This window comes from Sabethes cyaneus, chromosome 2 (genome assembly GCF_943734655.1).
Source record: "Sabethes cyaneus chromosome 2, idSabCyanKW18_F2, whole genome shotgun sequence".
NCBI classification, from domain to species: domain Eukaryota; kingdom Metazoa; phylum Arthropoda; class Insecta; order Diptera; family Culicidae; genus Sabethes; species Sabethes cyaneus.
Window position 1 is genome coordinate 123984557 of NC_071354.1, and position 72089 is coordinate 124056645.

General features: G+C 37.5%; 1 protein-coding gene across 1 annotated transcript; it reads right to left on the reverse strand.

Annotated features, from left to right (window-relative positions):
* Positions 1–8161: 8161 nt before the first annotated feature.
* LOC128735958 (uncharacterized) lies at positions 8162–35373 on the reverse strand. Its single transcript, XM_053830441.1, has 3 exons — positions 34095–35373; positions 33033–33731; positions 8162–8466 (listed from the first exon to the last, which is right to left on the reverse strand). The coding sequence occupies exons 1-3, from the start codon at positions 35371–35373 to the stop codon at positions 8162–8164; spliced, it is 2283 nt and encodes a 760-aa protein (XP_053686416.1).
* Positions 35374–72089: the final 36716 nt, after the last annotated feature.

Genomic DNA, 72089 nt, shown 5'->3' on the forward strand with positions numbered 1-72089 from the left:
TGTTGGCAGGTTATTCTGGGGAGCGCCGAACCCAACATCTTCTTGACCTGAATCTGAGTTCAACAACCAGCATAAAATATTGTCACTAACAATCATTACTGTAATTTTAATGATTTTGTCAAAACTTATAACGTAGATGGTAGTAGAAAGCAAACATTATACAGCAGACTCTCAGAAAAGTTAACTCTCTGAAAAGTTAATTGTTCAGAAAAGTTAAGCGTATATCAGCTCTCATGCAACGCTCTAAAAAGTTAATTTATGCTTTAACTTTTCAGAGAGTTTGAATTTATTGGTTGTCCAAGCGTTTCTTCACACACGTTTACCTTCTATCTTTATTTCTCATTTTTCGGCTTATTGTCACCTTTCCACAGTTTCATACAGAATCGCATCATAACTGGGATTAAATTAAACTCTTGCAACAATAGTTCAATACGGGCATATAGTTACTTCAGGATTTTTGGAAATATACTGGAAAAACGCAAACTCAGATTGAATTTTAAATGCAAAAGAAGGAACAACAAGGAACTAAAAATTAGCGCGAACGCTTATTTTTAATCAAAACGTAGACTACGAAAAAACAAAAGTAAACTAGTGTAACCGACTGTTTTAAACTTAGTGAAAGGTATTATTTTATAAAAAACTATGAAACTATAATTTCATAAAGATATTGCTACATATTTCTTTCCATTACAACTTCCAGGTACATAAAAATATGTATCCTATATCCCGGAATGCATTTTTAGCTTTTGTATTCATCATTTTCAATGACTTTTAGGCACAGAGAACAGACATCCAAGCGAAAGGTCCCCACTTGGATAAAACTTATGTCAAATTAGTTGGGAAACTATAGTGATGGTGTCGCTAAAGGCGCATGAAATTCTACACTAAACTCACAACAGCTAGCTTCTGGCGCTAGCATAACGCATATAGTCCATATATACTAGCGTCAGAGGAGCCAAAGGTTGTCAGTGTGCAAATCAAATGAATCATTTAGTTGGGAAACTATAGTGGTGGTGTCGCTAGCATATTAGGTGATTTTATTTGAAATTTTATCCAAAAATTCCAGAAAAATTTGTTCCTGAATGGATGTCTGTTCTCTGTGTTTTAGGACTACTCAGAAAAGTTAATAGTTCGGAAAAGTTAATCGACCGATTCCCCAATCGATTAACTTTTCCGAGAGAATACTGTATTGCATAAATAGCTTATGAGATAACGAAACGACTCGCACTTATCCTACGCGTCGTGAGCATTTTTCTATTTTGCTTTTTTGAATCCTAAAAAATGTTTGGCATCTGCTTTGAACAATCCCTGACTCAAAAATCAATTTGTGTTAAAATTTACCAAAAAATAAGCAGCTAACGTTTAGCGTGTATGTGCTTTACAAATATCATCAAACAGTGGTTCACCCAGCCGCCACAGATGTCTCTTTACCACCACGCAAAATCGCGCAGAGTGGCGTATCTATGTACTATTAATAATCTAAGTTTTGATGCATAAAAGAATAATTTCTACCGTAGCGCCAACTACATGTCAAATGGAACCACGTTTCGTCAATAAATATCGAAAATAATTTTCGATAATTGGCATCTGGAAAAATTTTATCGGGGTTTATCAGGTTTGTTTTGTTTCCATGACATGTGTTTGGAACAGGGGGGTGGTGTCAAGCGAAAATTTCGTACCTAGCCAAAGTAAATTGATATATACCAGGTATATGACAATGCGAGCTGTCATATACACTTTGCACTAACACATCTACACCTGAGAGAGAGTCGCGGAGACGGTCTTCTTTTTCTTATGCTTTGGCTGTTCTTCTTCTTCCTATTACGTTTGCTTTCATTTTCGGGCAAATAAATGAAACTTGTGCGTGAACATCTCATTGGACGTGTGAAGTGTGCATTTTATAATAACATATTTTGGTGTTAATTGTCACACGGGCATTTCAGTTTTTGCAAAAATGTTAATTTACAATTGAGACAAACAAGACTAATTCAATTCCGAATGTGTTTTTCACAAAAACACCGGCAGAAAACTTATGAGAATTAACAATACTTTTCCATTTTGGGACAACGATAACGACTGGCTGCATTTGACAGATCGTACTGGCTGCATTTGACGTTAGAATTTTTCCTCTTCGCGAATCTCTCTCAGATCTACACTAGTTCTGAGATTTCGAGCATTTTGTATGGAAAATTAGTTAATTTTTTAAAAAAATCGTTGGATACGCAAGATTTGTCTTTTTTTCTTACAGCTTTTATGTTTATGCTTAGAACATTATTTCTAGTATGTATTTTCATGAATACAATGAAGTGCAACATTCCAAATTGCAAGCGGAAATTTTTTCGTCAGAGCGGTATCAAGATGTCTCAAAGAAATGTCGTTATATCGCTTTCCTACAAGTAGTAAAACAAAAAAGATTTTTTTTAAAATGCTCGGACATGATTGTTCAATAAGCAGCATGAGCAACATTGTTATCCGCCCGCGATATTTTTCGTCTGATTTCTGGTAAGCTTTTGAAGTGTTAATTATCTTCTAAGACCGTTTTGTAGCAATCTAAGATTACTTTTTATGGTTTTCTACGTAGTGTTGAGACGGGTAAATTTATGATAAAAAGGTATCATCTTGGAACAGTGACTTTTCAAGCAATAGCACAAGCATCTATTCGAATAAAACTATTTTTTAAAAGAAGACATCAAAGGCAGATATTCAAGAGCATCATGCAAGCAAAATGTTGGATGGAACGTGTTTTAATTTAAGCAACCGTATACCGTATTGATCGTGAAGTATTACATTAACATTAATTCATTTTTCAATTGCACATCGAAATAGTTAGTCACCCATGTTCTCAATTTTTTTACGCATAATAAAGAAGGCTACAAGTGCAAATGACTTTAAAATATATTCCTTACATTTCATTGTAAATGTTCAAATATTTGTCTGGAATAATATAGCTGCATTCATTAATTACAATTAATTTAGTTTTAATTTTCATGCAAGTTCCATCATATTTCAGAACTATTTCTTCTTCTTTCTACACACACTAATGCAACCCTCGATGGTCACATACCTGGTATATATCAATTTACTTTGGTACCTAGCATCGAAATCATCATCCCTAGAGTGACTGTATACAGAGAGGCGACAATGTCAAAATTGGAATGATAATTATCTGTCAGTGTCATTCCAATCGAGCAGACGACCTATCCAACGCGTATGCAGGAAAGAGAAAGAAAAACCTTGGAAAAACCGCATTGCATACATTTGGGATGACTTGTCGCCACTCTGTATATAGTCACTCTAATCATCCCCATAAAAAATTCCTCCTATTTAGTATTTGCAGTATTGTGCTTCCCGAGAAAATATTTCGTTTTTCAACTTTATATAGTTGTGCGCAGAGGTAAATCATGTATTATTGACAGTGTAAGCACGTGTAAGTTTTCTATGTTTATGCTCTTATTCTTTGCTTAGATAACATTTGTTTTGTTCTATTACGTACAGACTTACAAACAACACAGTTACAATGTCTTACGTTAACGGACAAACACGAAGCAAGCTACCCTAGCATTCAGCTGATGAGCGAGAGAGAAATATTGTTGCTTTTCTCATCACCCTTGCGTTGACAGTTTCTTACGAGATTTCGTGTGAGTGTAAATGAGATACTTTGACTGCGAGCAACCAGAACAGAGCTGCGCGCAACTGTTAGGCGCACAACTTAACCTACGAAAGAAAAATTTTAGATAATAATCGCAATAGTATTTCAAAAACAACAATCCCAGTTCTTCCAATGTTCGTTCTTCATAATAACACAAATACTCAATAGTAAAAAGCATTCAGTCTATTCGTAATAAGCTAAGCAAACTTGTTTTGTTTGAAGGTCATTGATAATGGGCGTAATGAGTTTTGTTACAATTAATTAAAACGAGCTTAAAGTATCACAATCCATTTAGTTTTATATGTAAGTCAAATTTTTTCTTCGCTGTTATTTCAATTTCTAAGCAATTAAAAAAATGCCTGATTGAAAGTAAAAAATATTGCAAAAATTTCTTGGTCACTCTAATTTGGAAAAAATGGTAATCCTAAGTAAGAGCCAAATTTTTGGTGCATATCAGTAACGCATCGAATATATGGAGTTTGACAAGCACACCATAGCCCTGGTTTGGAAACTACTTTAATTTTGAAAATGTATTGCGATTATTATCTAAAATTTTTCTTTCGTAGGTTAAGTTGTGCGCCTAACAGTTGCGCGCAGCTCTGTTCTGGTTGCTCGCAGTCAAAGTATCTCTTTTACACTCACACGAAATCTCGTCAACGCAAGAGTGATGAGAAAAGCAACAATATTTCTCTCTCGCTCATCAGCTGAATGCTAGGGTAGCTTGCTTCGTGTTTGTCCGTTCAAACATGGACCAATTTTTTACAAACGCAATCAGCATTTAAATTTTATCATTTTCGGTTAACGTAAGACATTGTAACTGTGTTGTTTGTAAGTCTGTACGTAATAGAACAAAACAAATGTTGTCTAAGCAAAGAATAAGAGCATAAACATGAAAACTTACACGTGCTTACACTGTCAATAATAGAGCTTGCTGAGGGTTACAAAAACTTATCATTTTTCACTCAAACGTATGTTTTTTTACCGGGGTATAACTGGGGGAAAACAAAAACAAACGTGTAAAATCAATGTAAAATCTAACAACAGCAACAACAAATCGCACGTCGATGTGTGCGTGCGGCAAACGTCAGCAAGCTCAATACATGATTTACCTCTGCGCACAACTATATAAAGTTGAAAAACGAAATATTTTCTCGGGAAGCACAATACATGATTTACCTTTGCGCACAACTATATAAAGCTGAAAAACGAAATATTTTCTCGGGAAGCACAATATACACGGTAAAAAATTGTCACGTTGAAGCGAAGTGATTTACAGTTGAATTCGCACTACTTGCCAAACATTACGATTCGAAATGAAAATTTATTGAAAATGAATCAACACAAAGTATGATGAAATCAACAGAAAATCACTTTAATTTCGAATGTGCTTTCTTTTGAACTTTTGAACTGTCAAATGGATAGAAAGGATTGTATTTTGATTTTTCGTAAAGTAGTTTTATTTATTACTCATAATTGAACAATTACATAATTACATACAAAACGTAATGCAAATAAAACCTCAATCGCTGATAGTAACCGGATTCCTGTGTTTAATACTCTGATGTCTAAATAAAATTGATCTCGGGTTGATTGCTGGTTGATACTAACCTGAAAACAGTTAGTAATTTATTAATTATGATCACAGGTATACTTTAGTCATACTTACACTCTAGAAGAGCAATAATTTGGAACGAAGACGTATTTTCTCTATTTGGGTTTCTAATTTTGCTTCCGATTGCTGCTTTCATGTTTCGCGATTTTTTGACCTTTGTAAATTACGAAAAAAAATAATTGCAAATTCTATAGATATGCATTACAATTCGATGGTGATATCCATTGAATAGTTTTCAATAGCTAGTTTCTTGTTTAAAAATTTGAAAACTCTCCAAAATCAATACTAAATCACTTCGATTTGTAGTGCTGCACAACAAATTGATTTAAATGCAAGAACACTTAAAATGAACTATATCAATAAATACTTTGATTTAACACTGAAAATTTCTAGAAAAACGGAGCGTTCGAATGAAAACAAACAACCGGAACTGTGCTCCCGGACTGTTTTCAACTAAGAAAACTTTAAATTTGTTTATAAAAAATTGTAAATAATAATATGTAGCTATAAAGAAAATAAACCGTATTAACCTTTAAATTATCGTATTGTGTATCCAGCACTAAATTGGACTTCCAAAAAAAACGGCAAACGATTTTTCTTCTGTACCGTGCATTAAACCTAGTGTCGGAAATAGTGCGTTGTATAGCACGTCTCATTTGCTATACAGCGCACTGCTTTCGACACTAGGTTTAATGTACGGTACAGAAGAAAAATCGTTTGCCGTTTTTTCGGAAATCCATTTGGTTTTTGAGAACAATGCATTGAACATTGAACAACAAGCATTTGAAATCTAATCTAGCCTATATAATATTCAAATGGATACCATGTGAAATATTAGTGTTTTGCCTTTAGATTTTCAAATGGACGACACGTGAAATTTTAATGTTTTGCCTTTTGATTATCAAATGGACGACACGTGAAACCTTAGTGTATTCCTTTTGAAATGCTGGTGTGGCATATTGATTGAATCTCAAGTGTATTCCACTTTAATATGAAGTGGTTCATCCTATCGACCTTTTCGCGTGCCTAATGGCGGCTAGTTAAATCCCTATAAAGATATACATTTATAGGGCTTCACGGCTAGTGGGCACAACTTTCGGAAAAAATAACATGCTTTTGGCAACTCTGCTCACGTCAAGTTGACCTTTTCCCCCTTGTAAAACTGTCAAGCGTACGTTAGCAAAGTTGCCAAAAGCATTTAAATATTTTCCAAAAGTTGTGCCCACCGACCGCCATTAAGCACGCGAAAAGGTGGATAGCACAGATCTAAGTGGAATCCACTTCATGACAACGTGTAGATTTTTTAGAGTGTACCATGAAATTTCTTTCTGTGTAGCTTACTCTTGCGAGAAAACCCTGAGAGAGAGTTGCGAAGACGGCCCTCTTTTTCTCATGCTTTGGCTGTTCTTCTTCTTCCTATTGCGTTTGGTTTCATTTTCGGGTTGGCAAATCAAACTTGTGCCTGAAATCCTCATTGTGCATGTAAACTGTGCGTTTTAGAATGATATATTTTGGTGCTAGTTGGTCTGTAGCTTAAACGGTACGTAGATGGCAAAAGGGCAAAAGATGGGTATGTAGCTTAAAAGGTATGCAGCTTAATTTTATTAATGGAACGAACATTAATACCAATTACAATTTACAATTACAAGTTTATTACTAAACCTGTCCGTAACGAACGAACGACCAACTCTTTCTACAATTTTACCTGAATCTCTATCTTTCTACATTTTGAATCACCATCTCTATCTTTCTACATTTTGAATCTGAATCTCTGTCTTTCTACCTTTTTAATCCCCTCCTCGTGGCGTTGCCGCCTGTATTTATAACAGCTTTTAATTGTTCGTAGTAAGAAGTACTAGAACAGCTGCTGAGAAAAACAAAGAGAGAGTAGAGCGGAACTTAAGTTCGATGGGAGTTTCAGTTGGCGCGCGAAACCTCTCACACATGTACTAAGCTAACTCCCATCGCACGTTCGACATACAATGTTTGTTATGTTCCATGTGCAAACGTTTGCGCTTGCCCCTGAAACTGTCAGAGAAATAAACTTTACAAAACCGCACCGAAAGGTAAAACTTACGCTGTCGCGGAAGCTCCAGTCAATGTTAACCGTCAATGCTACCGTTTGTCAATGTTACCCGTACTGGGCACTGACGCTGCAGATCCCCCTTCCGAATGAGGTCGCAGAATTTGGAAACAGATTTTGCGAGGGTACGTTAGCTGGAAAATTTTAATTCTCTATCTCTCTCTTTCTTCTTCGGTGTTAAAAACTTCCCTATTGTGGACTACTGGCAGATAAATAAATATTATTGCTCTATCCCCCAGCATTGCGTTATCCTATTTTCTTTCCCCTGTAAATTCTTAACTTTGATTTGTTATGTGTTATGTGTTTCAACTATGTAATATAATTTGCCTTAAACACTATTCTGGAGCTCGTCTCCGCGGTGGTGCTAGTGTCTTCAATTTATTCTTAATTGGTTCGGTAAAATGTGCTTTATGGCGTGAGTGGGGAAGAACGGGGAAACATTGAGTGCAGAGTCAGTCGATGGAGATCGTAAGTGATTGTTGTGGTTCCATTTCTTCTGTTGCTCACCTTCGCTTCTCACGTTGCCTAATTCTATTCGGTTATTTATCCAAGATGTTGGCGGAGTAATGGCTTTCACTCTGCGGACCTCGTATATCGAGCTGCTTATTGATACTAAACTGTGTTAGCTTTTCGTCTATTTGCTGGACGAAATAGTGTTTCGTGGTGTATTAATAATGCCAAGTTCTATGCTTGACCACTTTTACGTTTTCTAATGCACACTGTATAGTTATAGTGTATATGTATAGGGTGTGAATATTGCCTTGTTCACACGACTTGGGAAGTAGATCCCTCCTGAATTGCGTTTTACTTTTGTGTACTATTTGCCGGGTTGGTGCCTTTGCGATATCTTCATCGCCCCTAGTAATTGTTTATTGTAGTGCGTTGCCTTCACACTGAATTTGGAAACCTCTTGTACTGGAATTCGCCTGGGAGGTCTATTTTCTGGTGTATTGTTACGTACTCCTTGCCCGTCTACACTGGTTGTCCCCCACAGTCCTTTCTCCTCTCGTTCCTGTGAGAGCTCTCCAAGCTTGAGCTCACCGATATTCGTACGGTAGGATGTCTTCACTCGTCTCGGGTACTGTAGGATGTCTTCACTCGTCTCGGGTCGTCTTCCGGCTGCTGGTCTCAATGATCTTCATAATTTAATAATACTTCACTTCTTATATCTACACTCGCGAAAAAAAATTTATGCCAATCAAAAAAAAATTAAAGTCTTTGAATTTGCTGGGATGCTCTGATCGCACCGAATTTTATTGTCCTTTTCTCTGAGATTGGTTTACACTTAAAACGTTAATAATGGAATTACGCAATTAATTTAATTTCTTTTTCATTAATATTTTATGGCGACTTTTTTTTTTAATCTTCACGCCTTTGATTTAATTTACTTATGTTCTTTATTACCTTCAATTTGTTCATCGAATGAACTCTTACATTTTATCTACTGTTCCTATTGAACTTCTTTCTTATGTCACTAACCGTAATATCGCTCATTTTCCGTGAGTTTCGATTTTCTATCGGGAGTTCCTTTCCCTCTTTTAATTCTTCTACGGAGTCATACTTGTTACTCTCCTTTCTTTAATTCTTCTATGGAGCCATACTTGTTACTCTCCTTTCTTTAATCTTCAATTTTCAAAGTATGTTTTAACTTTAACTTTTAAAATATTATTGTAACTTTCTATTTTTTTTCCAAATCTACTAAACAACAAAAATAAAAGAGTAATAAAAAAGGGTGCAAACTATAAGGATTCGGAGAAAAACAAACTATCTTAATTTAAAACTTTAAAACTTTATAACCTTAAAACAAATTAGCTTCAGTTCTATTTAACTCTAACTAATTTATTTTTCTCCTTATGCCAAAATATACTCTACCTTCCTTTCCCAGCCTTAGCCGGAAAGACTTACTTATTCTTCTCCGTTTGCATAGTTGCATCTCTCTCTCCCCCTTCCGATCCGAGGTTCGCGCGTCCGCTTCCCTACTCTGAGGATTTCCTGGAAAATATAAACTGTTAGTAAAAGAATAGAAAGGTTTGAAATCCCCCTTCTCGTGAAGGATAAGCCATTATTATATGTTCGTTCTTGTCTATCCGGTTTCGACTTCTCTTCGCTCTTGTCCACCCTGCTCATTGATTTCCATCCCGTAATTGTCTACTTTATAGATATTTATATTCCTATTTTATCTTATCAATTGCATTTTCCGCAACTGTCACAAGAATTTTATCGTCGTATGAAATTCTTTCTGCATAACGATGATTTCCGTACTGTTAAGTTTGACCACTGCCGTATTACCACCTTAAAAACGAGGTACTTAATTTGGACTACTACCAGAACACCCTACGTATATACGGTTCGTTCAACAACATGGATAAAGCTTTGAATTTGCTTGTGCTGTTTCTTTAACAGATTTCGTACTGCTATTTCCATTAATGTGTTCAATATATATATATGTTTCGTTTACGACTTTAAAAATTTGAATTTACTACTTTTACTCCGAATTTCAGCTACCATATGTCATTTTATTAGCGCTCAAAATTATGTAAAGTTTATTTATTCTCAAATTTATAAAAATATCTTTTTTTTCATCATTAATTTAAAAATAAGCGAGACTATTATTTTGATCCTTCTGTCGGAATACACTTTCTCCGATAAGTTAACAATGGAGAGTGAGTCTTCCTTCCCTTCTACTATTAAATTCCCCAAGTTTGCTTCGTATTTCGAATATAGTTTTGGGTTTTTAAATTCATTAAAATAGTTTAATTGTACGCTTTCCGTCTGGATACTCATATTTGGTTTTAACTGAAATTCCCCGTTTCCGGTTACTTTAATATTTGTTGAACTATTTCCTTGTGAGATATTTACAACGATTGTCTGTGGGCTTATATATTTCCAAATATTTCGATCCCCTGTCCAGAACCATAGATGTCTCGGTTTTTGTCGACTCTTACTCTATCATTGTCGTTCCTGTCGTTCCAGAATGTCCATGACCTTTTGCACCTGCTTCCTCCGAAAAATAATTTTATGTAGTTCGGGGTTTCTGTAAATTTTCTTAGCATTTCTTCTTGCTTCTCGTAAATTGGTATACAGTGTAACTGTCTTAAATCTAGTTCCAATTTACTACACATCCCGTACCAATTTTCCATTACTATACGCAACTCGCTCAAGTCGTTATTGATTTGCGTCGTGTTTAATATTACATTAAATTCATAGTTACCCTTGTAAGAAACAGTTCTTGCCATTAGGTCACAGGAAATAGAAGAATAGGAAAAAGTATGCTTCGAGGGAACCGTAAAGCATCGAAGTTTAGAAGGGGCAAATAACATCCCTTAAGAAATATATTGATAATTAGTAACATGTTAACTAATTGCTGATTTTTTTTTTAATATATCGTAAAATGTATTCATTCTTAATAGTAAGCTATCAAATTAACTTTAAGGTGCAACATATTGCACCTGTTTCAGAACTGTTCAACGATTGGGCATTCAAGCGTTGTCAAAAAATCGCATATTTTTCCACGAAAAGTTTATTTATTTCGTGCAAATGGCCATGTAATGTGAACATATTTTGTATCTGATTCAGAATTTTATGTTTCTGTCTATTTGTAATTATTTGTTTAGCAAATATCGTTAAAACTCAAAACGCAGAGGCTTAGCTGTGCGATCATTGGCAAATTACCCTACTCTACAAACTATTGTGTCCAAATATTTAGCAAAAATAAAAATGTACAAAATATCGTTGTTCCGCATTACATGAACTAGTCATACACTATTCCGGATATTGTACACGCTTTGGAGCAACGATCTGTGTGTATGTCGAGTTGATTCTCCGATGTTGAGTATGTTTTTGGAATATGCAACATAGCTATGGTTTACCAATAAACACTAATATTACGCACACGCATTTGATCTGCACAGACACGATTTATATTTATATTCCTTTGCAAATTAAACGCGTACTTTGTATCGTTATTTCAATTATGGTAGATGATTTTTACTCACTTGGCTCTAGTTCCTCAGTTCAGCTCTCCACCCAGTAGATTTTCCGGTAGAAATGAGTACAAGTTGAACGGTGTTCATCCGAACCGTCGCAGTATCGATGCCTGAGCACTTCACTAAACTTCACTTTCTTTCTTCACTCACTATTCTCCTACTCTATGCTATGTCCCTATAAACTTTAACTTTGCCTGCTGCTGGCCACCACCAGTCAGAAATGGCGTCCCTGAAGTGTTTTCACTTCTTTTCTGCTGTCACCATATGTAGCTTAAACGGTACGTAGATGGCAAAAGGGCAAAAGATGGGTATGTAGCTTAAAAGGTATGCAGCTTAATTTTATTAATGGAACGAACATTAATACCAATTACAATTTACAATTACAAGTTTATTACTAAAACTGTCCGTAACGAACGAACGACCAACTCTTTCTACAATTTTACCTGAGTCTCTATCTTTCTACATTTTGAATCACCATCTCTATCTTTCTACATTTTGAATCTGAATCTCTGTCTTTCTACCTTTTTAATCCCCTCCTCGTGGCGTTGCCGCCTGTATTTATAACAGCTTTTAATTGTTCGTAGTAAGAAGTACTAGAACAGCTGCTGAGAAAAACAAAGAGAGAGTAGAGCGGAACTTAAGTTCTATGAGAGTTTCAGTTGGCTAACTCCCATCGCACGTTCGACGTACAATGTTTGTTATGTTCCATGTGCAAACGTTTGCGCTTGCCCCTGAAACGGTCAGAGAAATAAACTTTACAAAACCGCACCGAAAGGTAAAACTTTCGCTGTCGCAGAAGCTCCGGTCAAAGTTAACCGTCAATGCTACCGTTTGTCAATGTTACCCGTACTGGGCACTGACGCTGCAGGTCCACGGGTATTTCACATTTAACAAAAAAGTCAATTTCCAGTGAAAAAAAAAACAAGTTGGTCCACGGGTATTTCACATTTTACAAAAAAGTCAATTTCTAGTGGAAAAAAAAACAAGACTAAATCAATTCTAAATTCTGTGAGTTATTAATACTTTTCCGTTTTTGAATAACGATAACGGCTGGCTGAATTTGACAGATCGTACTGGCTGCGTGAATCTCTCTCAGGGAGAAACTAGAAATACTCAGAGGTGAGAGATACGCGGAAGCAGCCATCTTGGGAGCCAACCGAGCAGCGAGAATTGTCAAAAGGGAGCAGCGATGCCAGATCAGCGGTTTTCCCGCTAGATTTAGCGGGATTTCAAGCCGGATAGCGGGACTTAATAATCAAACAGCGGCTAGCGGAAATCTAGCGGTTTTCTTAAATAACTCAGCGGGATTTTAGCGGGATCTCGATTTAGCGATATTTGGTAGGCAAGAAGAGTGCTGACAGAGAGGTTGACAGCAAAAAACTTCGTTTATTGACAGCCTAATGTCTGCTCATGCATTGGCAGATGGTTCAGTATATCCTGCTGATTAGAAAACTCCGTAATTTTTGCCTAGAATGGGATCAGTTCTGACAAATACTCATTAGCAAATACTCATTAGAACTTACTGAACAAGAAGACCACCAAACCAATCCGTTTTGCGTATTCCTAATTTTTCCACAAACTAATTCGTTGCCAATGGCAAAATCTAACTGATTCATGAATTGCAAACAAAACAACACAAACAACTTATGTACATATATACATCATAATTTGCTATATACCGCAGCATTTGTATGATAACAAAACCAAAAAAAATCGGCTGATGAGCCGATAAACCCTAAGTCTAAAAGACAAATCGGTACATTTTTGCTAAAACAAAATATCAGCGAGAACAAAGAGCCGATGCGCTTCACAGATATTTTTGAATTTGGGCTGCTTATAAAGATTGAAACATATCTTCTTTTGTCACCAAAAACCATAACCATTTGCCAGCTTTGCTGAAATTTTGCATTATTTTTATCATAGCTAGACACAGAAAGAGAATTTGTGCTAAAGCTTTTTTCGAAATTTTCGCATGTGTTCTTAGACTCCTTAATTATAAGATTAAGGAAAGATAAGATTAAAGATAAGATTATTCTTGCGAAATGTCGTAGTAAATTGTCATTATATGAGGGATAACAAGATACTTCTTTTTCTGTTTCCTGAAGCTTCGTCAACATGAATGCAGCAAATTTGCATAATGTTCATTTAATTGCAACCTCTCAATTTCAGCAGATCATCTTGATTTCAAATGCAAGCCTTACTGAAATGAATATTCTGCACCAGAAACGAAGGAATAATATGACTTTTGGGTCAGCGGGATTTCTAGCGGGAAATAGACTCTAGACAGCGGGATTTCAGCGGGAAATCAACCTCTGGGCAGCGGGAAAATGGGCAATCGACCTGGTAACACTGAAAGGGAGCCACATTCTCAGCCTGATTGTTAAGGAGTACAGACGCTATCGAATCGTTGGTCGTATAAAAAAGTTACAAATTGGGAAGGTGTCGAAAATTGGAATAAGTGTCCTTTATTAAAAGAAGGAAGGTAAATTAAGTTCTCTCGAAGTGCATTACGGATTCTCATCTCGGATCCAAAGAGTATGAGCGTCGAAAACGGCACTCCTATAGGAGTGCCGATGGATCAACAAAATGGCGGATACCACGAAAAGAAAGGAGATGCCAGACACGTGCGAGAAATTTATTATTACAAGCCAACAAATGTTGGGCCTTTTAAGGTTACAGTCGAAAAAATTTACGAACCCGCTACAAGCGACAAACGAATCGGAATCAACAAAATTGCCATAGGCAGAGTATTACAGCAGAATGGTTTCACTAAAACAGTGTTGGATATAAAAAAGGCGGCTTTTGCCAAGGTTACCGTCTACGTGGATGAGTGGAAGGAAGCAAACAGACTGGTCAATTTCCAAAACTTATCTTTGAAACAGCTAAAAGCATATATACCCAAGGGCTATCTATCCGTGAAAGGTGTCATTAACGGAATTCCTGAAGACATGAAAATGGATGAACTGCACCAAAATATCGATTCCGATGTCGAAATATTGGAACTTTTTCGAATGACTCGCAGAGATTCAGATGGTGACAAAATACCCACAAGAAAAGTCGGCATTGTTTTCAGAAATAATGTCCTCCCTAACATTATAAGAGTTTTCAGGGTACTGACTCGAGTTGACCCGTTCATCACTAGAGTTGTCCCACAGACTAACAGACGTAACACTGGAGTCTCATTCCATCGTCAATAAAAACGATCATTTCAAATTTTCGCTTAAGCCAAGACTCAAACAACAGTCGCTGCGCGAGAACGCCGCTCGCCTGCGTTGGCGCTGTTGTCAGGTAATATACAAGTAAATTTATAGCATTGCTAAATTTATAGCAACTTACTCTGCGTAGCGCGAAGACTGCACCAGGTGATGCTAGTGTTTTTTCCAAGTTTTAGGGGTGTCATTGAAACTATGTTTTGTTAGAAAATTTGTTCGAGGTGTTACGTCTGTTAGTCTGTGGTATTAATATCAAAATATTAAAAAATCTGCTATGAACAAATACTTCATATTGTCAATTCAAAACAAGTTTCGTATGTGGCTCTGAAACCCGAAAGTTAAGGCCGTCTGTAGACCCGTTAGAGGGTTAATTTCTAATTTTCTATACATATTCATTCAAGTCTGTAAAAATTATCTTTTGTGTTTACATTATTTTTCTATAAATATTATAAAACTAAATAAGGTGTTCATCAAGTAACATAAATGACGCTTACATGTATTTACGCACCCAAGGAAAGAAAATATAATTATTCTACACAATACGTTGTGAATTTTACTGGCAAATAAGGATTTTGAGGAATACGGAACGGATATTTAAACATATAGTCTAATATAACATCTATACATCTACAATTAAGTTCCTGAGAAATTAAATAATGATTATTGTGGCAGTAGAAAGGCTAGGTCACGCCGCTAGGTGGATTAATTCGGGTTTTTACAATGTTAGAGGGTTAGGAAAACAAAATGAGGTCGAAAAATAGTGCCAAAGCTGCGCCATAAACATGCTTGAGAATGGGAAATATGATCGATATGATTCCCAGTGCTTGTCTTTTTTTTATTTATTTATTAAAACATGACATAAGACATCTGTCCTTTAAAATGTCACTAACGAAAATAAATCTTACAAAATTACTACCATGCAACGTATACTTCCAATTTTTCATATAACATTTCTAAGCTCTAGTATCTATTGATTGAAAAGAGCATCTATTGATGCGCAGAATTTGTTTGAAATTTGTATAAATTTATTTGGAAAAATCGACTTACTAGTATTTTTAATCCTATACACTACTATACCTACATGCTTAAATTAACTGCTTTTCTTCGCTTTTTGCTTTTCTTGTACAATTGTGAGTAACAGCAAGTGAACAAAATGACAATTGAAATCTGAAAGCAAAGAAAAGAAAAAGCTTTTCGATTGAATCCCACTATTTAATATTTATTTGCAACAGATACGTAGTTCGCCTACGACGTGCAGGCTTCATCAGTGTCTTATTTCAAAGCGTATACGTATCTGTCGCGAATAAATATTAAATAGTGAAATTTAGTTGGTAAAAGTTTTTTCTTTTCTTTAATTTCAAATTTCGTATTCCACTAAGAGGCTTCAAAAACTTTAGACAATTGACATGTTTCTCACTTTTCTTGAATTTCAATGCAAATTTAAAAATTGCAACTTGTCATCACATACACACACATACATACATACATACATACATACATACATACATACATACATACATACATACATACATACATACATACATACATACATACATACATACATACATACATACATACATACATACATACATACATACATACATACATACATACATACATACATACATACATACATCACACACATTGCATACAATCAACATTTGTTTTGATTTCACACGTTTTAACGGTTTAATATACGGTGCTTAAGTGTTAAAGTTTAAATAACTTTTGAATGAACCGTCCGATTTTAAATAACTCGGTTTCGTTTGATAGATCTCAGTAGTAATTTTCAAATAATAATAAAATGTGTGATGTTTTTCATTGAATTAATGCTTATATGTTACAAAAATATGTTTTAAATACTATTTTTTCATATTTCTTTATGTAACTTTCAAACTACAAGTCCAATCGTCATAAAATTTGGAAGTTAAGGGTTTGCAAAGCTCCTCTTTCATATGCAATCAATTTTGTTCAAATCGGTTAAGGGACCTATGAGATAATGAAGTCCCATATTTTTCGTATTTTTATACATAACTTTTGAACTAAAATTCCGATCAGTATGAAATTCAATACTGGGACCAATGGGACACCTAGACCTTTCATTTGACACTAAAAACATTAAAATCGGTCCAGCCATCTCCGAGAAAAGTGAGTGAGGTTAAAAGCGTCACATACACACACATACACACACACACACACACACACACACACACACACACACACACACACACACACACACACACACACACACACACACACACACACACACACACACACACACACACACACACACACACACACACACACACACACACACACACACACACACACACACACACACACACACACACACACACACACACACACACACACACACACACACACACACACACACACACACACACACACACACACACACACACACACACACACACACACACACACACACACACACACACACACACACACACACACACACACACACACACACACACACACACACACACACACACACACACACACACACACACACACACACACACACACACACACACACACACACACACACACACACACACACACACACACACACACACACACACACACACACACACTGGAACTGCAAGGGGCCAGATAGGAGCCAGTTGTGCAGGAGATGTGGCAGTGCTGGCCATAAAGCAAAGGACTGCGCGGAGCCTCCTAAGTGCCTGATCTGTACCGGTAAACGGGACGCAAAGCACGTAACGGGAGGTCCAAGGTGCCCGGCCGGTGTGCCGGCGACTAAGCCACGTTCATAATGCAAGTGACACAACTCAACCTGAACCACTGCAGCACAGCTCAGCAGCTGTTACACCAAGCAGTTTCTGAGTCAGCAATGGACATTGCCATAGTCTCGGATCCATATCGCGTCCCTGCCGGAAACGGCAACTGGGTCTCGGATAGGTCTGCGACGGCGGCTATATGGACAACAAGCAGGTTCCCGGTTCAGGAGGTTGTGTCAACTGCAGACGAGGGATTTGCGGTTGCCAAAGTGGGTGGAGTGTTCTACTGCAGCTGTTATGCTCCGCCGAGTTGGTCTATCGAGCAGTTTACGCGGATGGTAGACCGAGTATCAGTTGTGCTGACTGGTTTAAGGCCGGTGGTTGTGGCGGGCGACTTTAACGCTTGGACGGTAGAGTGGGGAAGTCGTCGCACGAACCATAGGGGTCGGATTCTGCTTGAAGCTCTGGCAAAGCTCAACGTAGATCTGGCCAACGTCGGCAACACAAGTACCTTCAGTAGGAACGGTGCGGAGTCTATCATCGACGTGACTTTCGGCAGTCCTGGTCTGATAGGAGACTGGCGGGTAGATAATGGCTACACTCACAGTGACCACCAAGCGGTCCGCTATGGTGTCGGTCAGATAACGAGGCGGCAGGCGGCGAGTAGGGCCAACACTCCAACCACCCGTGGATGGAAGACATCATACTTCGATCCCGAAGTATTTGTAGAAGCGATCCGGAGAGAGTGCGGTGATCGCGGTATGCCCGATCCGAACGCTGATCATTTGGTTGAGGTACTGTCGCGAGCATGTGACGCTACCATGCCTAGGAAAGGTCGTCCTAGGTATGGCAGGTCACCGGCTTACTGGTGGACAGATGAAATTGCGGAACTCCGCGGAGCGTGCTTTCGTGCGAGGAGAATTATGCAAAGAGCTCGTTCGGATGAAAGCAGGGCTGAATGTCGAGTAGCACTTGTTGCTGCACGCGCAGCGCTTAAGAGCGGGATAAAAGCTAATAAACGAGCCTGCTTTGAAAGGTTATGTGCTAGTGCCAATGCGAACCCGTGGGGTGATGCCTACAGAGTCGTAATGGCAAAGACCAAGGGTGTGATGGCGCCCGCTGAGCAATCGCCAGAGATACTGGAGCGGATATAATCGAGGGCCTCTTTCCGCACCACGAGCCAAGGCCCTGGCCCCAGGCCGCTGAGTCGTCCCACGGCCGACGTTCCAGTATCTCAGACCATAGCGTAGGATGGTCGGCCTCCCAGCCGAACATCCAAAGTAACGTGGGCGACGGCGGTTTGGAGGTCGGGGAGGAAGTGACGGTTACGAACGAGGAACTCATTGATATCGCTAAATCCCTAAAGGTGAGCAAGGCACCGGGGCCAGACGGTATCCCGAATATGGCCATTAAAGCGGCTATTTTAGAGGCTCCCGAATTATTCGGGGCAGTAATGAATAGATGCCTGGAAGCTGGCCACTTCCCGGACAGATGGAAGCGACAGAACCTGGTCCTATTGCCGAAGCCGGGAAAACCTCCGGGTGTCCCCTCGTCATATAGGCCGATCTGTCTACTCGATACTGCCGGCAAGGTGCTGGAGAGGGTTATCCTTAACAGACTCGTACAGTACACGGAGGGTACAAACGGTCTGTCAAGGAACCAATTCGGCTTCCGAAAAGGCAAATCTACGGTGGATGCCATCTTGTCTGTCACTAAGACAGCCGAGGTGGCAATCCAGCCTAAGAGGACAGGTATTCGTTATTGCGCAGTTGTCACGCTCGACGTGAGAAATGCGTTTAATAGCGCTAGCTGGGACTCCATAACCAGCTCGCTTCGGAACGTCCAAGTGCCGGTGTCGCTGTACAGAATTCTGGAAAATTATTTCCAGAATCGTGTGCTATGCTACAACACGGAGCAGGGTCAGAAATGCGTTCCAATCACCTCAGGGGTTCCGCAAGGTTCCATACTGGGCCCGGTGTTGTGGAAAGTCATGTATGACGAGGTGTTGAAGCTAAAGTTTCCGGTAGGGGTTGGCTTTGCGGACGATATCACCTTGGAAGTCTACGGTGAATCTATCAGAGAGGCTGAGTTGACGGCTGCCCACTCTATAAGCATTGTTGAAGATTGGATGCGATCCAGGAAACTGGACCTAGCGCATCATAAAACGGAGGTTATCGTGGTTAACAACCGCAAGTCGGTGCAGCAAGCAAATATCAGTGTCGGGGACTGCACTATTTCGTCAATGCGGTTCTTAAAACTCCTTGGAGTCATGGTCGATGACAAGCTCAAGTTCGGGAGCCACGTCGACTATGCCTGCAAGAAGGCTTCCACAGCTATTTCGGCATTGTCTCGTATGATGTCTAATAGCTCTGCGGTATATGGCAGCAAGCGAAGGCTTTTAGCCAACGTGGTCCAGTCCATACTCAGGTATGGCGGGCCGGTGTGGTCATCGGCGTTAGGTACCAAAAGCTATCTAGCCAAGCTGGAAAGCACCTATCGTCTCATGTGCTTAAGAGTGGCGAGTGCGTACCGCACAGTTTCACATGACGCAATCTGCGTCTTAGCGGGTATGATGCCTATTGGTATCATCATCAGCGAGGACGTAGAGTGCTTCAACCAACGTGGAACTAGAGGCATACGGAGTACCACAAGATCGGCCTCGATGATCACATGGCAGCGGGCATGGTCTGATTCCACAAAAGGCCGGTGGACACATAGACTTATCCCGGAACTATCCGGATGGGTCAACAGGCGTCATGGCGAAGTCAACTTCCACCTGACACAGATTCTGTCAGAGCATGGTTGTTTTAGACAGTATCTGCACAAATTTGGGCATGCGGAGTCCCCCGAGTGTCCCGAATGCGCGGACGTTGAGGAAACTGCAGAACATGCTTTCTTCATATGCCCTCGTTTCGAGGGCGTGAGAAGCAACATGATGGCAGTTAGCGGACAGGACACTACTCCGGATAACTTAGTCCAAAGGATGTGTTCTAGCTCGGACGTCTGGGGTGCGGTCAATGCGGCTGCTACCCAGATCGTACTTGAGCTACAAAACCGCTGGAAAGCCGATCAACGGCGAATAAACAGCCTAACTACCATAGTCCAGTAGCTATCTAAGAGCGTGCGTTAAGCACAATAGCCCCTCCCTGAAGTAATACCGATAAGGTGGTTCCAGGGGGGATTGAGGCTGGAGACTCGAGTAGGGTTTTAGTGGGTCTGGATCTTCACGATCTTCACGGGATACCAAACCCCACTCCCTGAGCTGTCTTCTCAGGTGTCTGATAGCAGATTTCCCTACACGTTAAAAAAAAAAAATAAAAAAAAAAAATAAAAAAAAAACACACACACACACACACACACACGCACACACACACGCACACACACACACACACACGCACACACACACGCACACACACACACACACACGCACACACACACGCACACACACACGCACACACACACGCACACACACACACACACACACACACACACACACACACACACACACACACACACACACACACACACACACACACACACACACACACACACACACACACACACACACACACACACACACACACACACACACACACATACATACATACACACACACACAGAAAATGCTCAGTTTTCGAAACTGAGTCGAATGGTATATGACATTCGGCCCGCAGGACCTTCTTTCCACTTCCGGTTTTCCAAGTGATTTCTATACCTTTATACTATATATTTATATAGTAGAAAGGCAAAAATATTTTGATTTGTATATCCGTCCAGCGAAAATTTGTAACTGATCATCATTTTCCTAGTTCGGACAGCCAAATGTAGGAGTCGCATGGGCTTCATTAGCTTTGCGTTGATCTGCCTATTCAGTATGGATCCCTGCAGTGTAATTCCTGCAGAGCACACTGAAATGCATATTTGCCTATTCCCTTCAGAGCGATTCACCTTGTTTTTGTTGCTCTAAAGTTGTTTTAAGCCCAAAGTGTGTTGAATAGCCGTAGCGTCTCTCCCTATCGCTTTGCTCCAATCGTAAGAACGTGATGGACATATGGTTACGCACCCACCAGTTGCTATAAGGCAAAGATTGTGGTGACTTTTGCGCGCGCCCCTTGCATACACTGAAGGGAATGCCAAGGCTGATCGAGGGTATGTAATTTGATGCAGAAAATTCAAATAGGGTTGATTTCTAATTCCCGTCGTAATAAGTAAAGCCATTCTAATTTTCATCATTTGTTGGATGGATTTAATGAATACTCCAAAAGTACCTCTGCTGATTTGATTAAAACATACTTACCTTCCGATCCGTGAACTTTGAAATCACTGAAAAGCGACTATTAAAGCATATTATTGAAATTACGCAACTGACTTTATTGCTAAAATTCGTCGTACGGTTTTAAAATCCATCCATCAAAATTTTTCATCGTCCGAATTAAAAATCACAACAATGTTTACGAAGCTAACGCGCATGCATTTGTGTACGACGGCATGACAAATGTTATTCTACAAACTTTCTGCAGGTCAGGCAAATTTTCCTGGCTGTAGAATAACGACAACGCCTTGCGTGAGTTATTTTCATTTATGAATGACGGAAATTAAAACGATTAGTCGATACTGTCTTCTTCGTCGTACGAACAAACGTAGGAAATTTGGCTGGTAAGATTTCTTTAATGATAAAAAGCATTTAAATAGATCTCAGCTCACTTTGATTGACCGCGTATGATAGACAACAAAGTAAATTATTAGGGAATAACTAGTTTTGCATTGTGTGTCATAAAAATGCTGATATTTTTTATAATTTGGGTTGGATAGGACAGGAATAGGCAATCACGACGATGTAGCAACATACCCTAGCACCATTTAAATCGAGTCAGCATGTTCGGGTTTGCGAGGGATTTGAAATTTCATCGCAAATAACTACTTCCCCTATTTTATTTTATCAAGTTAGCCCGGTTCACAGTGACAGTTCTGCCCCGGTTTTATCCGACAGTTCGATCACAAAAACAATCCCAGCTGGTTCCTCTCTCTCAGGTAGAATGCGCTCACACTATTGACATACAGTTGCCATATTCTCGTCACAAATGTTGAAAAATATGGTACCACGTCGCTCTGCCAGAGAGAAATATGGCACTCATACTAGCTGCCATAAAATATTGTCATATTTGTGGCTGTTTGCCATATAGTCTGACCCCGGCTTTAGAAATACATAATAGGCAATAGGTGGATTCATGGTTACTCTAATAGTGTAAACAATGCGCTATATTTTAATAAAAAGTTCTCCAAAGACACCACACTTAAAATATTACGAATTTGTTACGCAACGGAAAATGATTGTGTTTTTGACGTTTGGTCCCACTGTGCGTCTGCAACATATGCTATTTCGTTGGTTCAATCTAGATATGTACTTTGATTAAACATAATATTTATCATTATTTGCAGGACGCTCTTATCATGGAGGAATCAACGAAGAAATAATATGGATCAGCATTGGAATGGCTATAACAATAGGTAACTAAATTCGCAGCCATTAAAATGGCATTCCTCACTGTACCCAGGCATTAAATCATGTTCCTTAAGCTAGAAGTACAAAGCTGGACCATACAGTTGATTGATGCTCAATTGATGCTAATTAATGCTGCTAACGACGAATTTAATGCTTCATTATTTCACAGGAAAAAACAATGTACTGCTAGCTTAAAATTAAACTAGGAATACAATGTTCGGAAATGGTACTTCCGGTGCAGATAGAGCTACCCAAGTATGATAATAATTTAATGCTCATTTAATGCTCTAGGAAAAACATAGTTTCGATAACTTAGATGGGTATTTTCCATGAAAAATCGAAAGAAAAAGAAAATGTTCTGCAAGCTTAAGGTTAAGCTACCTTCATTCTGTCTTTCACGTCAAAACGATAAAGTTGTAGCCTCAATGCCCATGCTTCTGCTCTGGAAACTGCCCTCTTTCCAATTCTGTGTAATCCTCCAAAAATGAATTCATTCGATTCCGCATCCGTTCGAATGGTGGAGTTCAAGCTCACCAAATACATTGAAAATCGTTCCACTCCCCATACCATTGCAAGAGCTTCACGTTGTGTTTGTGAGTATCTTTGTTCTGTAGAGGAAAGTGTTTTCGATGCGCAAGCGATTATTCTCGGATTTGAATCCTCATCGAATTGTACCAACATGGCGCTCAATCCGTAAGAGGAAACATCTACATAAAGCTCCGTTTTGTCTTTTCGATTGAAATATCCCAGAGTGGTGATAATTTTCCAAGCATCATTTTTGGGATACTCAAACTCAGTTTCTAAATCTGAATCCCAGTAGATGTATTCCGATTTTACCAATTCTCGGAGCCTACGTGTTTTTTCCGCTCGGTTCTAGATAAATTTTTCTACAAAGTTTATTAGACCCAGGAAGCTTTTGACTTCCGAGATGGATTCTGGAAATCGGAAACCTTTGATGGCAGCAATTTTATCTTCCTCGATCTTCCACCCTTTTGATGAAATCTCGAAACCTAAAAATTTGACTGCGTGCTTTCCAAAAACACATTTATCCTTATTAATCCTGACGTTATGATTCCCCAAGCATGCCATGACCTTACCCAAGTTTTGATCGTGTTCTTCTTTAGTTTTTCCTGAGCCAACAGACAAGAATGTCATCCAAATAATTAATGGTCCCGTTGCAACCGGCCAGCAAAATAGTTTGTAAAATTTTCTGGAACACATCTAGTGCGTTACACAGTCCAAACGGAAGACGTCGATAACGGTAAATCTCATCTCCAGCAAACAAGTTTGTAAGGTGGGGTGAATCTTCGTTCAATTGCACATGGAAAAATGCATTGGATAGGTCGATTGTAGAGAACAACCGTGCACCATGGAGATCCATCAAAATGGACTCGAATGTGTGCATCTTGAAAGGTGTGCGATTGATGCATCGATTGGGACCTCGAAGGTCGATTACCAAACGAATGTCATCTCTTCCTTTCGGAACAACGAGCAAAGAAGAACAATACGACCTATCCATATCAGTGGTTACCTTTTCTATTATGCCGGCAGATAAAAGTTCATCCAATTTTTGCTTTGTCAGGTATGCTGCAGGAATATGAGTATAAACTCTGGGATATAAAATGTACATTATAGCACCGTGATTAAAAATGCTGCTATTCAACGGTCTCGCATTTCGAATTGATTCTCAAAGTTACCCAAAAATCTCTAAATTAAAATGACAGTGTTTAATGTATCCTAACGTAAGAGCAGCTCCTAGTAGGGGAATGTCCCCGGTTATGAAACAGGCTTTGTTTTTTGGTTATAGCTTTTGAACGGATTATTTAATTCCAAATCTTTTTAAAGCATTTGAAAGATTGAAGACTTACGTATGTTTTTGCTAAAGACAGCATATATTTTTTGCTTGTAACAAAAAAGTTATAGCGAAATTGGGAGATATAGAATTTTTTGACCAAAAACAAAGTGTCCCCGGTTGTGAAACACTTCGAAAATTCCTTAAAAGAAAATAAAAATAAAGAAATATGAAATAAAAATAAAATATTACATTCATTTATTAAGGAACAACACCTTATATGCAAAGTAATTTATCAGTTTCTTAATTTAATCATCTAAATCTAAATTGTAATCAATGTATGTAAAAACAGGAAGTTCGAGATTTCAAATATGCGGATTTGGCTCTCATGTGCCTGGAAAGTGTGTTGAAAATGATGGTGATCATTAAAGTATTGAATTAACGTTTTTCTGAATTTTTCATAACCGGAGAACTTCACTGTTTCACAACCGGGGCGAACGACGAGTTTGTAAAAATTTATGTAATATTTTTTGAGTAAATTAGGCTTATACAAATTTGGAAAAAGTTTATGTTCTGGTCTCGAAATATTGTTCAAGGGGGGGCAAGAAAAAAATAATAACATCAAACCTTCAATAACTAAACAAAGGAAAAGAAACCAGTGTATATTTTTCCAGATTAATACAAGTCCAATACAAAAAAGTTGTATAGGGTAAGCGCACCCTTAGTGGAGGTAGTACCAATAGTGGTGGTTCTTGAATAAAATACACCCTTTATGAGATAAAATGCAATTATTCTTCTAAATAACGTATATATATTGTGCACCTGGGTTATACAGGCTCGCTTGAAATAAAAGTCTCTTCTCTTAGCGGTAAAATTAGTATTCCGTTGGTTTTGCTAAGATTTCCCGGTTAAAATTTAATTCTGCATAGCTACTGAAAAAGGTTTTGAATTTTATATCTTTCTGATATTATTTATTTATGAATTTAAGAAATTTAAATTTGTGGAGCATATAAAGTAAGTACTTAATCTCATGCAAACAAGGCGTGCCAGTTAATATAAATTTTTATTGTAGTAATTGAATGTTTAATGTGTTGCCTCCATTATAGGTTCACGATGCCTCCACTCTAGGGACCTCGATATAAACCATACCACCACTATAGGCAAACCAATGATGGTTGAAAAAATCTTTCTCTTTAGCGAAATTCGAATGTTTAATGAATCCAACCGTCATTTTTAGTAAGATTAAGAATGTTTCAATCATATCGTGTGCGCGGGTCTGTATGTTTATCCTGATATCACTGTATTTTGACCAAAAAATTGAAATTTTACTACTAAATACATCACTACTGGTACGCTTACCCTAGTACTTAAATTTTAGTTCAAACCAAAACAACTTTCAAAATTTTTTGATCCAAGCACATAAAGTAAGTATTCTGGCAGAGATGAATCTACTCGAAAATAGTGGAGTGCTACAGGATCACCTTAGAGAGCCATAAACGTGTAACTTGACCTTCATTTGAATTTTGTTTTTTACTTGCATATCACTCGGTTAGTTACCTTGTATTTTAGAATAATCCAAATCTGTGTCACTTACTAGTTCTGAACTCGGTAACCACAAAACAGTATCGGAATCTAATCTCCTCGTTCACCACAATAGGTCAAAGAACTGGTCGCAGTGGTCCAAGGTCCTCAACAAGGAAAAAAAATCTCCTCGTAAAAATGGCAATTTAGGTCCCTAAAACTTTATCACTTGGAACGCATGTGCTATGCTACTGACATTTTTTAAGAAAACCCGAATTAATCCACCTAGCGGCGTGACCTAGCCTTTCCACTGCCACAATAATCACTATTTAATTTCTCAGGAACATCTATAATTAACTTGACTATATTTTTAAATATGCGTTCCGTATTCCTTAAAATCCTTATTTGCCAGTAAAATTCACAACGTATTGCGTAGAATAATTATATTTTCTTTCCTTGGGTGCGTAAATACTTGTAAGTGTCATTTATGCTACTTGATGAACACCTTATTTAGTTTCATAATATTTACGTGATTTATCGAGAAATAATGTAAACACAAAAGATAATTTTTACAGACTTGAATGAATATATATAGAAAATTAAAAATTAACCCCACACACACACACACACACACACACACACACACACACACACACACACACACACACACACACACACACACACACACACACACACACACACACACACACACACACACACACACACACACACACACACACACACACACACACACACACACACACACACACACACACACACACACACACACACACACACACACACACACACACACACACACACACACACACACACACACACACATACATACACACACACAGAAAATGCTCAGTTTTCGAAACTGAGTCGAATGGTATATAACATTCGGCCCGCAGGACCTTCTTTCCATTTCCGGTTTTCCAAGTGATTTCTATACCTTTATACTATATATTTATATAGTAGAAAGGCAAAGCGATGCGATCAAGCTAATGACTATCTTTTCATGAAGGTACATTCAAAAGAAGCTTAAGTTCTGATTCTCATGCAAAAATAATTATCTGAAGGAGCGCCAGCTAAGAAAAAGTTCAATTTCTCTTTTTCATATCTAATGCTCTATTTAGTTATTTTTTCTAATTCAGATATATTGCAAAATTGAAGCCAAGCTATAACTATAACTATAACTTACTATAACTAATAGTAAAATTTTGAGATCAATCATTTTGTTGTAGATATCCTTTTTCTTCAAAAGCGAAATATAATAATAATTTTTCTGAACTCTTGTTTTTCAAAGATGCTAACTTTTGAATGCATGGTATTAATATCAAAATATTAAATAATCTGCTATGAACAAATACTTCATATTGTCAATTCAAAACAAGTTTCGTATGTGGCTCTGAAGCCCGAAAGTTAAGGCCGTCTGTAGACCCGTTAGAGGGTTAATTTTTTAATTTTCTATACATATTCATTCAAGTCTGTAAAAATTATCTTTTGTGTTTACATTATTTTTCTATAAATATTATAAAACTAAATAAGGTGTTCATCAAGTAACATAAATGACGCTTACATGTATTTACGCACCCAAGGAAAGAAAATATAATTATTCTACACAATACGTTGTGAATTTTACTGGCAAATAAGGATTTTAAGGAATACGGAACGGATATTTAAAAATATAGTCTAATATAACATCTATACATCTACAATTAAGTTCCTGAGAAATTAAATAATGATTATTGTGGCAGTAGAAAGGCTAGGTCACGCCGCTAGGTGGATTAATTCGGGTTTTTACAATGTTAGAGGGTTAGGAAAACAAAATGAGGTCGAAAAATAGTGCCAAAGCTGCGCCATAAACATGCTTGGGAATGGGAAATATGATTGATATGATTCCCAGTGCTTGTCTTTTTTTTTATTTATTTATTAAAACATGACATAAGACATCTGTCCTTTAAAATGTCACTAACGAAAATAAATCTTACAAAATTACTACCATGCAACGTATATTTCCAATTTTTCATATAACATTTCTTAGCTCTAGTATCTATTGATTGAAAAGAGCATCTATTGATGCGCAGAATTTGTTTGAAATTTGTATAAATTTATTTGGAAAAATCGACTCACTAGTATTTTTAATCCTATACACTACTATACCTACATGCTTAAATTAACTGCTTTTCTTCGCTTTTTGCTTTCCTTGTACAATTGTGAGTAACAGCAAGTGAACAAAATGACAATTGAAATCTGAAAGCAAAGAAAAGAAAAAACTTTTCGATTGAATCCCACTATTTAATATTTATTTGCAACAGATACGTAGTTCGCCTACGACGTGCAGGCTTCATCAGTGTCTTATTTCAAAGCGTATACGTATCTGTCGCAAATAAATATTAAATAGTGAAATATAGTTGGTAAAAGTTTTTTCTTTTCTTTAATTTCAAATTTCGTATTCCACTAAGAGGCTTCAAAAACTTCAGACAATTGACATGTTTCTCACTTTTCTTGAATTTCAATGCAAATTTAAAAATTGCAAATTGTCATCACATACACACATACATACATACATACATACATACATGCATACATACATACATACATACATACATACATACATACATACATACATACATACATACATACATACATACATACATACATCCATACATACATACATACATACATACATGCATACATACATACATACATATATAAATTATGCTATAAAGTTTCACGTTAGCATAAAAAAATTTATTCACTATACTTTTAACACTTGATCGTTCCTAACTACACACAAGACTGAATTGAAAATTAATTCTATAAGGCTTATATCTACTGAATCTGCTGATGCGTCGTTTCCTCGGGTGGTTCGATTCTGATTCAACCTTTGTCCGCGTGGTTCGATCGGGTCTTGCAGTCGTCATCGGTTGTTAATCGATGGTTGCGTTGATGATTTGGTTCCTCGGTTTGTTGCTATGGGTCCCGGCTAGGTTTTCGCTGACGTCTTGACTTCGGGTGCGCTTTGGTCGGGTAGTTGTGGTGTAACGCCTCCCCTCTTAGATTGTCGTCCGTCCTCGGGCGATTTACCGAAAAGGATGAGACTTGGTAATGGTGTCGGTTTAATTTGCTTGATAGGGTCTTTAGGTTCCGTGGTGGTTCCAGCATGGTTATGGATTTCTAGAAAGGATTCTTCCTTTGATTTGATTTTTCTGTTGATAATATAAATAGTAAGAGAGCAGATAATGATTAGTATGAGGAGGATTCCTCCTCCAATGGTTGTTCTTCTTTTAGAACGATGCAAATCCAGTTTTACGTCCTGGAGGCTGTTCAAATTTTCCAATTTGAGGTGAGAGAACTCGTTTTGTTCTTCCGTGTAGTTTAGTTGTATCATCTTGCTTCCAAACACTGGAAGGAGGTATTCTTCGTTATTTTCCAGAGAGACTTGGCTATTGTATGTAATGTTCATCACTTTTATTGTGCAATTGTTTGCTTCTATGATTGTCGGAGTGTTGATCAATCTAGAGCTGTTGCATGAATCGGAAATCAGTACTTTTTCGTTTGTGTCAATAAGTATGATTCCTTTCTTGATTTCTTCTACACGGGTAGTTTGTCTTACGGGTTTTATGTCGCATTTTGGTGTGCGGTGATTTAAGAGGTTATAGATGCATTCGTCCTCGAGAAGAGTTGTCTTTTCACATATGTCGCAATGTTCAGTCTGTTTGTAAATGGAGTCTCCATGCTTTGCCACCAGCTTTATGTTTGTGTGGATTCGTGTGTTATTTATGTTGAGCGGTTGAATGTTGATCAGATCGAACTCGTTGTCGTCCAGAATGGGTATTTTCACCAGTATTAGAATTTCGCCTCGGCCTACAATTACGCTTCCTGAGCTATACTGAAATATTTGGTCTAAGTAATCTAATTTTAGTTTCTGTGCATTTAGTCTGTTAAAAATATATTTTTTCTCTTCAAATGAGAATAAATTCCTGTTTAAAACGCTAAATTTGGCAAATTCTATTTGTTCTTCTATATTACTAAGAATTTGGATTATTAAGTCAAGGTTTATGATCAGGTTGATGTATTCCAAATCGGCCCTAACAGTTAACGAACTGTTCCTTTGCTCTACGATGTGTTTGTTAATCTTTTTGAGAATATCCGTAATATTATTGATTTTGTTTTGTATTTTTTCATTGATGATTATTTGTCTTGATAGAGATTTCGAGACTGAATTTTCCTGTTTTGCTAGGGTACCTAAACTCTGATTTATGATTTCTAGATCGTCATTGTCTGGATTGCCTGCTAACAATTTTATCACTGATCCTAATGCATTGACTAGTGCTCTTCTGGTTCTGTGGGAATACAAACTCATCAATTTTCCTCTAGCATATTGGATTTTGAAATCTAGTGTGTTACGTAAATGGTCAATGATTTTCAGGTTTTCAGCTGTTCTTTCGATATAGTCTATGTTATTCTCGATAGATTGGATGTTAATTTTATGTATAATCCTCTCAAATCCTAACCTTATCCTGACTTGTTTTAGCTTTATGGCTATTATGCCATTGTTATGGGATACATCTTTAAATTTGGTACTGTTTATTAAGGCGATGAATGGTAAACTGTAACGAGAATTAAATGATTGGTTTATTGGTTAGTTTTTTATTCTGTTTTTATGTATTTTGATGTCGTTGACATCTTCAAATGTTAGTTCATTGTTGGTTTTAACGGTTGTAGTTTTAAATGGGTCTTTATCTTTTGTTAGGCGTTGTGAGTTTTTAATATACTTAATGTCGCCAGGGTAAAGATTTGTGGGTTTTTTGTTAGTTTCGTGCTGTTGTTCATATTCGTTTTTTCGCCTATTTAGTTCGATTTTTACCGCTGACTGTAATTTTTTTGCTGTTTCCGATATCTCTTCCATATTTGTTGTTCCTGAGTTATTGAATATTAAGTTTCGCGGTTGGTTTTTGATGGCTGAATGGAAGCTATTGTTGTAGATGTCTATTACGATGTTTATTTGTTCGTTTATCGTCAGATTGTTAAACTTCGCCTTATTCGTGCGGAAAATTTCTATTAGTGTCGAGTGGAACCGTTCCACTATACCGTTCGAGTTCGATCCACTCGCGAAGTGTATTTCGATTCCGAGATCGTTAAGGAATCCTACGAAGTCTATAGACCTAAAAGATGGCTCTTGGTCACATACTATAGTCTTTGGTCTTCCGAACTGTCGAATGTGCTCGGTAATCGCGGTTTTTATGTCAATGATAGTTCTAATGGTTAATGGGATGATGTTTGCGAATTTGGAAAAGGAGTCGACTATAGTGAGCCATTTTTGCCCTTTTAAAAAGAAAATGTCTATATGAACTCGATCGAAAGGTTTTTCTCCAAATATACTCTTTCTTATTAGTTTCGGTGGTTTTCTGTCATATTTAGCTTTTTTGCAAATATCACATGAATTGATAAAAATTTTGAGTTTTCGGTCGAGTTGTGGGAAAAAATGGGTTTGCATTATTTGGTTCTTATTTTCCTTTATGCCACGATGCCCATAGTGGTGTATGTTTCTTATGGTTTCATCCTGCTCTTCTTCCATTCTTATGTCGTCCAGTAAGGTTTCTGAAATGAAAACTTTGTATATATTATTACCTGAGAAGTGTTTTTTGTAAGTTTCTTGGACCAATTGCGCTAGTGAAACGGGGACTTTTAAGCAATTTACACCCTTCTGGTTGAGGGTTCGTTTTAATATTTCTACCACGTTTTCTTCGGTGTATTCTTTTCTGACAATTGTGTGTCTATGGTATTTTGGAAAGACTTGCTCGTACGCTGATAACTCTATATTACCAATTTTAAATAAAACTTGCGTTCTGAAAACATTGATTGGCCTTTCGGTATATCTGATAAAATAATCGTCGCTTGTGTCTGCCGAGTGTACCGTCATTATGTCGCTTTCATCATCCGAATCTTCTGCTGCTCGCTCAGACGGTTCAACGTTTAAAGATAGCGATGATTGCGAATGCATGTTTAAATGGTTTTTCAAATTTACGCGTGACAATGCGTCGGCGACTACGTTTTGTTTGCCTGGTTTATAGATAAGTTTATAATCAAACTCTTCTAAAGCCAATTTTCCTCTAATAATTCTATGGTTTGCGTTACTAAATGAGAAAGTTAGTGGTTGGTGGTCTGTGAACATTTTAAACTTCCTTCCATAAAGATAAGGTCTGAAGTGTTTCACTGCCCATACAATTGCCAGGAATTCTTTCTCTGTCGTTGAGTAGCGCTCTTCTGTTTGGTTTAATGTCCTTGAAGCATATGCGATAGGTCTGTCACGCCCTATCGGACCTTGTGACAACACAGCGCCTATGGCATAGTCGCTTGCGTCTGTTGTCAGTAAAAATTCTTTATTGAAATCTGGGTAAACTAATACCGGGTCAAGCATTAAAAGTTCTTTACATTTTTCAAAACACCTTTTTATTTCGGGTGTAATTTCAAATTCAGTTTCTTTCCTGAGGAGTGCTGTTAGTGGTTTAACGATTTTTGCGAAATCCTTGATAAATCGCCTGTAGTAACCGAGCATTCCTAAAAATTGCCTTATTTCTTTTTCACTTGAAGGTAGTGGCCATTGTTTAATAGCTTCTATTTTGTCGCTATTTGGTCGTACTCCGTCTTCAGAGACTGTATGACCTAAAAACTGAGTTTCTTTTCTAAAAAACTCGCATTTGTCAAGTTGAATTTTTAATCTCGCGTCCTTTAATTTTTCAAGCACTTGAGATAGATTTTTTGCGTGTTCTTGAAGGGAGCTGGAGAAGACAATTATATCGTCCATGTAGACGAAGCAGCATACTCCGATTAAGTCTCTTAGAATGCAGTCCATGACTCTTTGAAACGTCGCTGGGGCGTTCTTTAATCCGAATGGCATACGAGTGAATTCGTATTTGCCACCGTTTACCGAAAAAGCGGTTTTTTCTGTATCTTCCTTTGCCAACTGAATTTGGTGGAAGCCAGAAACCAAATCGATCGTTGAGAAGTATTTTGCTTTACCTAATTTATCCAGAATATCCGTGATTTCTGGTATGGGATATTTATCATTGATTGTTTTTTCATTAAGTTTTCTATAATCAATGACTAAACGAAATTTCTTTTTGCCAGACGCATCAGGTTTCTTTGGGACTACCCATACAGGAGAGGTGTATGGTGATATAGATTCCTTGATTATTCCGTCCGCAAGCATTTTCTTTATTTGGTCTTGTACCTCACTTTCGTATACGTAAGGATATTTGTACGATTTGGAGTGTACTGGCACATTGTCGACCGTTCTGACGTTGTGCTTTATTTTGTGGGTGAACGACAGTTTATCTGTCTCCACGTAAAGAACGTCTCTATAGTTGTTGATCACTTTCTTGAGGGCATGCTTCTCTTCATCATTCATGTGATCGTCTCTAAATGTGTATTTCGCAGGGTCGACCGTTTTTGGTAAATCCATCAGGTCGAACGGGTCATTTTCAATTTCTTTATCTAAGTCATTAGAAAGTTTGAGTTCGTTTGCGTTAATTTCGATCGATGTTTCTGAGTGATTTTGCACTGCTATAAAAGCTACGTTGTTTGTGCTTCTGTAGAGGCCTGGTAATATTGAAAAATTGTCGAAAGGTTTTTCTTCTTTTACGAGAAAATCTCCATCATTTTTTGTTCTGATTTTTACAAATTGAAATTTTTGTTCTGTTAAGTTTATTTTATGTTTTTCGGGGAATCTCTTTTTCATATGGAAGGTCTTTCTACCGATTTTCAAAATGTTTTTGCTAACATCGATTTTCGCATTAAGATCTCGTAGTGACTCGTATCCAATGAGTCCATCAAAAAATTTATGAAATTCGAAAATGAAAAATTTTAATTTTTTGTTAATTTGAAATGGGTCAAATGATGCCGATTTATCTATGATGTGTGTGCCTTTTATATTGGTCACTTTTGATGTTGGCTCTATCTTACAGTTTTCAATATTTACGTGTGCTGGCGATATGTAATTTTTGTTCGCTCCTGTGTCGATCAAAAATTTCATTTCACCTTTTGAAGTTTGGATAGTTATGTACGGAACGAAATTGTTGTCATTTTTTTTTTTTCTTTGTGGTGCTTCTTCCACGTGAAAATTTAATTCCTCGTCGACAAAGTAATCGTCGTCGTCCGAGTTAAGCACGTTTTCGTCTTGTTGCTGTGAGGTGTCAAATTCGTCCTCGCAGTTTTTGCGTTCGGTTTCATGGTTGTTAACCTCTGTATGAGACCTTGCCGTTCTCATCGAAACGTCGTCGTCCGGTGGGGTGGCTCTTGTTTTAAATTTTCCGGACCCATAAGATTTTGTATGTGGGTTATTGAAATTTGAGGTGGACGGTTTTGCGATGAATTGGTTACTATTGTTATTAAAATTTGTAGGCGGTTTTGAAATATTAACGAGAGGTACATTTGGATTATTAAAGTTAGAATTTGTTTGTCTAACGTTTTTGTTGATATGGTCGGATGGCGGTCTTTTATTAAATTTTTGTCTGTATGCAGCATTCGCGTATTGGGTTGTGATGGTATAAGCCTCCTCCAGGCTTTTTGGCCTGTAGCTTCTGACATGCATTGGTAAATCATCCGTCAGTCCGTCTATAAATCTGGTGAGCGTTATTAAGCTCACTAGGCTATTTATTGCTTTTGTTGAGTTAACGTAGTCCTCCATCATTGCTGCTGTTGATTTGATAGCAGTATCGATGGTCTTGATTTTGTTATAATATTCAGTTAACGTCTTTTTTCCTTGGGTAATGTAGAACAAGGATTGAATATGCGACGTTAGATCGCGTCTGTCTCCGTAGGAGTTTAAAATTACTTCCTTGATTTCTGCCCAACCGTTCGGGTTACCAGCAGCAATCAAAGTTTCTTTTGCTTCTCCCGTAATTTTATTTTTCACTGCCCTGACCAGTTGACTATACACCGGTTCGTCTTGATAGCTTTTAAAAAGATCAAGAGTATTTTCGGCGTCCTCTAGCCAAGCGTGGGTCTCTTTTTTATTACCCGCAAATGTTGCTAAGTTTTTAATGGGGTCTGGGGTCCTAAATTGTAAGAAGGGATCCTCAGCTTTTGCTTTCAAGTGTCTAATTTGACCGATTAGTTCGTTTTGGTTGTTGGTTAGACTCTTAATGTGCTGGAGCAAACTTTCAACTGTAATTTGTGGAATCGGAACTGGTTGAACATCGTCCAGTTCCGTATCCGAAAGGTCTGATTTAAATTCAGCCATGCTTGAGTACGAGTACGATATTCACTTACACTGCGCTTTCGCGATTAGTGGTTAGTTAGTTTTTTTTTTGTGATATTTCAGGTGTCTGCTTACCGCTGGTGGGGGCTCGCACCTCTGAATTAGTATGGTTTTGATTAAAAGTCGTGGATTACTTACAGGTAGATTGTTATTTTCATCTCCTGGAGCCTGGGTAGATAGTGTCGGATTCCAAGTGGCGGGATTAATCCTCCTTTGTAGACTTGGTGACTGTGATACTAGATGTTCGCTCTGTTAACACTGTTCACTTCGTTTAACCACTTGGCCTTAAGACTGCGCCAATTATGCTATAAAGTTTCACGTTAGCATAAAAAAATTTATTCACTATACTTTTAACACTTGATCGTTCCTAACTACACACAAGACTGAATTGAAAATTAATTCTATAAGGCTTATATCTACTGAATCTGCTGATGCGTCGTTTCCTCGGGTGGTTCGATTCTGATTCAACCTTTGTCCGCGTGGTTCGATCGGGTCTTGCAGTCGTCATCGGTTGTTGATCGATGGTTGCGTTGATGGTTTGGTTCCTCGGTTTGTTGCTATGGGTCCCGGCTAGGTTTTCGCTGACGTCTTGACTTCGGGTGCGCTTTGGTCGGGTAGTTGTGGTGTAACGTATACATACATGCATACATACATACATACATACATACATACATACATACATACATACATACATACATACATACATACATACATACATACGTACATACATACATACATACATACATACATACATACATACATACATACATACATACATACATACATACATACATACATACATACATACATACATACATACATACATACATACATACATACATACATACATACATACATACATACATACATACATACATACATACATACATACATACATACATACATACATACATACATACATACATACATACATACATACATACATACATACATACATACATACATACATACATACATACATACATACATACATACATACATACATCACACACATTGCATACAATCAACATTTGTTTTGATTTCACACGTTTTAACGGTTTAATATACGGTGCTTAAGTGCTAAAGTTTAAATAACTTTTGAATGAACCGTCCGATTTTAAATAACTCGGTTTCGTTTGATAGATCTCAGCAGTAATTTTCAAATAATAATAAAATATGTGATGTTTTTCATTGAATTAATGCTTATATGTTACAAAAATATGTTTTAAATACTATTTTTTCATATTTCTTTATGTAACTTTCAAACTACAAGTCCAATCGTCATGAAATTTGGAAGTTAAGGGTTTGCAAGGCTCCTCTTTCATATGCAATCAATGTTCAAATCGGTTAAGGGACCTATGAGATAATGAAGTCCCATATTTTTCGTATTTTTATACATAACTTTTGAACTAAAATTTCGATCAGTATGAAATTCAATAGCGACCAATGGGACACCTACACCTTTCATTTGACACTAAAAACATTAAAATCGGTCCAGCCATCTCCGAGAAAAGTGAGTGAGATTAAAAGCGTCACATACACACACACACACATACACACACACACATACATACACACACACACAGAAAATGCTCAGTTTTCGAAACTGAGTCGAATGGTATATGACATTCGGCCCGCAGGACCTTCTTTCCATTTCCGGTTTTCCAAGTGATTTCTATACCTTTATACTATATATTTATATAGTAGGAAGGCAAAAAACATCTCTGACACCATTCACGTTTGAAACCGCTACCTATGACCGCAAAATATAATCCCACAGCAATTCGGAATATCTTCGTCAAAAGTGGTAGCAAATTTCACTAATACATTGTTTAGTTGATTGATGTCTCAATCTAATTCGGTTCTTTTGAAGCAAGTTAAATTATAATGGAACAAAATTTAAAGTAAATAGAACCAGAAGTCCAAGCACCCCAATTTTTGGCGTCGGAACTTAAAGGTGTAGGATAGTTAATCGATACTAACGGGATAATTACTTCAACTTTGCACGAATTGGGTAATTTAGAGATGTAAACTTGTTGAATTGTAAAAATCTTCTTACCAATAAAGAATGCAACATTATTGCACTTTATTTTTTCACCCCTTCAAATTTCGAAAATTTTTGAAGGGGGGGGGGGGGTGACAAACTTTTTTTCAAATTTGTATAAGCCTTATTTCACTTAAAATTTGTCTGTGTAATGAAATAGAGGTCCAAAACTAGGGTTATATGCATTTTACTGCCTTTTCTATTTTATTTGATAGACAACAAAATCAATCCCAAAATATTCTAAAAAACTATTTCTGGCATGTTTTTCGAACACATTTCCTACAAAACATTCTAAAAGGTGTATTTTGATTGTGTTTGCTCAAAAGGTAGAGTACAATGAGACGAGCCGTTGGTAGTAATTTGGTAGCACTAGTTTAATAAACACGTCAACAACGATTGGTGTTTCACAAACGGAGCCGTTTCACAACAGGGGACAAAGAATACTTTTTATACACCATATACAATAAGAGGAACAGAGAAAATCTGCTTTACCGACATTACAATTTAGAGCGTTAGGCAACACTTTGAAAGAACAATAAGAAACTGACAGCAGAAAGGGACAAAGTCGACGTTATCGACAACTTCACGGAGATTAAAATGTTTCGTTAGAGATGTGATTTTGTGGTCTAGTTTTGGAGCATGCAGTCGGGTTGTCATCTGTGAAATAAGGAGGAAAAACAGGATTTGAGCGTCACGAACACGACATAAACTTTGCGTGATGGAGGCATACTCTTATCGTAATTCAATGAACCTCTTCAATCGTTGAGGGTTGCTCTGAACATATGGATAGACCCAGCTCACATTGCCAGGGTTCTGTTACATAAACAGGAAGGACAGGAACTTTCAAGCCAACCGAAAGCATTCTGTATCTAACAGCGGTGTTTAATCCCAACAATGCCCTTGTTTCGTCAACTACATAAAAATTTTCAACCATAACCGGGCTATCTGGTGAAATAAAATAAAATAAATGCTATTTTGGAAATGAACAACTCCGCTGAAAAATTTGCGATGACCTAAATTTCGCTATCCGAAGCATATGCTTTCAGTCGCTTATCCGAAGAATATTGCAAGGCATATATACTATAGAGAGCCGCCATCTTAAACCGAAAATTACAATCGAACAGAATCAGTTGTCAAAAGTAAGTCCAATCGAACAGGAGACCTGTCAAACACCGAATAGAGAGAGCCTCCAAAAGAGTAACGACTAGAAAGCCTGTTATAGATAGAGAAACACCATCTCAAACCAAGAACATTGAGAATAAAATCGAAAAAAATTTTTTTGGCGGTTTTCGGAAGCTACATTTCGAGTTTTTTAGGCTGTGAAACCCACAGATAATTGATTTTATCTAAAAAATGTTTACTCAGGTTTAACAATTTTTTCTGCTCCCCAATTTTTAGACCCAGTTTTGAAGGGCGGGGGGACAAAAAATCAGAGGGGTTGTGCACAAGACACAGGTCGTCCACAATGGCGAAAAATTCAACTTTTCCCTCGTTGCCTGTGTTATTATGGTATTAACAGGGCAAGAAAATATAATAAACTCTTCAATCGTTGTGTGACCCTTGAAAGGACCGATTGTTTGATTATCATAACTCCAGCTTGCAATAAACTTGCACTAACGCACTTAACGTAATTCTCTATTCGGTAAATTGGAGTACCGATAACCGCTAACCAGGCACGGCTTGTTGCAACGGACCAACCGGAAAGCCTTAGCAGTTATGCGATCAACGAAACCGTTCGTGTATGGTCCTGACTCACGATGAAATACCACTCCAAGTGGCCAGCTGCAAATAACGTGGGATGCTTCTGGTCGTTTTGTTGTCGCGAGCAGCATATTTCCTGCCAATTCCAGAACTCCTGTAGCCAGATATTCCATCACGGCAGCAAAGTGAGTGCTTCAGCTCCAACACACGGTCACACGGTCAGCCGCCGATGAACACGTGCACGAGTCGAACGTGACTTCCGTTTGCCCTGGCAAACGATGTTGGCACTAGCTCAGCTAGCGTTTGAATAATGCTGTTCGCCGACTTACCATGTGTTATGTACCAAAGCAAGCGACAAGAAACGGCCACATCCATTTTTCCTGGTCCTTCATTCTATCATCTAGCAAAGTCGTGGGCTTAAACCGTCATTAGACATTACCTTTCTTTATCGACAGACTTCGCAGCGGGCTGTTTAGAGTACAGGAAAATTACGGGGTCAGTGTAACGACCTACTGACTCTATCAAGCAAGCACCGTCTAGCCGAGATTCGAACATGCGACGACTGGCTTGTTAGACCAGCATCGTACCTCGAAGCTAAGTAGGCATACGAAGCTATCATCTACGTTAAATAAAATAGAGCATTTCAATTTCAGTCTGAACAAAAGAGCAAAGTACCAGTGAGCCGTTCGCCTTTTGCTGCCAAAGAAAAATTACGCTACGTATTAGTACTGTAGCATTGGTGATGGATAAATTTGTGTTGCTAAGATGCAAAAGATGTTACTAAAACTCTGTCATTTGATTAAATCCATGGTTGCATTTATTTTGACGCTTGACCGAACACATTTACTTCGAGCTGGTATATTTGTTTGCTGCTTCTTACCTTTCGAGACGGCCAACTGAACCAACGCACAGTGGTCCCATTGCTATCAGAACACGCGTTTTTTTAATTGCGCCGAAATGGTTGATTATACTGGTTAAGTATGTTCAGAGAAATTTCTCAGCGTTAAAAGCTCTTTAATATGGCATGAACGATTATTTGATTAATCCCCCTAAAAGTTAGATAAAAAATTTATTTTTTGAACAGTAAGAGATACAGCAAAACAAAGTTCTACAAAATTTTTGAAAAGATTATTATAAAGAACTTTGCCAAAGAAAGTAACCTTCTAGCTATTATAGTTTTAGAGATAAAGAACAATTTTTATGGAGACTTTACGAAAATCAATTTTTTGACCACAGTTCTTTCTACAGTATTTATACGCATTTGACATGTTCGGCAAAGATTTTCTAACAGTCAAATTACATACTTTTGTAGAATATAGTAACTTGCTATCGTCAATATTTGCGAAGAAAATTAAAGTTTTCGTTTAAAAATTAACCAATTTTCAACAGCAATAACTCCCAAACATGCAAATATATTCAAACCATTTATTACCCATGTGAAAGTACAAGAAAAATACTACAAAACGCAAAACAAATTAGCTTGACCCTGGCTATCCCTCTACCAAAACACTCGCATTGAAAATTGTTACTCGGTTGAATTTAATATGGTGTAGTGTAAAAACCGTGTTATCCCGATCAAGTAAGTGTGCAAAATAAATTATGAAAATGTGTAATCCAAGCAGCATGGATTGTTTGTAGAGAAAAAGATTTTCAAAATTCGTTTTCGGATGAAATTTGATTACTGCAGTTCGAGGTGTACGAATTTCGAAATGTATTTGAAGATTCTTCATCCTCACTATCGCTATATTGTGCATATCATATGTACTGACCAACAGTTGCAGTAGGTACCCCAGCTAGCACCAACTCGTATATCAATGTACGAAAACTATCGTAAATATCTCCTAACAAGCTCGAAATCGTAACTAAAGCTGGATAAAGTAGGATCAAGTTGATTTTTTGTCGTATATAATAATAATGACTGACATACATACGATTTTCAGCACAAAATCGTAGAGTAGTACGGAGCGACTCGCGCTTAATCGGATATTGTCGTACATAAATACTTATATAGTCGTAACGCTCAAAATTATTCGTAATCACGTATATCGCCTCCAAAATAGTTCGGATATGCCAATTTTGCGAATGAAATACGATTTATTTAGCACGTATATCTGTACGTAATGCCGATTTTTACCTTTTTTATACATATGAAAATGCTAGCTGGGACATCTTCAGAGGACATGGCGTTTTTGTTATTTGGTAGTTCCCTCATGCTAGAAATTACCGGATCAGAAGATTCTAACAGACGGCAGAAGATCCGTATTTGTAGCCATTCTGGAGATCTTCCTTGTGTGATGAGTTCGGAACTGTTGTATGTCCTTGTCCACCATTGTCATCATCAGCTCGTAACCACTACCGTTCTACCTTCACGTACACGATGTAGGATGTAGGATGATTTTTTGCGATTTGCTGGTCTATGTTAATTTTTTCTTGCAGCGTTAGTGCAGTCGTTTCCTTTGCAAACTGGAGATGCAACGGCCGGCAATACCTGGTCGAAGACGATCTAATTAGGCTAATTCAAAGAAACATATCTGGTCGATGATGGATGTGGATTTAGGAATATATTCTTTCCATTTGTTACTGCTTTCATGGGAACAATTGATGTGATGTGATCATCATCAATGAATGTTTGCTAATACTCGCTAAGATCTGCGGTTTCATCTTCATCTTCTTTCGGTTACTGTCTTCAGTTCTTCATCAGAAAACGTGTTTAGTGATGCAGCTTTCGAGCTGATAATACTTGACGAGGTTTGATATGCACAGTAACAGCGATAGTGAGGATGAAGTATCTTCAAATACACTTCGAAATTTGTACACCTCGAACTGCAGTAATTAAATTTCATCCGAAAACGAATTTGAAAAATCTTAATAATCCATGCTGCTTGGATTTCTCTGAACATGCTGAGAAATTTCTCTGAACATACTTAACCAGTATAATCAACCATTTCGGCGCAATTAAAAAAACGCGTGTTCTGATACCAATGGGACCACTGTGCAACGTCCAGCAACAACAAGCGAACAGAAGCGCGAGAGGTGATCGGTTAAAATTATGTGATAAGAAGCGAACAATCAGATCAATCTAAATTAAATAGAATTAAAATCAGTGAGTGAAAATTCCTTGAATCTTCATGAACATATGTTTCGTTCTTGAAAGAACGGGTTTTCGACGTGATATGCTGGAAATTTAAGCCTTCTTTTCCGTCTTCTTGGGCAGCAACAAAACAGTTTAAATATTCGGAAAGACACTTCTCATAGTAGTGGTGACACGGGACAGCAATTTGTTCAACTCCTCGTTGTTGTGGATGGCCAGCTGCAAGTGACGATAATTCTGATCGTTTCGTTGTCGCGAGCAGCATATTTCCTGCCACTTCCAGAACTTCAGCAGCCAGATATTCCTTCACGGCAGCGAAACGAGTGCTCAACAATTTTCGATCGGATTCTATAGGGCGTAAATTAAATACAATCATAAGGAAGCATAACCCATAGCTTATCTATACCTATAAAGAAGGATTTCTGTCTGTCTGTCTGTCTGTCTGTCTGTCTGTCTGTCTGTCTGTCTGTCTGTCTGTCTGTCTGTCTGTCTGTCTGTCTGTCTGTCTGTCTGTCTGTCTGTCTGTCTGTCTGTCTGTCTGTCTGTCTGTCTGTCTGTCTGTCCGTCCGTCCGTCCGTCCGTCCGTCCGTCCGTCCGTCCGTCCGTCCGTCCGTCCGTCCGTCCGTCCGTCCGTCCGTCCGTCCGTCCGTCCGTCCGTCCGTCCGTCCGTCCGTCCGTCCGTCCGTCCGTCCGTCCGTCCGTCCGTCCGTCCGTCCGTCCGTCCGTCCGTCCGTCCGTCCGTCCGTCCGTCTGTCTGTCTGTCTGTCTGTCTGTCTGTCTGTCTGTCTGTCTGTCTGTCTGTCTGTCTGTCTGTCTGTCTGTCTGTCTGTCTGTCTGTCTGTCTGTCTGTCTGTCTGTCTGTCTGTCTGTCTGTCTGTCTGTCCGTCCGTCCGTCCGTCCGTCCGTCCGTCCGTCCGTCCGTCCGTCCGTCCGTCCGTCCGTCCGTCCGTCCGTCCGTCCGTCCGTATGTTCCTTATAGAATCGAAAACTACGGAACCGATCGGCATGAAAATATGCATGTAGAGGTTTTTTGGGGCCAGGAAAGGTTTTAGTGATGGTTAGAAACCCCTCCCACCACTAAGAGGGGGGGGGGGCGGGTCCCATACAAATGAAACACAAATTTCTGCATAACTCGACAACTAATCAAGCAAATAGAACAAAATTTGGCATGTGGGTGTTTTCGGTGACAAGAATTTATTCTATGGTAAATTGAGACCCCTCCCCTCTTTATAAGGGGAATTATAACTCCTCTCCTCTTTCAAAGGGGGGGCTTCCATACAAATTTCCTCATAACTCGAGAACTAATCAAGCAAATGGAACCAAGTTTGGCATGTGAAGGTTTTCGAGGGCAAGAATATTTTCTGTAGTAAATTAGGACCCCTCCCCACTTTAAGAGGGGGGGCTCCTGTACCAAAGAAACACAATTTTCCTCATAACTCGAGAAGTAATTAAGCAAATGGAACCAAATTTGGCATGTGGGTGTTTTTGGAGACAAAAATTTTTTCTATGATGAATTGGGACCCCTCCCCGTTTTAGGAGGGGGGGATCCTATACACATGAAATACAAATTTCCTCATAACTGAAGAACTAATCAAGCAAATGAAACCAAATTTGGACGTGGGTGTTTTTGGAGACAACAATATTTTCTATGTTTAACTGGGACTCCTCCTCACATTAGGAGGGGGGGGGCTCCTATACAAATGAAATACAAATTTCCTCATAACTCGAGAGCTAATCAAGCAAATGAAACCAAATTTGGCATGTGAAAGTTTTCTAGAGTAAGAATATTTTCTATAGTGAATTAGGACTCCTCCCAACTTTAAGATGGGGGGCTCCTATACAAACGAAATACAAATTTCCTCCTAACTCGAAAACTAATCAAGCAAATGGAACCAAATTTGGCACGTAGGTGTTTTTGGAGACAAAAATTTTTTCTATGATGAATTGGGACTCTTCCTCACTTTAGGAGGGGGGGCTCTCATACAAACGAAATACAAATTTCCTCTTAACTCTAGAACTAATCAAGCGAATAGAACCAAATTTATCATGTGGGTGTTTTTGTAGGCAAGAATATTTTCTATGGTATATTTTCTATGGATTTTTCCACTTTAAGAGGGGGGGGGGCTCCTATACAAACGAAATACAAATTTCCTCATAACTAGAGAACTAATCAAGCAAATGGAACCAAATTTGGCACGTGGGTGTTTTTGGAGACAAAAATTTTTTCTATGATGAATTGGGACCCCTACCCACTTTAGGAGGGGGGGGGGGCTCCTATACAAATGAAATTCAAATTTCCTCATAACTCGAGAACTAATCAAGCAAATAGAACCAAAACTGGCATGTGGAGGTTTTTGGAGGCAAAAATATTTTCTATGGTGAATTAGGACCCCTCCCAACTTTAAGAGGGGGTGCTTCTACACAAATGAAATACAAATTTGCTCATAACTCGAGAACTAATCAAGCAAATGGAACCATATTTGGCATGTGGGTGTTTTTGGAGGCAACCATTTTTTATATGATGAATTAGGACCCCTTACCTTTTTAGGAGGGGGGGCTCTCATACAAACGAAATACAAATTTCCTCATAGCTCTAGAACTAATCAAGCAAATGGAACCAAATTTATCATGTGGGTGTTTTTGTAGGCAAGAATATTTTCTATGGTATATTTTCTATGGATTTCCCCACTTTAAGAGGGGGGGGGGGTCCTATACAAATGAAAAACAAATTTCCTCATAACTCGAGAACTAATCAAGCAAATGGAACCAAATTTGACATGTAAGTGGTTTTGGACGCAAGATTTTTTTCTATGGTGAATTGAGACCCCTCTCTTCTTTAGAAAGCGAGTTATGGCCCATCTCCCCTTTAAGAGGGTGGGCTTCCATACAAATGAAATGCAAATTCCTCTTATCTCGAGAACTAATCAATCAAATGGAACCAAATTTGGCATGTGGGAGTTTTAGATGGCAGAAGTTTTTTCTATGGTGAATTACGACCCCTTCCCCTTTTAAGAGGGGAGCTCCCATACAAATGAAATTCAAATTTCCTCTTATCTCGAGAACTAATCAAGCAAATGGAACCAAATTTGGCATGTGGGAGATTTTGGAGTCTTGAATTTATTTTACGATAGTTAGAGACCTCTCACCCCTGGGCCCTGTGGTAGGGGGATATGGACTCTCATACAAATAAAACAGAAATTTTTGCGAAACTCAAAAACTAATCGAACTCGAGAAATTCGAGACTCTTCCATAAAACATTAGTCAATACAAGACCACAAAAACTATCTATAGTCACACCAGATCATTCAGGACGAGACGGTCGCGAGTGTTGCCGGTGACCCGCCGTCGGAAGCGCCGCCCACTGGGGGGCTTGCAAAACTCGAGATTGTGACAAAGATCATCCGAGATTCATGATTTATGTACAACACAGGTTAATTTGTGGCAATACGAAGTTTGTCGGGTCAGCTAGTATGGTATATATTTCTGTCATCCGTGCTAGGGAAGTACTGACGAGGGAAGGCAAAAATATGAAAATAATTCAAAATTTTCAAAATCAATTCGAAAACAAAAATTTTACAAATTCAATTTCAAAAACAAAATCAATAGTTTTCTATATTTTCAATATTTTCAATCGATTTTCCTATCAATTGGTGTAAATATCTTGGAAATCTATTGAAAATTGACTGAATTATAAGCCGAAGCGTGAAAACGCGTTTCTACTTTGATGACGTCATTTCCAACAACCAATCACAAAGCGAGAATTCTGGTAAAACATAGGTTCATTATTTTCAGTTTTTCAATAGTTCAACATCAGGAATCCACACTTTTCTTTATTTGGGTCAATTCTTAGAAGATTTTCCAATCGATTAGTGTAAGAATATTGAAAATCGATCGGAAAACCGCTGAGCTATTAGCGCTCAAAACCTTTCATTTTTCGTGACGCTCGCATTTTTCGATTTTTTGGAATGACGCCCTATCTCAAAACTTGCCGTAAGACGTAGTCCTACGTCAAAATTTTAAAAATAATTTGGAATGGCCTAACTTGACTTCAATTATGAAATTTATCTGAACCTAACTTACTAACCCTTTTTTTAATTTCTCTTTTTCGTTTTTCATATCTAATGCTCTTGATTAGATATGAAAAACGAAAAAGAGAAATTGAACTTTTTTTTAGTTGGCGCTCCTTCAGATAATTATTTTTGCATAAAAACCAAAACCTGAGCTTCTTTTGAATGCACTTTCATGAAAAAATAGTCATTAGCTTGGTCGCATCGTTTTTACGATGTAGCCCGTTAGAGAGTTTAGAAAATGGTGTGAGATCAAAAAATAGTGCAAAAGAAGCGCCATAAACATGCTTGAGAATGGAAAATACGATCGATATGATTATTAATGCTTGTCATTTTCGATTTATTTATTAAAACATGATACATGACAAAAGACTTCTGTCTTTTAAAGTGTCACTAACGAAAACATATCGTACAAAATTGCTAGCAACCTTTTCTTTCTATTTTTCGTACAAAATTTCTAAACTCTAGTATCTATTGATTCAGCCTGCAAGTCGTTGCAAGTTCGAAGCCTGCAAGTCGTAGGCGAAATACGTATCTGTCGCGAATAAATATTAGTAGTGGAATTTAATCGGAAAAACAATTGACATGTTTCTCACTTTTCTTATATTTCAATGCAAATTTCAAAATTGCAAATCGTAAACACATACACATACATAAATTGATATATACACACATGCACACACACATACATACATACACATATACATGCGTACATACACTCATGCATCATTCATACATTGAATACAATCGACATTTGATTGATATATTTTGATTTTACACGTTTCAGCGGTTTAGTTTAATATATGGTGCTTAAGTGTTAAAGTTTGAATAACTTTTGAATGGATCGTCCGATTTTCAATAACTTGGTTTCGTTTGATAGATCTCAACAGTAATTTTCAAATAATAATAAATTGTAGGATATACCTAATTATTATATGTTACAAAAATATATTTCAAATACTTTTTTTCCACATTTCTTTATGTAACTTTCAAACTGCATGCCCAATCATCACGAAATTTGGAAGTTGAGAGTTTGAAAGATTCCCCTTTCATATGCAATTATTTTTTTTAAATCGGTTAAGGGACCTACGAGAAAATGAAGTCTTATATTTTTCGTATTTTTATATATAACTTTTTAACTAAAAGTCCGATCAATATGAAATTCAATAGCGCCCTATGGGACAACTAGACCTTTCATTTGACACTAAGGACTGTATCGAAAAGTAATTAGCAACTTTTAAAATGATTTTACTCAAAAATGGATGAAGTAATTTTTATGTGCGTGCAAGCAAAAGTTTGTTTAAATATCTAGAAAAAGTTATGCAATCGATTTGTTTCGATTATTTTTTTACTTTTCGCTGTGCCTCGGATTGCTTTTTAAATCAGAAAAAAAAATTCTGCACACTTGGTGCACTGAAAACGGTGTTTTGTTATCAACCAAATCGCAAAACGGTTTAAAGTGCACCACATAAGCGAAAAATATCATCGATAAATAAAGAAGAGTTATCTTTGAAGGATCTGCTTTGGTCCGGAAGAAAATCTGGTTCCAGTTAGCCCCCGGTAGATTCTGAAGTATTAAGTCATATTAAACGACACCGATTGGTAATAACGTCTTATTTGGCTAAAATACTTAAAATAAGCATTGCAATAATTCAGTGAATCAGCGTCAGGAACTCCGCAAAGATATACAAGAAGCATGAGGATTCTAAGAAATCCGGAGAGCAACAATCTCGAGCCTAAATAAGGGCACGGTAACTATAAACGGATAATAGACAACGGCAACAAGTGCGTCTATATGGACGACGAAACTTACGTCAAACAGGATTCAAAAGCGCTTCCAGGGCCGAAATTCTTCGCGAAATCGGCGGACGAGGTGGTGAACGATACCGACTGTACGATTGCGCTAGAAAAGTTTGGACAGAAAGTTTTAGTATGGCATGCTTTTTGTACTTATGGGCTGCGATGCATATTTTCTTCACAAAGTGTGCAATAAATGCTCAAACTTACAAATATGAATAATTGTAAAAAATATTGTGGCACCTCTACAAACAGTATCAGTCTTCCCCTATCTTTTGGCCGAATTTGGCATCTGTACATTGCGCTAAGCCTGTACTTCAGTGCCTTTCAGACAATAATATCCAATTCGTCGCGTAAAACATCAATCCACCAAATTGTTCAGAACTCTAACCAATTGAACGTTACTGGTCGATTGTGAAGAGGATCTTCAGGAAGGAAGGATCAGTTTCCCAAAGCATGGAGAAATGCAAGAAAAATTGAACAGTAGCATCCAGGAAATGCACAAAAGCTAGTGTGCAGAATTTGCTGGGAGGAGTTTTATCAAAAGTGCGCTCATTCTTTAGGACCTAATATTTTGACTAATGTAAGACATGTTATTGTTTCAAGTCGTACTGATCTTCAATAAACCGAAAACAAAAATTGAAATAATAATCGTATTTTATTTTTATTCACGAATATATGTTGCTGAAGACTTTTCGATACAGTCCTTAGACCATCAGAATTGGTCCAGCCATCTCTGAGAAACACACACACACACACACACACACACACACACACACACACACACACACACACACACACACACACACACACACACACACACACACACACACACACACACACACACACATACACGTACGCACGCACACGCACACACACACACACACACGCACACGCACATACGCACACACGCACACGCACATACGCACACACACACACACACACACACACACACACACACACACACACACACACACACACACACACACACACACACACACACACACACACACACACACACACACACACACACACACACACACACACACACACACACACACACACACACACACACACACACACACACACACACACACACACACACACACACACACACACACACACACACACACACACACACACACACACACACACACACACACACACACACACACACACACACACACACACACACACACACACACACACACACACACACACACACACACACACACACAGAGAGAAAATGCTCAGTTTTCGAAACGGAGTTGAATGGTATATGACATTCGGCCCGCAGGACCTTCTTTCGATTTTCGGTTTTCCGAGTGATTTCTATACCTTTAGCGGAGAGACGTCTACAGTGCGACACTTTTTTTCCAAAAATTTTAAATTCTATTTGAAAGGTGTATCCTTCTAGTTACCTGAAAAAAAGTTTCGGTCGTTTTGGTTATAAGCTAAATTAGTTACAACCACAAACATGAAGGTGTATTTTTGTCTCACTGTTAACCAAAGGTGGGAAGAGTGAGACAACGAGTATTGCATACTGAGACAACAATTTTAAATCGATTTAAACCATATTTTTGGGTAACAAAGAACATTATTACGGGTATGATTGAAAATTCCGATTATTTTCACACATACATGTATGCTCATGTAAAGGACAAATCCTGGACGTCTGACTTGAAATAAAAATAAGAATAATCATTTCATTTCGCATAGAACGGCTCATGGCTGGTATTTCTTTCTTCATCTTTTTCGAGTCTCGCAATTTTAGTATTAGTTGCTTCCTCCTTAAACTCATTACTGCGCTTCGTAGAATCAGGCACATCTTGGTTTTTCATTGACGTTTGCGTCTGCCTGTGACCTCTTTGTCTGCAACTGTGACACACCTTTTCCATTCAAGGGCATTGGTTAGGAAAATGGAAGACACTACCACATCTCCAACAATTATTGGCAACCATAGAAGCTATGGCCTTCTGAACTTGTTGAGTAAGGTTAAAGCCGGTGAAATCTTTTCAAAAACACGTATGGTTGTTTCTTATCGGTATGTAGCAGACGTTGCATAAATATCATAAATAATGACATATTTAGTTGAAAGACACCTATTTCAATATTATTTCGAAGGCTACACTAATTTTAAATATGATTGGTTCACCAAGTCTCTCTTGATTATGACAAAAATGAGGACGAATATCTAAACTCTGTCGAATTGACAGTCGTAACTTATATACCTAGCCCGTCGAGTTTCGCTACCATAATATTTTCAGTGTGTAGGTATACTTTTTTTTGTTAGAGTATAGTCACTTTAAAAGCTTGGGTCATTTGTGACTTCTGCGGGGTTGGGATTTGAACCCGGGTCCTCGGCGTGAGAGGCGTGAATGCTAACCACTACGCCGGGACTGACCCCGTGTAGATATACTTATAAGGAACCGATTAAGCCTAAATCTGGCTGCAACTTTCTGCAACTTAGAAAGTAAAGACAAATCTTTGAGAACAAGTACGAATTCGTGTAAGCAAATTTGATTATAACAAATAATCCTTGCAATAGTTTCAATATATGATAGTAGGCGTTGATTATTCTGCTAGTCCAACATATCGTAGAAATGAAAGGAACGAGCATCAATACAGTTTAAGGGGGGACCCTACTCTGGAAAGTCGGAAAAATCGAATTTTATTTTTTAGCATTTTCGAGACGAGTACACCTTCAGAAATGTCATGCCAAAAGGATATTTTAATGTCTGATCTCGTTGAAAACTTATGGCAACTTATGGCAAGCTTATGGGAGTCACCTCAAGCGAAGTCCATTGCTGTACGAAACTTTGAACGCGTTTTCCCCAAAACCATATTGCTTTAGCTGGCGGTACGTGTAACTCAGAATCTAGTGGACCGATTTGGCTGAAATTTTTTTTCAGCTTGTAAAAATGAATTATCTAAATTGTTACGTAGCCGTTTTTTGATATCTCAATTTTTCAATTTTTTATGAGTTAATTGGTATAATAATGTTAATTGGTGATTTTTGATGAAAAAACACCTTTCTTTTGGAAAAATTTCTACCATTTTGATAATTTTTCGAATTTTCAAAAACCGCTACGTAACAATTTAGGTATTGACCTAAAGCTTCAAAATCAAGAAAATAGTAGTGTAATATTAATATATCAAGGGCATAGTAAAGGCTGAAAACAAAGCAATAAGAAGAAAGTTTTCCTGGTTAACTTTTATTAGTTTTTTCATTATTCAAAACGATGCGTATTTCGTCTACAACTTACTGGCTATCTTTATTTGAAAACTTATCTATACCTATAAAAATAGATTTCTGTCTGTCGGGATGTTCCTCACAGAATCGAAAACTACTGATCCAATCGGCGTGAAAATCTGCATGTAGAGGTTTTTGTGGCCAGGGAAGGTTCTTATGACGGTTAGAGACTTAACCAAGAATTTTTTCTATGGTGAATTAGGACCCCTCCCCACTTTAGGAAGGGGGCCTCCTATACAAATGAAATACAAATTTCCTTATAACTCGATAACTAATCAAGCAAATGGAACCAAATTTAGCATGTGGGTGTTTTTGCAGGCAATTTTTTTTTGTGTTGTATTGAGACCCCTCCCCTCTTTAAGAAGGGAATTATGACCCCTCCCCCTTCAACAGTGTTTGTGGGGGGGGGGCTCCTATACAAATGAAATACAAATATCCTCACAACTAATCAAGCAAATGGAACCAAATTTGGCATGTGGGGGGTTTTGGAGGAAGGAATTTGTTTTATGATGGTTTGAGACCCCTCACCCCTGTGGTAGGGGCAGGCTTGCAAGAGCCTCACTCATGTGCTGTATTTGAGGCGAGCATGGCAACGAAACACTTCGTTATTTTTAACCTCATAGTGAGCCTTGAAGTGTTTCAACACGAAGCTCCCGAATCATTGGAAAACTGCACTTCATGAAATATTCCATTTGAAGAGCGCTTGAAGAGCAGCTTTACTACACATTGAGGATTGCACATTGAAAAATTTCAATGGAATATTTGCTTTAGAAGATACTTCTTCAAATCTTATTTATTTACGCACAGTTACTTACATTCACTTTTTATTATAGATTATATTCACTTTTTATGTTTCATACGAAAGCTATTTTTTGAAAATCTACACAACACAAAGATTATGAAAAGCATCAAATTTCTTGAAATTATTTTGGGAAGTAATTTTTTATTGCTCTGAAACAATTTGATGATTGGTCCTCGGAATGGCCATTCTGCAACGGGTTCCCGTAGGGATCCGCGTTGTCATGGATGTTTTTGGATAGAATACCGACAATATTGATATCAAAATTCATCATTGTTTTGAGACATTTTGATGATTTATGATCGAACTATTCGGTGCTGGCCTTACAAGCCAGTCGTCGTATGTTTGAATTTCGGCCGGGAGGTGCTGCTATAGAGTCAGTAGGATCATTGCACCAGCCCCGTAAATGTCCTGTACTCTAATAGTCGGCTGCAAAGTCTGTCGATAAATAAGGGTCAAGTTCTCAACAGGACGTTTATACCCATGGCTTTGCTTATTACTGATAAAAGTCCCGCGGAAATTTGTTCCAGAATCGTCCTACCGTGGACAAATCATCAGATAGAGTCAAAACCATGAAAAACGATCTTCAGGGGTAAATTTTTAAATTTGTATACCCTTATTGCCGGTGTTGCCAGCCAAATACTTCTATGGCCGCATGAAGCCCTAAGGGAAACCGTTGCAGAATAGGCATTCCAAGTACCAATCATCATATTGTTCCAAAGCAATGAAAAATTACCTTCCGTTGTAATATGAGGTATTTTGAAATCCGTTCTGGTTTGAGAAATCAATTGTTACTGTTGTTTTACTATTCTAAACAGTAATTTAGAAGTTGAAATTTGAAAAATTATTGAAAAATAACATTATTTCCTTAATCTCGGATAAATTTGCCAATACCGGTTTTTATCAAAAGTGTCCAATATCGATCGCTCAACTTTCACCCCTCGTTGTAATTGTCCTCAGATAATTTAGTGATGTTAACATTTTATTGCTAATACTCGCCCACCTCTATGATTAACGTCACTACTGGCCTTACAAGCCAGTCATCGCATGTTCGAATCCCGGGTTTGAGAGGCTGTTAGAGTTAAATTATTTTAACTCTGGCGCCGTAATTACCTTGCACTCTAGCAGCTAGCTGCAAAATCTGTCGTATAAAAACAGAAGGTTCAGTGTTAACATTGGAATGTACCACCTAGGTTTTGCTTCTATATCTCTACATGCTCTGGTTTATAGGTCTGACCGTTCTCATCTCATAAACCATTATTTGCTTTTATAGTGAAAACTGATAGAAAAATGATTGCAAAAATAAATTTGAAGGTAAATTTATGATTAACATTCGTATAAGAAAATCGTAATTTATTGATTTACATTTATATACAACGTACATTTGCAATTCCTATCAAAAAAAAAATTAAGGTGATAAAGCATACTTGGCATTTTGAACTATGAATATTATAAACATAAACTGTACTAGTCCATAGATCATTCTTGAAAGTTGCTAGTAAAAAATAAGTATATTTGGTAAAATAATGTTGCAGCAGAATTTCACAAAACAACATAAAAAAACTATAGCGATAGAACGCATAATGTGATGATAAATTTATGCAAATTCAGCTTGAGTTTTGCTCTCTGAGGATTTTCGAACTTGCTGTAAATACTACTCTTCAAACTTTGGTACCTTGCTGCCCATATTACTATGATTATATCCAAAACATAACAAATGTTTTAATTCCGGAACACATCCTCGTAATATCAGATTTCCGGAAACCAGCTGAACCAATTCCGACTCTGTTGTCACCATACTAGAAGTGGATATGTTCGTGAATCTTTGGGTACTAAGAGAATTCAAATTGGTCGAAAATTGCCAAAGTTTCAAGCATTTTAATTTGTGGTACCCGGGTACGCTTGTCGAGCACATAATGGTTAATTTTGATGAAGGTCATGATTTCAATAAACAAGTTTAAATTTCTGCATCTCGTGATTTGTGCATATATTACCCAAAGTCAACTTTAGCAAGATGTACAATTTTGAGTTTGATAGCTTTTGAGCCGACTTGTGTGAGCGTGAAATATTTCGCTCCCGAAAACTCTGAATTTGCACTTCAAGGCAATCGGGAGGAGCTTTTTATTTCTACTCAGAGCGATATGGTAGCACAACGTAGCAGGCATGATGCATATGTTCTTCGCTGCATTTGCACTTCAGTATTGATGAAGATGAAAATTTTTTCAGAGTGAGCCATGGAACTGCTCTTGTGAGTTTGAAGTGTTTTTGCAAGCCTGGTGGTAGGGGGATAAGGACTCTCATACAAATAAAACAGAGATTTTTGCGTAACTCAAAAACTAATTGAACTCGAGAAATTTTAGACTCTTTCATAACCTAAAATTAAAAAAGAAGAAAACTCATCCAATTTAATTCTACTATATTTTATTCACGACAGATACGTATTTCGCCTACGACTTGCAGGTTTGCGAACCGAAAAGTTCGAAAACAGACACTGAAGAAGCCTGCAAGTCGTAGGCGAAATACGTATCTGTCGTGAATAAAATATGCAGAGTAGAATTAAATTGGATAAGATTTCTTCTTTTTTAATTTTAGGTTTCGTATTCTACTAAGACGCTCCAAAAACTTCACTCTTTCATAAAACATTAGTCAATAACAAGACCACCAGAAACTATCAATAGTAACATTAGGTGATTCAGTGCGAGACGGACATAGGCCGCGAGTGTTGCCGGCGACCTGCCGTCGAAGGCGCCGACCTCTGCCCCCCGTAGAGATCACCTCTATCTAGGTTTATTTATTTTCCTAGATCTACTGACCTCAATTACTTTTCTTCAGTTGGGTCACCCCTGCGAAATGGTACTTTCTACGAAAAGATTTTCCGTGAAATGGTACATCTCGCCTAAGGTTTTTTGCGAAATGGTATTCTGCGAAACTCTACATTCCGCGTTATGGTCAACCGAGAATTGGTGTTCCGCAAAATGGTATTCGGCGAAAGGGTTTGTAATGATGGCGAATGTTTAAATGCTATCCGCTTTATTTTATCAGGCTAAGCAATGGGTGGAGTTGTTTTCTATTTTACTGTGAGGAAAATTTGTATATTTTTCTTTTTCCATGTGTGGACTCATTACTGCGACCAGTATAGTTGATCTATTGTAATATCGCCCGGGTGTTTGCTGTATGACCTGCACTGCATTTCTTTTTGCTATAATCGCTATTGAGCGAGCGATATGCTTATTGAATTTTTTAAGCGTGCTTACGTGTATTGGGGTTTTACCCTTCCTTCAAAGTTTGATCTACTTTACTCACTTATTCCTCGCTGCCAGCCGCATTATAGCCGTCCCTGGCGAGGACTCTTTCGTACCTCTGACCAGTACACTTAATTATAGGAGGGACATTTGCACTGTCAAGAGGCTTCAGAGGGTAAATATAGAATTTAACACGAAGGAAGGGTAAATGGAGGGGCCTGAGAATAAACCCATGCTAAAGTCACTTGACGTCGAATGGCTTGATTCTATTGAGATTCGAACCCACGACCACTCGCTTGTCAAAGCAGACTCGATAACCTTGCGGCTACGGAGCCCCCCTAAATTTGTATATTAAAACACTCATGAACTCCTCAAAAACTTGCGAAACTTGAGATTATGACAAAGGTCATCCGAGATTTATTCACAATTTATGTACAACACAGTTTAATTTGTGGCAATACGAAGTTTGTCGGGTCAGCTAGTTTAATAATAATTAGCTGGTCTCTAATACCATTCCGATGGTATGGCTTTAACGTTATTTGTAACCAATGGTCCTTTTAAAGGACACAAGCAAGTTAAAGTAAGATTATTGAAACATGTCAAGCTACGCATAATCATATTTAATACAATTATATGAGGGCTTGTCATTCATTACTTTTTTAACCTTTATGATGCACACAAGTGATTTTTAAAAGAAATCTCTATGTCTCAATGGTTGCAGGCGTTGTACTCATGAACACCCGTCCACGTATTTTCAAAGCCACCATTGCATTCAATGAAGGATTGAATCTGAATATTTCGCTCTTCTCTTTTTATTATTCACTTAAACAATGTGACTCACAGATTCTTATAAACATACATAAGCTAGAAATGCAGTTTACATTAGTCTTTGATCTAATGATCTGATATAGTTCTACGTCACCCTTTCGTACAACCCTTAGGGCTGTATAGGGGAAACAAGGGAGACTTGATCCCCAATTTGTTTTATGTATATTTCTCAAAAGTCCACTAGAACAAAACCCTGGGTTTTCAATTTTTCGACAGTTTACAATACAGCTTACTGCCTACAATTTATCAGTTAGTGATACGTAGCGCTAATCAAAAGATGTGGGATATTTTGGAAAGTGCAGAAAATTGTACATATTCAAAATATGCGGGAGACTTGATCCCCGGTTTAGGCACAATTGATCCTTTTTAAAGCTCAACTTTCATTTGGAAGTTTTATTAAAATAGGCCTAGTTCATGTAGTATCATTATTTAGTGTACAACAGCTTAATTCAAAAGTATAAAAAGTATTTAGAAATCGTTAAGTCCATCGATCTGTAAAAGTATAGCTTTGGGCATCTTTTATAATCTGCGACGAGAACTTTTTCGTTGGGTTTGAATTTTTGAAGCATTATATTTTTCCTGTTTAATAATCAGAGCAGCCTCCAGCTTCAATTTCGTTGGTGCATCTGTAAGAATGTGTATCTTCTCGTTTTCGTACTCTTCGCATATTTTTACGTGGCGATGCCTTTGGAAATGGTTTTATATCTACAGGTGTTTTGATAATTGTATTGTTCGGAATCATCGGGTACCAATGATCAATAGAATTCTTCTTCAAAGAAGATGAGTTCTTTTATTTATTTATTTATTTATTTATTGTCAAGATATATGGGCTTTGCCCGTCATCTAATATAGGATACAAATATAAAATATAATAACAAATACAAAATAATATAAAAGGCAGAGGTTTTAGTGTACATGAAATTGACCTCTCAGAAATAGCCTAAGTTTTTCCTTAATAGTATCAGTCGACATATTTAAATTTAGTACATTTCTAAAATTGTTCATTAGCTGCATAAAGCGATAGGCTGGTTCATTGCGCGCGTAGCTAGCTCGACGGTGTTCTAGAGTGAATGGCCTTGGTCTCCTCAGAACTACTGTACTCTGGTTAGCAGTTATCCTGGATTTCAAATAATCGCTGTCGTATCGTCCTCTCTGCAAATTGAGAAAAAAGCTAACGTCCACAATCTGGTATCTATTTTCCAGAGTATCCATATCCAGCAGACAGCACAAATCTTTATATTCCGGAAGATTTCCTCTCCATCCCAAATTTCTCACGGCAAATTTAACGAATTTTTTCTGTACCGCTTCCAATTTGTTCATGTATGTTGCATACATTGGCCTCCACACCACACTTGCGAATTCTAATTTTGATCGTACCAGGCTCACATATATAGATTTGATCATATACGGGTCATCCAGTTCTGTTGCGAATCGTCTTACTACAGCAAATAGTGCAAGACACTCGGAAACCAGCGTATTCACGTGATCGTTGAAAGTCAACCCTGCATCTAGATTGACTCCTAAGTCCTTAATCCTGCTCACTCGTTTGATTGGTTTTCCATCCAAGCTGTAGTCGAATATTAACGGATTTGAGCAGCGTGTAAACGTTATGGTAGCACATTTTTCGTTGTTGATTTGCAACTTGCATGCTGAACAGAAACGCCCAAAAGTTTGCACATCTCTTTGAAGCTTTAAGCAATCTTCCTGCTTTTTCACTGGATAAAGGAGCTTCACATCATCAGCGTAAATTAATACGAGGGCATTGTCAATTGTGGTAGGCAGTTCATTCATCAGTAGGATGAACAGAAGTGGTCCCAAATGACTGCCTTGCGGAACTCCTGATGTTACATTGTAAAGTTCTGAGTTTGCACCATCTACAGTAACGTATTGCTTTCTTCCGGTCAAATATCCATGAATCCATGTTATCAAGGAGCCACCAATACCGGCACGTGCCGCAGCACACAACACCTCTAGAATTCCAACAACCTCGAAGGCTTTCGTCATTGAAAATTCTGGTCAACGGATTAGCCAACGAATCACAGCAGGTCTTTAATAGCTTGTTTGGAATTTCATCCGGCCCAGGTGCTTTGGTTGCATCAAGTGCGTACAAGCCACGCGCGATTTCCTCTTCGGAGAACGTTATAGATTCCATCGTCGGATTTTCCTGGTTAGGACAACTCTCATTACTACTCTGTTCCGGGTATATTGACCTGAAAAAGTTGGCAAAAATTTGTGCTGCGCTTTGTGGGCTCGATGAAGTTGTCCCTGCATGGCTGATCCGAGTCGGTTTGCTCCTGCTCTTTCTTTTACCGTTGACAAATTTCCAAAAGCTCTTCGGATCACTTTTTATATTATTTTGAACCTTTGATACGTACGCGGTATATAATCGGCGGTGTTCTTGTTTAAAAATCGCGTGTAGTCGCTTATATTCGTTTTGGTCGTAATCAAGATGGTCTCTTTTAAATCGGTTATACGCTTTCTTTTTTGCTTTTTGCAGACGTATCAGAGCTGTATCAAACCATTCTGGATACTTACTTTTTGTCCCGCACCGTGATAATGTTATTGGAGCATGTCGACTACAAATTTCAAAGAACCGATAGTAAAACTTTAATACCATATTATCTATACGACTCTCTCGTGGGGAATTTACATTTACATTTACATTTATTGGGATATTTAATCTGACATAAAAATTGTCTTAATTAATGGAAACTTATAACATATTACACCTCTTCAATTTTTGTGCAAACACGTGCGATGGTTCGCCGAACTCAAATAGTTCCTCCACTTTTGTAAAAGTCCGAATGCATTCCGTGATTGGTTCGTTATATCCAAATGCCGTTCGATGAATTGGAGTTTGTAGTAGGCCCGTCGATCGTAATGGTCGTTGTGATACCCGGAAATTCAGCAAGGACAACAGTTTCGGAGAATCAATTTCACCATTGATTAGTTTAGCCACAAATATCGCCAGATGCATTTTGCGTCTGTGGTCAAGCGTGTCTAGGTCGATTAAACGGCACCGGTTTGCATACGGTGGCAAGTTATCGGGATGACGCCAAGGGAGATGTCGCAAAGCCATTCGAACAAATCTTCTTTGCACACGTTCGATGCGTAGATTCCAAGTGATCTGCTTGGGAGACCAAACTAAATTACAGTTCTCCAGCAGTGGTCGTACTAGCGCGCAATACAAGGATTTTAAACAATGGAAAGTCTCGTTAAAGTCTCGTCCAATCTTAGAAATGAACCCAAGCTGTCGAGATGCTTTTGAAATAATCAATTCACGGTGTAAATTAAATGTTAATTTAGCGTCTAGCAAGACACCCAGGTCACTAACCCGATCCACTCTGCGTAATTCAGTATGGTCAATAGTATAATTAAAGTAGATAGGGTTTTTGATGCGGTGGAAACTAATAACTTCACATTTTGGTATGCTCACAATGAGCCAGTTTTGTCTACACCAATCGGCAAATACATTCAGTAAACCTTGTAATCGACGGCAGTCGTCTTCATCACTAATCACCGCGTATAGTTTCAAATCATCGGCGTGTACTAACTTGCTGCCGGATTCCAGTAGTAACGCCACATCGTTGAAGAACAGTAGAAAAAGCAAAGGCCCCATGTTGCTGCCTTGAGGCACTCCAGAATCAAACGATTTTGAGATATGAGACAGGCCAATTGATTTTAAAAATTCGGTCATTAAATTTTTCTCGCGTACTTCCATGCTATCCGCGTCCAATATTTGATCCCAAGCGATTTCACTAATTTCGAAATTTACGGATCGAATCGTATTTTTTTGGACATCTCTATTTCACCGATCACCGGGTTGTTGTTCATATCCATTGATAACAACATGGCAGAATGATGACGTTCGTTTTTAATAATTGGATCAACCGCCGTCAATTGACAGCTGTCTGTTTCACTGACGAAAACCAGATCCAAATATCTGTTGTTTTGATTCGGAAGATCACAGATTATTCAGATTTATTCAGATAAATGCTTCCGTCCGAGCAGTCTTTCTTCTTCCTTGTAAAATGCACGGGTTGCTCCTCCATAGTCCGGTTGCTAAATGATCTTTTCAGAAGCATTTTTTCGTTTTCTCAAATATCGCTTAAGTGTCATTACATTCAAGTTGAACATTTTTGCAGTCGTTCTGACCAGATCTCCGGACTATTCGTGATTTTTACATGACGAATGTTTACGATATGAAGAATTGTTCATTTTATTATTTACGACATAACGGATTCCAAGCTCTTCAGTTCCTAATAAAAGGATCAAGTGTCACTGAAATTATGTGGATCAAGTGTACCTGTCGTAGTAAGTTTTACTGAAAATTAATTTTGTAAAATATATACAAGTTTTATTGCAAAATGTATATAGTATCAATGAATACACATGTTTAGCTAATTTTTTGTTTGAAAAGCAATTAAAAAATTTCGAGACAGTTCTCCGTAGCCAAAAAGTTGGACTTCACTAAAAAAAGAAGTATAGAGAATTATTCCGTTGCAAATCTTATTATATTATATTTTCCTTGCAATGTAAAAATTTATTACATTTTTGTTTTGCAATTTTGTTAGTTGAATGAAATGTACAACTTTATTTTTTTCTGCATAAAAAAACATTGTATTTACTGAGAAACAATGAATGGATCAAGTATCCCAAGGGATCAAGTCTACCTGGTTTCCCCTACCTTGTTGTTTTTAAATTAATAATAATAACAATTTTAAATCCATCATCATCAGTGAACATGATAACTTAATACACCGATTTTATCTACCCCTCCAATAATTTTTGGTAGATATATTTGGAAAGTAGACAAATTTGGGAAAAAATTGCTCTAAAATAATTTAAATCAACAAAAAAATACTGTTGATATTTATCATTTTCTTCAACTAATAATACATTCAGTGTAATTTGTTTTCCATGTGTGGACTATACTGTGACCAGTATAGTTGATCAATTGTGATATCGCCCGGGTGTTTGCTGTATGACCTGCACTGCATTTCTTTTTGCTATAATCGCTATTGAGTTAGTGATATGCTTATTAAATTTTATGCGTGCTTGTGTGTATTGGGGTTTACCCTTCCTGCAAAGCTTGATCTACTTTACTCACTGCCAGTACTATCTCATATTATAGCCGTCCCTGGCGAGGACTGACTCGTTCCGCTGACCAGTACGCTTAACTATCCACCTTTTCGCGTGTGTAATGGCGGCTAGTGGGTAAATATTCGGACAATATTAGCAAGCATTTGGCAACTTTATCCACCTTTTCGCGTGCTTAATGGCGGATAGTGGGCGCAACTTTTGGAAAATATTTAAATGCTTTTGGCAACTTTGTACGCTTGACAGTTTTGCAAGGGGAAAATGTCAACTTGACGTGAGCAGAGTTGCCAAAAGCATGTTATTTTTTTCTGACAGTTGTACCCACAAGCCGTAAAGCCCTATAAATGTATATCTTTATAAGGCTTTAACTAGCCGCCTTAGGCACGCGAAAAAGTCGATTCACGTCAAGTTAACATTTCCACCGTTGATTATTGTTGTAGAACTATGAAGCGTACGTGAGCGATGTTGCCAAAAGCAGATAAACGTTTTTGAAAAGTGTACCCACAAACCGTCATTACGCGCGAAAAGATGGATAGGAGGGACTTTTGCACTGTCAAGAGATTTCAGTGGGTAAATATACAGAATTCAGCATGAAGGAAGGGTAATGAGGGGCCAGAGAATATACCTCCAAATTTAATATTTAATATCACGGCATAAAAAGAAGATTTTTATACTATACACTAAAAGATTTGTTGAGACGGGATCTGTTAAAAACCGTAAAAAACTGGAAGAAAACGAAGTGTTAGAACTGCAGAGGTCAAAAAGTTTGTTCGAGAACGAATTCGTCGCATTTGCGACCGGTCCGCACGAAAGATGGCAGTCCAGCTGAATATCAAAAGGAAAACTCTTCGTCAAATTTTGAAAATGGATCTGCATATGAAACCATTCATATGCAAATGAATCATTGAAATCGGTTTAATGGTTCAAGAGCTCTAAACCTTTAAGGAAAGAAAGGCTGACAAACCATAGTTCCTAGCGGCAAGGGGGTGTGCCCGTTAGCCTTACGGTGTAAACAAATCTTACAAAGGATCATTATAAAATATCAAAAAGTACAAAGGTCCATGCCTAGTGGCACGGGCGCAGGCTTGAAGTAGGACTACGAATGTAGCGCAATTCGTCTCCCAATGCTAAACCGGTGATTTTTGAATGAATTTCATTTATAGATGCTCTAGTTGCGTATTAACGAATTGTGTTCTTACATGTGATATATGTTGGTGCAGATTTGGGGAATTATTTCGAACAGTTTCGAGTAGATGCAGATTATTTTTTGCAAAAATCTATTTAACGTGAGTATTGATTCATTGATAATAATCAGTATGCTATTATCTGAAAAGTTGAATCGAGAATCAGTGAGCGAAATCTTGTATCTTTATAAACAGATGTTTGTCGTCCTGAAAAGGACGTTTTTTTGACAATCAGCTCGATAGCTGGAAATCTACGCCTTTTTTCGGTCTTCTTAGGCAAGAGAACAGCCTGAATGTTCGAAAGAACACCTCCTTGAGCAATGGTGCACCGGAAAAGAGTTTGTTCAATTCTTCGTCATTACGGATGGCCAATTGTACCCACAAGCCGTAAAGCCCTATAAATGTATATCTTTATAAGGCTTTAACTAGCCGCCTTAGGCACGCGAAAAGGTCGATTCTGAAACGACCTTGATGACGGGGGATGTTCTGGTCTTGTTGCCGCGGGCCGCATTTCCTGCCAATTCCAAAACTTCAGTTGCCAAATACTCCATCACGGCAGCAAGATAGACGGGTGGCTCCAGCACTAACACGCTCAGCATAGTTTCCCTTCCTAAGTAGACGGTGAATACGGCCTACTGGGAATTGGAGCCCAACACGAGATGAACGGGACATTGCCTTTCACTTAACTTTTCCACCTTTACCGCGTCCAGACATGATTAGAATTTGTGTTTCGACTCGATGTTTGCAGTAACTCGAACAGCGTCTCAATAATGCCGTTCACCGACTTCTTGTTATATATCTGAGCAAGCGACAAGAATCGACAATAAGGCCGTGCTACGTAGGTAATGGAATAGCAAAATAAGAAAAAAGGGTGGAGCTACTGAAGCATGCTTTGTTCGAATAAAAAGCACTACCTCATCGCGCATGCATCATTTTCAAGTAAGCAAGCAAACGTGGATCAGGCTTCTGTAACTATACAACAATCAGATGCAATTCGATTTTCTCACTAAACGCTTCGCCTCGAATTACGAAGTGGCGCAGTTTTCTTTTCAAAGGATTTTGACAGGTAATGTGGCTTTTCCGTTTTCTGCTTTCCAGAAAGAATCACGAAATGGCATTATTTTGCATATGTACGTAGGTATATGATCAGTTGTATTCACTAAAGTTCATTTAAAAATTCATTTAAAAGTATGTTATAGTACAGGACAATTATTCAGTAACTTTTTTTCTGCTCATTAACGAGCGCTTTTATTGAAACTGTTAGAAATTGGTGTAGAACTTTTATATTTGATAATTTGGCTGAACTATAATGGTCTTTTCGACTCCATAATGGATCTGTTGTGGAAAAGTTGCAAAAAATAAGGCAACTTATTAAAACATAATGAACAAAATGAAACCGTAAATGCTTGCATCTGTTTGTTCATTTGTTACAATAACCTGATGCTTTTAACATGGGTTCGCTATATTTGTCGTAATGCAGTTTAAACAGCTATTTACTGTACGTGTTCATGCCTGGATAAATAAAGTGCCATGTGCATTTTTAAATGAGGAATATCATTCATGAGAAAAATCAATTCAACTGCTTCATATACTTATTCAGTAGTTCTTAAAAGAACTGATTGTTTTCTACCAGATATTAATAATACAAATCGAAGAAATTTACTGCTTGGCAGCAGCTTTTTTCGGGCCGCATTCTCCGTTGGAACGACTTTTTTTGGCTTTGGAGTTTTCTGTGCCTTTGCTATGGTCTTTTGGAAGGCTTAGTAAGATTTTTGTTCGGGGGCAGCAGCCTTTTTTCTCCACTAGTAGTCTTCCTGGAAGCTTCAACCGGAGCCGCCATTGCACAGTGGTCCAGCAGCGAAAATTAAGTAGAAAGTTTTTTGTGGTTCAAAATAGCTCCCCACAATGTTCAGCAAAGTTGTACAACTCTAATAGACAATTAATGCGAAATCAACGACTAAGTTCCAGTTTGGCTTGTGAACACATAATCCATAATAACTTTTTATAAGAAAGAGATAGAAGGATAACTTCTTCGACAAAGTTGTAGCTAAAGATTATATAAGTAACTTTCCCAAAGACATAGTAGGCGTATTTCTAGGCGTTTCTAACTTACATGGTGTTTTATAAAAGACCTCTCAAAAATCACTTTTTCGCTGATTTCTGCAAATGCAATGGTTTTATTGCATCATAATGTCTTGCAAAGTTGGTTATCTTATCAAAAGACATATTTTTGTAGAACATTGTATGTTGAAAACTCATACGTATAACGAGTTCTAACGTTTTTCCTTGCGTTTTTTAGTCTTTTTTGGAATAGAATATCTCAAAAAGGGGCAAACGAAACAAAATAAAACTTGGCCGTTTCTGAAAGCTTGGAGTTTTATCTCAAACATATGTGAAAATAAAAAACTGGTTTTTTCTCTAACTCGAGTAATTTCAGTTTAATTATTTCATGTTTGACCATTTTCTACTATGCAGTATTTTCTAATATCTTCTTGAACATGTAAATAGTAAAAAAGAAATTTGTCGTACCATGACACAATTTCTTCTGATTGCCACGTAAAATAGTCTTCGAACTCCGGATTAGTTTAGAGATCTAGTTTTTTGACCTTGTGCTAGTTTTCGAACCACTGCTGAAATATTCATCAAATAAGTTTTTATATCGGTAGTTTTTACAATTGTTTATTTTCAAGATATATGGACTTCGCCCGTCATCCAATCCATACATATAAATATAAACTATAATACCAAATACAAAATAATATAAAATGCAGTGGTATTAGTGTACATGAAATTGACCTCTCAGAAATAGTCAGAAAGTTTTTTCTTAATAGTATCAGACGACATGTTTAAGTTTAGTATGTTTCTAAAATTGTTCATTAGCTGCATACAGCGGCAGGCTGGTTCATTGCGCGCGTAGTTAGTTCGACGGTGGTTTAGAGTGAAGGGCCTTGGTCTCCACAGAACTACTGTACTCTGGTTAGCAGTTATCCTGGATTTCAAATAATCACTGTCGTATCGTCCTCTCTGAAAATGGAGCTCAGTACTAGAGATGGTCGGGTAGCGGAAAATTTACCCGAAACCCGCACCCGTACCCGTACCCGCCGGGTACGGGTCGGGTTCGGGTATTGAAAAAAAATATTTTGCGGGTTCGGGTCGGGTACGGGTTTGGTTTTGAAACCGGGTACGGGTCGGGTCGGGTCTATTGACCTCGTTTAACACTAAAGATTGTCGGGTATCCGGACCCGTACCCGTGCCCGACGGGTTGCGGTCGGGTTCGGGTATCAAAAAAAATAAACTTGCGGGTTCGGGTCGGGCACGGGTTTTTATTTTTTTTTCTAATCGGGTACGGGTCGGGTTCGGGTATTCAAATTTTCATACCCGACCATCTCTACTCAGTACCAGCTGTTTTTGATAAATATCTATCTTACAATTTTCATTATTTTACAAATAGTCATGGAAATCTTCACCTGGATATATGCACATGAAATTAAATTTTATATTGATATTTCTGATTCTAGTCTAAAGTAATCTTTTAAATTGCTTTAGTGTCAGAAAGCTGAGAAGTCTTCAAAATTGAAGTCTTATACGTATTCAGGAACAGGAACATGACTATGATCGTAGTAAAAAAGGAGGAACATTTTCAAGCAAATCCTATTAGAGTCCTGGAGTTTTTTGTCAAAAGATTTGAGGGTACCGTTACTGTTATTTTAAATTAGTATCTAAAATGTTCGTGAAAGTAATTCGGTAGTTTAGGAGATTATTTCCCATTCAATTCCATATTAGCTATATAATGTTAGTACACGGCGCAGATATTATTAAGGGGAAACCGAAAGTGGCTCAAAGATGGCTGGATAAATGGCTACCGTTCGAAGCATGTATTGTTTTGCACCTTAAAAATGCATCTGTATTGGCAGAGCACGCTTTCGCCACGGAATCAGTGCTTCCAGTGCTGTTACAATTTCCTAAAACTTGTCATTCCATTTATCGATCTGCTATTTATCAACAAACGCTCAGAAAAACATAATTGCTAATGGAAAATAAATTTAACTGATCATATCGATCATTACGTGTTCATAAAAGCGACCAATGTATAATTTGGAATTAGTTAATAGATATTTTGTTGCGCACATATTTCATTGTACTAGCGGTTTCCGAAAAAGCAGCAACACAGTATCAAACTTTCGTCACATCAATGAGCTTTTAAAGAGCTTTCAACTTTCGCCGCATCGATAAGCTTAGAATGATGTAAATAAACAAAACCCAAACGCAGGAATCAAAAACGCAATCGATGCAAGCGGATTAATTAAACATCCTAGTGATCCTACGCATTATTCAGTTGCTGCTGTTAATTTTGATTGAATCGGAATGCCTTGATAAAGAAAACAAACCCTTTTTCGGGATGTTTATAGTCAGTGCGGTTGGCTGCGGATCAGCTGTTTATGTTTGCAAGCTCCGCTATTTGACATATATTACCAATACTAATGCAATATTCAAATAAACGTTTAGGTTTTTAACGAGCACATGAGATGTACAGTACAGTGTTTGTCGCACTAACACAATAACGTTAGCCACTTTCGGTATCGCCTTAAGGCCACGGCACAACTCATAGGGTTATGAAGCGAAGAGGTACAGGAAACGCGAAATAAATGTATTTGTAAGTTCAGGGAATTTCACGTCAGAAAATTTAACCGGATTGCCAATTTGGAGGATGTGTTCAAACGCCTCCTGCTGTCGTCCGATCCAGTCATTGCAATACAAAATCGTTCTTATTGTACACGTACTCTGGAGCTTCCACCAAGCGCAAACCAATTATTAATATGATAAATTATTATATTGCTAACAATAATAAAATATTTCGAAAACAAAACATTTATTGAATCTCTAAATAAATGACTACGCTTTTTTTCCAAATCAACGATATACTGATGGTAGTGGTTGAAGTTCAAAAAGGATCTATAGGTTTTTTTCTCTTTTACCTCTTTGCCTGTTTTGATATACTTACCTGCTAAAAAATGGCATAAAACTAAAATAACAGTTAACAATATTACGTATGAAATAACCAATATTTTTTGCTTTTTTATTGAAAATTAATTTTAAAACATTATTGATGGTAGATTGAGCATATTTGCTAAATAATGAAAATTGAAAGATAGATATTTATCAAAAACAGCTGGTGCTGATAGAAAACTGATGTCATATCTGGAGTTCGAAGACTATTTTACGTGACAATCAGAAGAAATTGTGTCAAGATACGACAAATTTCTTTTTCACTATTGACATGTTGACTTTAATCGTCTTCAAGAAGATATAGAGCTTGCTAATTTGCGGTTGTGTTGGTGATTTGTTTTCCCCCAGTTTGAAAAACGTCATGGAAAAACCAACAGCATCAGCAACAAATCGCGTGTACGTATACGCGGCATAGTGTGCGTACGGTAGCTGTCAGCAATCTCAATTGACACATTCCGCCGTGACGTTACAACGTTTTGACTCTTCTTTGCACACTATTTGTGCTTCAGCTGGGAAAATTGTTGAGAAACACCCAAACATTATAATATATTTGGAAAGAGCATAAAATTTCCAATTAAAAGTGAACAAATTAATAGCATTTGCTTTAACCAGATTGTTTTGGAAAGCAAAAATGTAGCGTGACGTTACAACGCGCCAGAAATTCGTTTTTTGGTTCTTCTGTTGAATGACATGAAAATTCTGCCCTCTTTCAAATTTTATCTAAAGACTTTCTTCTATGATTTGATAAGAAATGAAAACTGAATAACTTGCCATTTTCAGAATTCCGATAATTAGTGAAGTTAATTTTTAAACAGCTTTTACTTTTCGTGACGTTACAACGGTTTGTTTTACACAGAGAGGGTCGTAGCTCCGTTGTAACGTCACGAAAAATCTGTTAATATTCGTCAATTATCGCTGTTGCTGCCTTCTGTATATAACAGATAATCCAAAGACGTGTTGTTAGTATGTCTTTCACTATTTTGACTACGTAATTTTGGGGTTGTTCACAAATTACGTCGCGTAGTGGGAGTAATTCTAAGAAAGTGAGACATAAGTAATATCATCGAAACCATAAGACATAGCATAATAGTTGCTTCTGGAAAGTTTCTTCATTTAAAATGCACTTTCTAGTGGTGAAAAAATATTCGGACATTAGGGTGTCCTCAAGCAGATACAAAAAATATTTTCTTTATTTTAAGTCAGAAATGATTGCTGTCCACAGAAAATTTGTAGTAAAACTAATTTTAAGAAACTTTGTTGAATACTGAAGATTTCTATTTCTTACATGAAAAAAGTTAAAGAAAAAAACTCTTAGGGACACCCTTAAAAATAGTTTTTTTTATCTAGCGCTTTAATAACGCTTCGTTTGCCTTGCAAATGTTCTAAAAAATTGATGATCTAAATAAATTGCCCAATTTTGTCGAAAATGGTAGACCTCTATCTTTTTCCCTTTAGAAGCTATCACTGTTTCTTTTTATTTTTACATGTACTCTTCAAGGGGGTGTATCTCGGGGGAAAGCAGCTATAAGCAGCTAAACTCACTTGTTTTTTGTGAGTCAATTTATGTTGTATTCCACCATGTACAACTTAGGGTAAAACACTGTGGAAAATCTAAAAAAAGTTATTATGAAGGCAACCGTAGGTGAACATGTAGAAATAAAAGAAACAAGGGATAGCTCCTAAAGGGAAAAAGATAGATCTCTACTATTTTCGACAAAAATGTGCAATTTAATTCGATTACCAATTTCTTAGAATATCTAAAAGGCGTACGAAGTGCTATTAAAGAGATAGATCGAAAAAAAAACTATTTTTAAGGGTGTCCCTAAGAGTTTGGCTCTATAACTTTTTTCATGTAAGAAATAGAAACCTTCAGTGTTCAACGTGTTGAAATTAGTTTCTCTACAAGTTTTCTATAGACAGCAATCATTTCTGACTTGAAATAGAGAAAATAATTTTTGTATCTGCTTAGGGACACCCTAATGTCCAAATGTTTTTTCATCACTAGAAAGTACTATTAAAACGAAGAAACTTTTCTGAAGCAACTATTATGCTATATCTTAAGGTTTCGATGCTATTACTTATGTCTCACTTGTTTTGAATCCGTCCGGCTGATCAGTTGTAATTTAGGTTCTACTTAACTTATCTTCATTCTTTAGGCACCGTTTTAAAGGTAATTATGAGTACAAAGAGAATACGGATTATTAGATTGTTCGAATTTGTACTTTTCTGCGAAAGCGAAAAAGTACACCTTTTTCGTGACGTTACAATGCAAAAAAATGGTCCTATTCAATCCACTTGAAATACAAAATAACTGCAAAATTACATCCAAACTATTTTTGAAATGGATTCAGCATATATTTCTTTGTATGTTGGTCGAAAACAAGTGATATTATTAAATGTTTTAGCGCACTGTAGCAACATTTTTAACCTTTCGTTACTCGCGCCAACTTCGATTTATAGGCACGCTAAAACCTAATAGAATTCACTCGAATGCTAATGCCACTTGGTGAAAAACTTATGAAACTTTTTGCACCGTTTGGAAGATCAGGGTTTGCGGATACTTTGCTGAAAACAGTAATTTTCTTTATTACTGGAATCCCGAGATATACTGAGATAAAGTTAACGGTTCACAGGTGTTGTACAAAATACAACAGCGCGAGTAATGGAGGGTTAAAAATATCACGAAAAATCATTTATTTCTTGTAAATTTCATTTATTTTCGTTGCACGTTTTATATAACTTCCGAAAATGCTAGAATACCAATTATGGCAGTTTTTAAAGGTTCAAACATTGCCCAATCATGGAAAAATATTCAACTATGCTAAAAGCAACTTTTATAAAATGTCTGATTGGTATACCGGCCCGCGGAATGTGTCTATTGGAAAATACTGCATAGTAGAAAATGGTCAAACATGAAATAATTAAATTGAAATTACTCGAGTTAGAGAAACAGTTTTTTATATTCACATATGCTTGAGATAAAACTCCAAGCTTTCAGAAACGGCCAAGTTTGATTTTTTTCGTTTGCCCCTTTTTGAGATATTCTATTCCAAAAAAGACTAAAAAACACAGGAAAAACGTTAGAACTCGTTATACGTATGAGTTTTCAACATACAATGTTCTACAAAAATATATCTTTTGATAAGATAACCAACTTTGTAAAACATTATGATGCAATAAAACCACTACATTTGAAGAAATCAGCGAAAAGTGGTTTTTGAGAGGTCTTGTTGTAAAACACCATGTAAGTTAGAAACGCCTAAAAATACGCCTACTATGTCTTTGGCAAAGTTACTTATATAATCTTTAGCTACAACTTTGTCGAAGAAATTATCCTTTTATCTCTTTCTTATAAAAAGTTATTATGGATTATGTGTTTACAAGCCAAACTGGAACTTAGTCGTTGATTTCGCATTAATTGTCTTTTAGAGTTGGACAACTTTGCTGAACATTGTAGGGAGCTATTATAAAACGCTTAGCCGCAAAAGTAAGTTTCCACTTAACTTTCGTTTCTGGACCACTGTGCATTGTAATAGAAATTGTATTCATATTTTTTACCTGAATTTTTTAATCGAGCAAAAAAAACTTGGGTTTAAGCATTTTTATTTAAAGTTTAAACGTGAAAACCGAATCTATTCTTGCTTATAATATATACGTTATTATTTTCTATGCAAAAATCTACGAAAAAAAGACAATAACGAAGGAAAATTCTTTTGGACGATTTTCGGAAATTCCATTGCTCGAATTTCCATTTTTGTTTCGTGCTAGAAGCGTCAACTTGTACACTCATTTTTCAAGTTTTTCAGGCGGTAGAGCCCACAGACAATTGATTTTATAAAAAAAATTTGACTCATATCCTAGAAATTATTTTTCTGCCCCCCGATTTTTCAAGCCAATTTCCAAGGGGGGGTAACAAAAACTTTGAAAAGGATTAGCAATGGCCTAATTTACATTTTTATTAGCACGCCGAAATTATGACCGGTCTGGACGAAGGTTGGATTGGACGAGAACTATATTACGTTTCTTTTAGTTGATAAAAGGCTACAACGGAAGGTAGCAAAAGGTGCGATCCTATCGCAATAAGGCCTTTGCAAATTATTTTTAAAGTTTTTTCCCCCCGCCCGTAATTTTTTTTTTTGTAAAAATCAATTATTTGTGGGTTTTACAGCCTAAAAAATACGAAAAAAGAGTTTACGGAGTGTTAACGCTACTAGCACGAAACAAAAGTGGAAGTACAAATAATGTAATTTCCGAAAATAGACAAAAACATTTTTTTTTTCGATTTTGACACTATTTTGGAAGGTTTTTGCATGAAAAACAATAACGTATATATGAAAAGCAAGAATAGATTTGGGTTTCACGATTAAACTTCAAGTAAAAATTCCTTAACCCTCTAACGGGTAAGACCGTCTGTAGACGGCCTTCGCTTTTGGAGCTCCAGAGCCGCATACGAAATTTGTTTTTAATTGGCAATATGCAAAATGTGTTCAGAACAGATTTCTTGATATTTTGATACTAAAACCATAACATTCTGATCACGCATTCAAAAGTTATCATCTTTCAAAAACAAAAATTCCGAAAATAA

Coding starts and splice junctions, on each gene's coding strand:
- LOC128735958 (XM_053830441.1), bottom strand. CDS start 35,373: ATGGCTGAATTTAAATCAGACCTTTCGGATACGGAACTGGACGATGTT. Junction 33,732..34,094: donor ACACGTAAATATTGAAAACT/GTAAGATAGAGC, acceptor CAATATTACCAG/GCCTCTACAGAAGCACAAAC. Junction 8,467..33,032: donor TGGCAAATACGAATTCACTC/GTATGCCATTCG, acceptor CATTGAGACCAG/CAGCCGGAAGACGACCCGAG.